At 41.3% G+C, this 72,089-nt stretch overlaps 3 protein-coding genes across 13 annotated transcripts; 1 reads left to right on the forward strand and 2 right to left on the reverse strand.

Moving 5' to 3' along the window:
• Positions 1–1,350: 1,350 nt before the first annotated feature.
• On the reverse strand, positions 1,351–4,747 carry LOC115108129 (protein FAM174C-like). Its single transcript, XM_029632125.2, has 3 exons — positions 4,308–4,747; positions 4,044–4,172; positions 1,351–3,480 (listed from the first exon to the last, which is right to left on the reverse strand). The coding sequence occupies exons 1-3, from the start codon at positions 4,586–4,588 to the stop codon at positions 3,477–3,479; spliced, it is 414 nt and encodes a 137-aa protein (XP_029487985.1). The 5' UTR covers positions 4,589–4,747; the 3' UTR covers positions 1,351–3,476.
• A 1,336-nt stretch (positions 4,748–6,083) lies between these two features.
• LOC115108130 (polypyrimidine tract-binding protein 1-like) lies at positions 6,084–30,149 on the reverse strand. 7 transcript variants are annotated; one of them, XM_029632130.2, is made up of 16 exons: positions 30,044–30,149; positions 29,321–29,374; positions 27,464–27,491; positions 22,847–22,910; positions 22,510–22,682; positions 22,159–22,305; positions 19,885–20,097; positions 19,689–19,799; positions 18,136–18,313; positions 17,849–17,929; positions 17,415–17,557; positions 15,745–15,778; positions 14,374–14,466; positions 13,950–14,166; positions 13,712–13,789; positions 6,084–8,587 (listed from the first exon to the last, which is right to left on the reverse strand). In XM_029632130.2, exons 1-16 carry the CDS (start codon positions 30,049–30,051, stop codon positions 8,455–8,457), a joined length of 1,755 nt encoding a protein of 584 aa, XP_029487990.2. In that variant the 5' UTR covers positions 30,052–30,149; the 3' UTR covers positions 6,084–8,454. The 7 variants fall into 7 exon arrangements, with proteins under 7 accessions (XP_029487990.2, XP_029487988.2, XP_029487987.2 ...); XM_029632128.2 differs by having other exon boundaries at positions 18,124–18,313; XM_029632127.2 differs by having other exon boundaries at positions 18,124–18,313; positions 27,464–27,494.
• Positions 30,150–46,400: 16,251 nt separating this feature from the next.
• LOC115108131 (ELAV-like protein 1) lies at positions 46,401–59,946 on the forward strand. 5 transcript variants are annotated; one of them, XM_029632134.2, is made up of 8 exons: positions 46,401–46,799; positions 50,762–50,821; positions 54,574–54,651; positions 54,827–55,025; positions 56,595–56,698; positions 57,412–57,565; positions 57,743–57,968; positions 58,201–59,946. In XM_029632134.2, exons 2-8 carry the CDS (start codon positions 50,786–50,788, stop codon positions 58,526–58,528), a joined length of 1,125 nt encoding a protein of 374 aa, XP_029487994.1. In that variant the 5' UTR covers positions 46,401–46,799; positions 50,762–50,785; the 3' UTR covers positions 58,529–59,946. The 5 variants fall into 5 exon arrangements, with proteins under 5 accessions (XP_029487994.1, XP_029487993.1, XP_029487995.1 ...); XM_029632133.2 differs by having other exon boundaries at positions 46,402–46,846; XM_029632135.2 differs by having other exon boundaries at positions 46,402–46,846; positions 54,827–55,001.
• The last annotated feature ends 12,143 nt before the right edge of the window (positions 59,947–72,089 follow it).

Here is a 72,089-nt window from a genome sequence, read left to right on the forward strand (position 1 = left end):
AATGACGCAGGATAAAGAAAATAAGAATGATCAACATCACTTGGTCGGTTTCTCTTCTTCATTGAAATGCAGAGAGGATCCAGCCCAGGCCATACGGTCCCACAGTTGGATTTGGAATAAATTCATTTCTGTCTTTGCTCTTCTTTCTTCCCTTCCGCTCCCTTTTAAATATCAGATTTTCATGCTTCAGTCATTGGATTTCCAGTGAAATTTCTTGGAGACAATTTCTCGCAGCTCCAGCTGTGCCACTCAATGGCATTCGTTCCCCTTGTTGGCTCGCTTCTCCACATTTTTTGGAGTGCGGCAAATTGCCGTTGACACGAGTCAACCGGAATTACCCAATGCAAATCCTCTTCTGGGCCGGGCCCGGGTCTCGGATGTTTGCATCGAGCGAGGATGTCACAGTGGAGTTTAACAGAGGTAATTGGAAAAGCATATGCAGCCCAGGCCAGGATGACACACACTGGGTGCACCTGGCATTGCTCGACTCCTCTCCAACTGATACACAGAGGGACTGACAAGGAGGAGAGAGGGAGATTATCTATTTGTGAATATAGGGTATATTGGCTGTTACACACACCATTTCCTCCTACACTTAGGCTACTTGTAATACCTGGCCTCTTTACAACACCATTATCTGTTGTCCTGTGAACCAGCCATACAACTTTCTTCAAACAGTTAAAGGGAAAGTAAGTGAAACAATACTCTTATTTCCTCAAGTTCTGATGTAAGGATAAAACTTAAAACATTATTTAAAAATACATTTTGTGTGATTGCCTCCCAAAACAATTTTGTGCCTACCTAAAAATATATCTGTAAAGAAAGTAATAATCATTACATCCTTGTATAAAAACAGCCAAATGATGCTTTGGATATTCAGATGAGAATTTTCTGAGCAGTAGGATGAACTGCTATAATGATGATGGGTCAGAGAGGACTAATGGGAGTAGAGAAAATATACCCCATTAGAGAACATATGACACACACGAACGTGGTAACATTCTTAACTTCTAGGCCTGTCTGAGCAGAGCTGGCGCAAAGCGGAAGCTTGGCAGTTTAGGTATTGTAACTGGAACTAGTTCCACTAGTTCCAGTGGAGTTAGGATACCACCTGGTGGCAATTCTTTGTAATGAACACACTAAATAACTGACATGTGAAGGAGAATTGGGGACCACACCATTTGAATTCACCATATTATGTGAATGAGTCTAATTGACACTGCATTCAATACATCTCCTAAATTGCAGCAGTTTCATTGCCTCCTATCCTGTCGTGTATACAGTTTGTTATAATCTCAAATGGCATACGACAAAGATAATGGAAAGAGAGTTAGAACCTTCACACCAAGCTAGTCTTGCTCAAAGTCTCACTTTGATTTATTTTTCCTTTTCAACATGTGAAAAGAGCCCACCGTAACAGCCTAAGGATCCCACCACCAACCAACCAGAAGGCCTCAGACCTGCAGCACCAACACAGCACTACTAGTCATTAAATCAACAGAGAATACACACACAGATACAGTACATACACTTTGGCCTCATTCAAAACACGACTGGGACTTCTCTATCACACAGGCCACAGTAGACAAAGGAACGGTATTCCTGATCAGAACGTACATACAGTTCATAAACGAAGGCAAGAAATGGACCATGAAAACAATCACGATATTTGTTAAAGCCAGTCAAAGCATATACGTTTTACTGGAGCCTTTGTTCGCCGAGGTCTTCATCATATGACTGACCTTGCTCCCATTAAATACAAGATTTGCACAGACAAAGGAATGCAGACAGAAAACCACCTTCGGGAAACAAATCATATGACGAGGGAAAGGAGTGATTCGGCAGTTGTTTTGAGCTCAGGACCAGCTGGCATTAAAAGTCTTAGAAAATATGAATCTATTTCTAGTACAGACATTGACATTGTTTGAAGGTTTACAATCCATTTCCAAAAGGCTAAATCCAGAGGGACACCTGGGAGGATTTTCAGTGGGGTTGATGCTCATTTAAGATAAATCTCTTGCCTGTGTGTTTCTTCTGATTATCAGGAACGTAACCTATAATGCAGTTACCTCTCGGAAATGGAGGCACAATTAACCAAGATGTTTCAATTAATAAATCAATGTGTGACATTGTATTCATTTTCCCCTGGGAATTGCTATGAAGCAAGCACAGTAGTGACAAATACTTAAGCAGGGATCCTCTTTCTGCAACTTGAGTATAGTATGGAAAATTAAGACAGCACAATAAATTCAAAACCTTAATTTGACAAAGCAGGTTGGAAAAAGCTATATAAAAATAAATAGATTGTGTGGACCCTTCTTTGTTCATTTAGTAGCTTGTGTAAATGCAACAGCAAACTGTCTCTGGACAAATTACAGGAGATTTTACAGTCAAGAGCAACCATGTATTTAGGAGAAAGAACCAGCTCTGAAATGTGTTGTTTTTGAAAAATAAAAAGAAGCAAAGGTTCTCAGAACACATGAGAATTTACAGTTAGCTGGATTTGAAAACAATGGGTTGGGCATTGGGCAATTACTGGTAACCAAAACCTGAAATTACAGTTGAACTGATATGAGTAGGCCTAACAAATTATTATAGGTGCTTCTTCTACAGAGTTACAAGTAGCCAAAACAGAGGGGAAGGGATGGATATTTCAATCTCCAGTGGAATTGCATATTGATTAGCCTGCATAAAAATGGGGCGATAATTACAGACACATTCCATACTGTCTAAGATTGTCAAAAGTTTTGGCTTAAGTCTTGCTTTTTCAGCAACTAACTTCTTGAAAGTATTACAAACTTATTAGGTCTAGCTTACCAAATAGAGCAGGTATATGCGACAGTACAACATTCATGTGTGGGTGCATAGTACAAAATGGCATGGGGATATTGGTAGGCTAGCTTAGTTTACAGTAGTTTGTAAGCGCACTCACTAATCAGGCTATTAGCTACTAGCCTAACTCTAATGGTCCAGGTATGATTCAAGGTAGACATCATAAAATATATAGGATGCCATGGCAACAGAATATTGTCAAGAGACAAAGAAACAAAACCTTGGCAACACCACATCGACCGGGAAATTGAGGATCCGTGTTGATGATTAGAAGAGATCTTTCGTTGTTTGTTATGCACAGTTCAAGGTGGGCACAGGGGGATTTGAAGAATTATCCCACGCACATTCACTTAAGCAACTTTGGCATTAGACTCCTGTTATGTTACAAATCCTATTTCCTCCTCTTCATAGTTAGAATCAAAAGGTACGTTTATTTGGTCACCAAAAACACCATGTCTTTTTCATACCCAGGCAGCTAGACAAAATAAGTGTTCACCGGAGGATAGAGCAGTCATTTTGAAAGCCAGTTTTTCTTTTTTCAGGTGCAAGAGAAAAAGATGCCTTAATAACAGTTGAAAAATGCACCTTAGGAATGTCTCCATTCTTTCCCCAGTCCAATGTGTGTTATTTGAAAAGATCCAGATTCATCTGATAAATACAAGACAGAGACAAACAGAGAAGAAGTTAAATAAATACATTTATTTTATTTAACCTTTATTTAACTAGGCAAGTCAATTAAGAACAAATTCTTATTTACAATGACGGCCTACTCCGGCTAAACCCGGACGACGCTGGGCCAATTATGCGCCGCCCTATGGGACGCCCAATCACGGCTGGTTGTGATACAGCCTGGAATCAAACCAGGGTCTGTAGTGACACCTCTAGCACTGAGATGCAGTGCCTTAAACCGCTGCGCCACTCAGGAGCCCAATGATCAATGACGACACTGAGGTTAAAAGGTGAAACTGATTCACTGCACATTCACACAATAACATGTTAAATATGGATGGTATATAATAACAACTGTCCTTTAAGGTTATTTGAGGTAGGCTTACTGTTCTTGTGTTTGAGGTATTTCAAGTTTGCACTTTCGCAATCTCTAGTCTCAGTGTTGTACAAATGTACAATGTAAACTTGCAAAAGACTGGGATTTGTATATGATGAGCAACACTAGTGGATGATGCACCTTCTTGTCATTAGATCTCACTCACCTTCTCAGGGACCTGGCCTCATATACAGTGTCATCCTCCTCATCACTCTCCAGCACAGCCATCTCAACACTGTCATCGTAGTTTGACAACAGCCCATACTTCTTCTTAGAGGTTGTTCTTTTCTTCTGCCTAAACATAACGTAATTAATTTTAAAAGTCACGGACATTGAAAGCTCAAGTGAAAAAAAAAATGTAATGACTCAACGATTGCTACCAATAGATAATGGTCTGTCTTCATCAACATCATTAGCTTGTTCTACTCACCGCACAGCTCTCACGAGGAAATAGAACACGCCAATGGTGGTGACTCCAATAAGGACGTACAAGGCCCGTTGTATCATTGAACTATCAACGTCGAAGGAGTTGAAAATGCTGCTATGATTGTTCTTGGACGTCGTGTTACTGGCACTCGAATTCGTGACATGCTTGGTGTTGCCAGCAGCAGTAATGCCTGTTGTTGTTGGCGACTTCGTTTCTTCGTCAGCGAAGGTTGAAATAGCCCACAACGTCGGTAAAAGGATCCTCATGACTCCTTGAAATGTCATTTTCGTTGTCGCCTTACACTGTAAAAACGGACTAGCACACTATAATTAAACCGTGTCGTCGTTTCAATGGAGAAAACAGCAACTTCACATGAGCATTTTGTTGTAAGCATAAGTGGTTTCGATAAGTACAACCAGGAAATGCCAAGTTCCTGTTAGTGACGTGTACAGTGTCACGGGCATTGATATCGGACTCAATGAATTCCTATTTCTATGGTCACGGGTGTTCGTGTCCGGAAAGAACAAATACTTAATACATATTCTTACCCATAAATATACTTGCATAGATATAGAACACATACCTCTATGGTTGTACCTCTATTTTACTGTGAGGTACCTTCGTGTACAATGTTTGGGGACATGTTTGGGGACATGTAATAAAATAGCTTATAATTTCAACTATAAAATCCAATCAGCACAGAACTTCAAGATGATCTAATAGGTTTTGTAGGCTCACCAAAAAGTGGCTTTAAAACGGAGAAATCCCTTCTACTAATAAAGTTATTTTTTTTATATATACACACACTACCATTCAAACGTTTGGGGTCACTTAGCAATGAACTTGTTTTAGAAAGAAAAGCAAATTGATCAGAAATACACTGTAGACGTTAATGACTATTTTATCTGAAAATGTCCCGGTTCTTCCATGGCCTGCATACTCACCAGACATGTCCCCCATTGAGCATGTTTGGGATGCTCTGGATCGACGTGTATGACAGCGTGTTCCAGTTCCTGCCAACATCCAGGAACTTCGCACAGGCAGGGAAGAGGAGTGGGACAACAGTCCACAATCAACAGCGGATCAACAATGCGAAGTCACGCTGCATGAGGTAAATGGTCACCAGATACGTACTGGTTCTGATCCCATAGTCCTACTTTTTTGTTGTTGTGGGCAACAGATGCATATCTTTATTCCCAGTCATGTGAAATCCATAGATATGGGCCTAATTCATTTATTGGAATTGACCATTTCCATTAACTGCTGTAACTCTTTGAAATCGTTGCATGTAGAGTTTATTTTTGTTCGGTTTGTCTAACCAGGAAAAACTCTGGGTTGTTATAGCCACACCTTTTCCTGGTCAGTGAAAAACACAGGGCCCCTATTACATCAAATACAACTTGCAATCAACTACACAACTCTATTAGAAGTTGCTCCCCAAATTGCCAGTACTTAGCATACAATGCAACATTTCATTGAAATTCATGCGAAAATACAAAATTTGACCACCAGTGAACCCCAAAACTGTATGACGCACACCCGACAGCGCTTTCCAAGAGTAGTTGGAAACCAAAAAGCTTGGGCGCTATACTCTAAAGTATTTTTATGCACGTTTTATCATTTCAAATCAATAGTGTACTGTCCTAAGTATTTGGCTCAAACAATAAGTTGCCTATATAGATCCAATGGTTTGCAGGAGAAGGAAGGAAACTAACTGATGAGCAAAGAGGCAAATCTAAAAAAATGGCAGAACCCAAAAAAAGGAAATTACAAATTGAAAGCAGTGAAAATATTTATTGAAGGCACAATTAAAAAGTTTAAGCTACACGGAACACTAATGACCAAAAGGGACCCATTTTGTTTGTTTTCTAACAATTTAATTGTGATGTTTGTTTTCTTTACTGAGGGGCCCAAGAGAAAAGGTCCCAAGCTAATTGTAATCAAAATATACATGTTTCATAGATATAAAGCCTATCTTTTCAGAATACCTACTTTGTGGTACATAAAAAAAAAAGAATATACCGCTTTTCACCCCCCAGACAATCACCTCACTTGAAGAAATCCTGCCATCTTAATGTTAAGTGATCGCGGTTGTAATGACTTTAAATGCTGTGCAATTTTGCATAATTGGGAAATCCACTCCTGGCCTGGGGTATGCAAAGCAAGTAAAATACCTTTAATAGCAATACATGCTACATATTGATATGGAGACAAGTGTCACATCTTGAGTAAGCTACAAACAAATTGTCATTCTTCTGCATTGCTAGAATCCAATTATGAATAGGTTAGCATGTAATAAACTGGTGTTCAAGAAAACTAGTGATCGAACAATGTCTGAGCACTGTGGTTCCTCACATGACCCTGAAATTCTATTGCTTTGCACCAATTTAAAATAAGGAACTTGATGGACAATTGTGAGAAAAGAACCTCAACATTTGGCCAATATAAAATGATGCACATGTGGAATGTCCAAGTATTAAGACTGATAATTACCTTTTAAAATGTGATCTACAACAAAGTGTCCACCTTCACTGTAGCAAGCGCCCAGAATCACTGCAGACCTTTACATTTATGCCAGATGTGTGCATTTCCTATGAGCCCGAGGGCACTTAAGGCAGGAACATACGTTCATTACGTAAACATATGTGTATAAACAGACCAAAAAAAGGCTTCATTCGAAAGGCACTTCCCCAAAAACGCAAAATGGATCTCAATTTAAGATGAACGTTGTCCAGATCCACAAGTCCAGTCCATAGACTACATGAAAGAGGGTGCCGTATTGCCGTTAGCAATGACTGCATTAAAGTAAAGTCACAGCCCTGTACAATAAAAGGTTACTAACCCCACATGTAAATATCAAATAACCATCATTCATCTTGGCATGCAACTGAGAGAAGCTTCCAATTCTTAAGTTTATTTTATAATTCACAGCAGCAGAGTCACAATAGTCCGCTTCTGTCTGATCCCCGTAAGAGCCTTGTAAAATGTGCTATAATGGGCAGGCAGACTACCACAACTCTGTGGCAGTGCATTATGAATAAAGCTGTGTATACAGGTTCGCTAAAATAACTTGCAAAAAGGCCTTATTTGGTTTTATGCTGTAGTGTATCACAAAATTGTATAAATATACTAAATTGACAGCCACTGCATCAGGAGAGGCAAGCCATTAAGACAAAAATCATAAGACATTGTAAGCCATACAAAGACATTTCTAGTAAGACCTTTTGCTAAGGCACAGTCGTTAAGGCAACCACTGACCAATACCTATAAGCTACAACCAACAGTATATAGGAATAACAATGTGTACAATACTGGATTTGTACAAAACGTATTGCATAAATTTCATAAAAAATGCAAACCTACATCTAGACATAGAGTAAACAAGACTAATAATCACAAACCCTGGTACAAGGGGTTTACATATTTAAAAAATAAAAAAGCTAGATAATGAGTTGTGGATTTAATCTTCAACTAACTAGCTCTTCTTACTTTTAAAATAAGACTAAAAAGAAAACCTTCATAATACATTGGGGGGGGATGAACCACGTAATACATTTTATACAAACGGTAAACCCATATCAGCTGTAAACCTGGTCTTCGCAAGCAAGGATTGGGGAGGGGAAGATAAGCTAAATTTTGTTTTGGCTGTAAAATGCCAACATATCAAATTGAAGGACATAAGACTTCTGGAATAAGGCACAGAAAACATCTGAAGGCAGAGAGGATATGAGGCATCACAGAAGTACCTCAGAACCTAGTGGTGTTGGAACCCAAGGGCAAATGGAATTGACCAAAAGACTGAAGTTTAGGCTACGCCAATCTCTTAAATCAGACTTAGACAGGCAAGTGTAAACTACTTCTGTCGGTACAGAGAGCAAGGAATGCATTTACCTCGCAAAGGCAAGATGCTAGAAATATAAAACTTTTCTTTTTTTACCCAGTAAAATCGGGTGTTCACGTTTCTTTTCCATATGGTTTATAGGTCGACATATGTAGATATGCGTATATAAATATACTAGGAATGATGGAAGTGATTGCTGTGTTGGATGCTACTTCACGACTGAAGAGTCGCTTCCCCACAACTTGACATAGTAGAGGCCGTGAAGGGATGTGGGCGACCCATTAGCAGTAGTGTTTTGGGCTGCACCCCTCAGATGGTAGATTTGGAGAAGGAGACCCTCAGGTGGTGGTTCTCACCCAGGTCGTGATTGTGGAACTCGATGAGGGACTCTATGGCCTCCTCAACTGAGCTCATCTGGACCAAGGCCATCTTGCGGTCTTTCCTAAAAAAATAAACATTGCACACGGTCAGATATAATGCCTTTCATTAAACATTCAAAGGGATAGTTCATCCAAAATGACATTTTGGTTTCCTTACCCTGTTGCAGTATATGGGACAAGGTGTGGCAACAATCCATGCCTTAGTTTAAGTTATGTTTCACTGGCACTGTTTCACAGTGCTAATGTTTTAGCATTTATGGCACAAATCTCATTCAAGTCATAGGACCAATATTAGCATTTATTTATTCTTTCAGGGGAAACCCATTGAGACCAGGGCCTCATTCTCAAGGGTGCCCCGATCACTGTAATACAACAAATCAATTCAATTTGAAAAGAGTACAATCAATACAATGTAAAAAATAAAAAATACAAATGTTACATTCCTCATCTACTGGGTCCTCAACACTAAAATTGCCAGAGCAGCACCAGAACATTCACTTGTAATGAGTTTTGTAAATTGTTCCAGCAGTGATATGCATTAAAACTAAAGTTGAATTACCCAAGTCGGTGGACACCCGAGGAACCTCCATTAACATGAGTTACCAAATTGGTTGTTAGGCAAGTCGGACAACTCAAACTTAATTACGCTGCTCTATCGTTCGCTACATACAGTGCCTTAAGGTATTCAAACCCTTGGATTTTTTCCCACAATTATGTTTTGTTACATCCTGCATTTAAAATAGATTAACATGATTTGTCACTGGCCTACACACAATACCCCATAATGTCAAAGTGGATTTATTTTTTTACAAATTAATACAAAATTGAAAGCTAAAATGTCTTCAATAAGTATTCAACCACTTATGGCAAGCCTAAATAGGTTCAGGTGTAAAAATGTGCTTAAGTCACATAAGCATGGTCTCACTGTGTGCAATAATAGTTAACATGACTAATGATTGCGTCACCTCTGTACCCCACAAACAATCTAAAAAGGACCCTCAGTCAAACAGTGAATTTCAAACATATTTCAACCACAAAGACCAGGGTCGTTTTCCAATGCCTCGCTAAGGGCACCTACAGGTAGATGGGTAAAAAAAAAATCTGTTTAAGCAGACATTGAATATGACTTCGAGCATTAAGTTAATACATTTTGGATGGCGTATCAATACACCGTCACAAGGATACAAGCGTCCTTCCTAACTCAGTTGCCGGTGAGGAATGAAACCGCTAAGGGATATCATTAAGCCAATGGAGACTAAAACAGCGACAGTTTTTTCCTATCACAGCCATTAAACTGAGGGATGGCTCAACATTGTAGTTACTCCACAATACTAACTGAATTGACTGAGTGAAAGGAAGCCTGTACAGAATAAAAAACTATTCCAAAACAAGCATCCTGCTTACAACAAGGCACTAAAGTAATATTGCAAAAAATGTGGCAAAGCAATTAACTTTGTCCTGGATACCAATTATGGTCAGGGTAAATTCAATACACATTAGAGTACCACTATCCATATGTTCAAGCATAGAGGTGGCTGCATCATGTTATGTGTAATCGTTAAGGACTGGGGAGTGTTTCAGGATAAAAATTAAAAACAATGAACTAAACACAGGCAAAATCCTAGAGGAAAACCTGCTTCGGTTTGCTTTCCACCAAACTGAGATTTCACCTTCCAGCAGGACAATCACCTAAAACAATGCCAAATCTACACTAGAGTCACTTACCAAGAGTGGTCAAGTTAGTTGTCTTAAATCTACAGCAAAACCTGAAAATGGTTGTCTAGCAATGATCAACTAATTTGACAGAATTCTTGAATTAAAAAATAAATAAAATGGGATAATGTTGCACAATATCCAGAAAGACTCAGCTGTAATCGCTGCCAAAGGTGCTTCTAGAAAGCATCGACTCAGGCATGTGCATACTTATGTAAGTAAACAAGATATTTCTGTATTTCTTTAAATGTGTTTTCACTGTCCATTTTGAATTCAAGTTGTAACCAAATGTGGAACAAGTTTAAAGGGTAAGAATACTTTCTGAACACACTTTGTCAGACTGCCATCATTGAAGTTGTTTGTGGTACTGTCAAAATGAGGGGTGTTGTACAAAACAAAGCGTTTGAATTACCTCGAACCAATCAGAGTACCAAAGCCAAAGAAATTTTCAAATGCTGCATTACCCATGTGTGTTCTGGCTCTGGCCAACCCATTGATTTTTGGAACCAGTCAGACGATCTAGAATGGATTTCTATTCAAGAAATCAGGGAGGTACTACGACCCAGGCGCATTGCGTTTGGCCGGAGAAAGGAGTTTGGGTAGCCAGGCAAGCGTAGTAGAGCTTTGTAAACAAAAATAGTTAAGTGAACAGCGGGACTTTAATGAGGACCAGCAAACCTTTTGATACAGGATGCAGTGCCGAGTATTAAAACAGTCACCTGCGATAAAGCGAAGGGCGCTATGGTAGACGGCATTCAAAAGGTTTCAGAGTAGCAGCTGCTGCATTCTGGTAAATGGTGTCACCCTAGTCCAGAACTGGCAGGAAAATTGACCGTACAATCTGCTTTTCAGGGAGAGGCGAGATTAATTTAGGAAAAATTCCAATTTAAATCTTAGTTTCCTTGCTCAGTGTTTAAAACTAAATCAAAATATATAGTCCAGAACCCAATCGATGGAGGAACCATTCAATAAATATGTAGCACGGCAAACGTTTTGCCAGAATTCAAGAACATTTAGTCTTGCCCACATTAAGTACATATTAAGTACACATTAAGTTTTTAAAGGCAAAAAAGTCAGATTGTTGGGGCGATTGCATACATGACAGAATCGTCTGCATACAAATTAATATTACACTTTAACAGAGACAAATATTATTTATATAAATAGTAAAGAGAACAGGTCCCAATACCAACCCTTGCGGTACACATTAAGTAATAGCCAGAAAACTAGACTTAACGCCAGCAGAAATGGAAGTGTTCCGTCTGACAGAATTTTCAAACCACTTGAAAGAAGCCTGATCCAGGTCTATATCAGTCAACTTTTAAAATGATAATGTGATGGTCAACCATGAAGACCTTGAAAGGCAGCAAAAATAAAAAAGTATGATCTAAAATTATGCCATGTTCAGGTCTAAAACCAGACTGGTGCACATTAAGAATAGAGTGAGAAGCTGTGAGTTTCTAGGGATTATTTATTTGGAAATTGGACAGTAGTCATCTAAGTCAGAAGGATCTCATCTTATGTTGGGGGACGACATGTGCCGCTTTCCAGATCTTCAGGATAAGACCAAACAAATTAAAAATAGGGCAAAGGCTCTGAAATATGTGGGGCAGAAAGCTGCATTAAAAACAGGATTAAGTGAATCAGACCCTATGGACTTTAAAACAATCTTTAGAAAAGCACTTAGTACATCAGACAAATGGTAGAAAGGAAAATAAAGTATGCGAGTGTTAGAAAATATTGTACAGAATGATGCAGAGTCGACTAAAGTACTCCAGAATGAGGCATTTTCAAAGGCTATCCTTTCAAATAGGTGGCCAGCTGAAGCAAAATGGTTATTAAAAGCCCCATAAAATGTCAATTTTGTCTAGCATGGGACAAGAGGCTGTCATAACCTGCTGGGGCAACCAAGGGGTGGAGTTTTGTTTCAAAGCTTTGACCACTTTCCAGAAGTTGGCTGGATTACCAACCCTCTGTTGAGCTTCAATCAATTTTAGATACTTTTAGATTTGTACATGATGCCGAATGATTTGAATGAGATTCATGACACACATTCTAACATTTCTGAATTTGGAAACGGTGCCAGGGAACCTAAACCGAAGCGTGGACTGCTAGCATACCTTGTTCATAGACTGCTTACAGGGTAGGGAAACCAATGTAATTTGTTATTTGGGTGAACTACTCCTTTCTCACACGGTCAGATACAGTGCATTCGGCAAGGATTCAGACCCTTTCCCTTCCCCACATTTTGTTGCATTACAGCCTTATTTTAATTTTATTTACATGTCCTCAAGCTCCACACCCCATAATGACAAAGTGAACAGGTTTGGACATTTTTGCACAATTATAACAAAATAGAAACAAATGCCGTATTTACATAAGTATTCACACCCTTTGCTATGAGACTCAAAATTGAGCTCAGGTGCATCCTGTTTCCATTGATCCTTGAGATCCTTCAACTCTGAGTCCACCTGTGGTAATTTGTATTTATTGGACTTGATTTGTAATGGCAAACCTGTCTATATAAAGGTCCTACAGTTGACAGTGCATGTCAGAGCAGAAACTAAGCATAGGAGGTCGAAGGAATTGTGCGTAGAGCTCCGAGACAAAATTGTGTTGAGGCACAGATCTGGAGAAGGGTACTCAAATATTTCTGCATCATTGAAGGTCCAAGAACGCAGTGGCCTCCATCATTCTTAAATGGAAGAAGTTTGGAACCACCAAAACTACCTAGAGCTGGCCACCCAGCCAAACTGAGCAATCAGGTGAGAAGGGCCTTGGTCAGGGAAGTGACCAAGAACCTGATGGTCACTGACAGAGCTCCTCTGTGAAGATGGAGATCTTCCACAAGGACAACCATCTCTGTAGCACCAATCAGGCCTTTATGGTAGAGTGGCTGGACGGAAGCCACTCTTCAGTAAAAACCACATGACAGCCCTCTTGGAGTTTGTCAAAAGGCACCTAAAGGACTGACCATGAGAAACAAGATTCGCTGGTCTGATGAAACCAAGATTGAACTTTGGCCTGAATGCCAAGCGTCATGTCTGGAGGAAACCTGGCACCATCCCTACAGTGAAGCGTGGTGGCAGCAAATTCATGCTGTGGGGATGTTTTACAGCGACAGGGACTGGGAGACTAGTCAGGATCAAGGGAAAGAAGAACAGAGCAAAGTACAGAGATCCTTGATGGAAACCCGCTCCAGAGCACTCAGTACATCAGACTGGGAAAAAGGTTCACCTTCCAACAGGACAACGATTTTTTTTCTTCTAAAACATGCTTATGCTGTGTCATTATGCGGTATTGTGTGCAGATTGATGACGCTATTTTAGAGTGTGGCTGTAACGTAACAAAATGTGGAAAAAGTCAAGGGATCTAAATACTTTTCAAATACAGACTTTCCTAAAGACATCACACATGCGAGCAGATAAATAAAGTTTAAAATGGCTGTTTGAGAGGGGAAAAAGACAACTTACTGGAAGAACTTGAAGGCCTTGACCATTGCACCGGAGCTCGCAAACAGCATCTTGAGGTCATCCTCAACCACAGAGGGACTAAAAAGACAGACATTGTAAAACTTGATAAGATTTTAGCAGTAGTTTACCAATACATGTAGAATTCTTTTCGGACCACGAAAGCAGTACCTCAGGATTAGCAGATATCAAAAGGGTCAGGGGAATCATTGCAAGGGAGAAACTCCTCCAGTCTACTTACGGGATGTTTGAGAGGTGCAGGGTGGCTGAGGGAGGGAATATGTTAGAGTAGTTCTTGGAGCCGGGCTTCTTAAAGCGGTGCAGGGGTGAGTTGCTGTAGTCCTTTGTCAGGCCCTGGTCCTCATGGCCCTCGCGGGGCAGCTGGACATTGGTGTGTTTGGACAGGGTGACACGCAGCGCTTTCCCGTGGAGCCTCTGGCCATTTAGGTGGCTCATTGCTGTTGAAAACAGAGGTTAAGCAGTGAGTCTTATATTCAAAGTTTGGGTATATTTCCATCGCTAAATAACCTCAGGTTATTTATTTTTATCCCTTTAGCATCATTCTCAGATGCACATCACTCCCTACATATTGCTGTTCAGTTAGAACAAGTTCTTAGATGGTAGTTGGAGGTATTCCTTCCCAGGAAAGTTTAGCTGGGCCTTACCTAGCTGCGCCTGAGTCCCATCAGACATCTGGATCAGAGCGTTCTCCTTCTTGTTGAACAGGATCTTCACTCTCATCACGTCACCATATACACCTTCACACACAGATTCAAGGGGGGGGGGGGGGGGGGGCAGACAACCATTTGAAAATCAATTTAACTCTAAACCAGACCAAGCCATCCAATCAAAACCATGTCTTTGGGCACTTAAGATTTGGTTAACACCCATCTACGCACCACAGGGAAGCTTGTGTATATGAATAACTTCAGTTCATAATCAAGATGCTCCTCCATTTATCTAAATTATAAGGGGGGCAAAATACATTCTAGCAAGAGTGACTGAAGCCACTGATCATTGCAATATTGCATCATGGCCACTAGTGGGAATTGGTCATTTACCATCTCAGAGGTACTTGTGACTACTACACCATAAAAGCCCATTTAAAAAATATCTAAGTGTAGGCTACCGTTTGTACATCGGTTTTAATACATTCAAAGAATTGAAATAGGCTGTGAAACTTAATGTCACTATACTTGGACAGAAAAGGTAAAATAAGGGATTTATGTAGTTTATCAAGGAGGATATTACTTTTGCGTCTACAAAGGGGCACCTCCCTGATAAATTGGTAAAAAACATTTAGGAAAAGTAAGGCACTTAATGGTTAAAAAAAGACTGCAAGTCAGAAATTTAGAATAAGGATCAGAAGGAATGCAAAATTGGCCATATGTACTCTGCACAAATGGGAGTCTTGACCATTAACCAAAAGCAATTGATACAGCGTTCATAAAGGGCATGCAAGATGACAAAAATCAAGCATGCAAACTATGACAATAGACAGATGATAAATCTAAATGTACAGTGGCAAAGTTACAGCATCTCACTGAACTTCCCACAAGATTCTTATATTCTTGTCATTTGCACTATATTTAAAGGAATATTCAACTGTGATCTGGAAATTATTCATAAGTTCTCTTGATATGAAATTGGTCCATAGTATTAAAAAGACTAGTCTGCAATATTCATATAGCGTGGGACCGAAAATTGCAGCATTGAGACATTGGCCCAAAAGTGAATTTAAGGTCCACGTGTTCTTGACCAAGTAGGCTTAAGTTGATGATCAAACTCAAAAGCATAACTATAGACCATTTTCAGAGAAAGAAAACAGTTTGATAAATAGTCAAATCAGTATCCCTTTAAAGACAGCTGTGGACAGAAACCCCATGAAAATGCTGCAACTTTTTGCCAAGTGTCTCAAATCAACACGCAAAATATTTGAAAACTAAAATTACAAAAAAACTGAAACAAATTAGTTAAGAAAAAGAAAACAGAACAAACAAGTAGTAATAATAAAAAAGGTGCTAATGATAACATACCGAAAAGAATAAAGAGGCATTGGGGCGTAACTCTCTTTATAAGACAGCAGAGGAAGGCAGCGGAGGGAGGAAGGGACAGGAAAAAGATCGGAGGCAGGAGAGTGGAGGTTCAACATATCATCCACAGCGGAGGCAGTTCCACGGGGAATGGCAAAAACAAAAAAAACGGTGGTTGGATCATGAGGGTTAATAAATTGGACAGGAGCAAAGAATGGGAGGAGATGTGGCAGTGGTGGAGGGGTGGTATATGTAACAACATGATATGAGCAAAGATAAATGGATATGTTTACGTGTGTGTGTATATGAATGTGATGTGTACACAATGGATAATGTGGTATCATGGTTGAGAGAAGAAAGTGGGAGAGGGAATTCATGGGGCGTGCAGTCAGTTTGGCAAAAAAAAAAAGTTTCCAGGTGAAGGTATTAAAACCAAAAAAGAGGGGGAGGGGGAATGGGAGGGAGAGAAACAAGAAAAGGAGGTAAAAAACAAGGTCAGTATACAAAGAAATATGAAGTGTTCCATCCAGTATAGAATGTGCTTTAAAATCAGAGTGAAGATTACAAACCAACAATGAAACTAGGAGGAATGATACACATGAGGCTGAGACAATACTTCTATAATTCTGTCTGTGTTGACGTGCACCATTACTATTGAAGAGATACATTCTTTAAATGAATGATTCTAGAAATATTTGTTGGGCTTAAGCTGAATGCCATGTTAAATGTATAAAAGCAATATTTCCTCTAAATCTGATGAAAAATCGCACTCCATGTACGGAGGTTACGGAATGAGCTGTCCAATAATTGAAAGTTTTAACATGCTCAGTAGATTAAGAGGGACTGGTACAATTATGTTGATGAATATAATGTTCAGAAATTCCACACAGTTAACGTACAATATATAGGTCCAACTGGATGTATGGTAAATAATATAGCCATGTATGAGGGTGCAAATAACCTAAAGCTAATCTTCAATTTGAATGAAAACTTGCAAATATTTGGAATAATAGTGATTGAATGAGTAAACAAATTAATATTCATGAAGTTAGTGTATCCTAAGTGTTTGCATCTACTGCTAGCGAAACTTCGGTAACGGGGATGGTACAACACTTTCAGGGGAGAACAGTAGTAAAGAAAAACACTAGGGAAAATTCAAGAGCGCTGCTACACTGTACGCATTGCATTATTGCAGGAAGTTGACAGTAATGGGGGCTCTATATCACCTAGGCATGACTTAACGCAAGGTTTGTTTGTGTGTGGGTAAAGGGAAAGGCCTGAAAAACATTCAATAGAAGTGGATACATTAACATCAATGTTGTTACACGGAGAGCCAGCATATAATACACAGCCCAATTTACTTGGCGTGTCATGTGGGCCAACTGAAACAGACATCTTTGAATATGTGCTGCAGTCCAATTCTCTCCCCAAAGTGTGCTCTCATTCACTCCCCTGCATGAAATTACAAGAAATGTACTGGTGCGAGAAATTGTGAAAACTCACGAGGTAGCCCATGCTTACGACAAGCAACTTCTAGGGGTGAGTGAGCAAGTGCACACTTTGGGGCGCAGGGTAGGGAACAGGAATAAAAACCCACGTCCACAGAGGCTTCACAGCTCAACTAAGCCCATCTGGGCCACTATGGGTCGAGAGGGAGTCAAGGAAGGACTAACCTCTGGGTTGAGGTTGCTGACCAGCATGACACAGTGGCCACCGGAGAGTTGGTGGAAGCCCATTCTGCCTGCAGCCGCCGCGGCTGCAGCCACAGGCATGGTCAGTTGAGCCAGGCCTCCAGGGACACCGTGCATCGTCAGGCCTGCAGAGGGAAGCAAACGGGAGGCAGACATATTATTTTATTTATTTATATTTTTTAACTCAGTGAATGGGTTGATAGAGTAAAGGCCGGACTGGAAGCCGCTGAGCACGACTGCTCATAGGTCAAGGTCCGCAAAAGTTTAAAAGTTGTAGTGTTGCCACTCAATGGTAGTGGATGAGGCCAGCTTCCCCCTTGAAGTGTAAAGTGTTAGTAAAAATGTCAGTGTAACTACAATCCATCAATGTTGGTCAGGAGAGAGGCAGGTGTCAGAAAGAGGACGATCAGACTCACCTGTAGCTTGCTGAATGGCGAATGCCGGGGGGAAGGCATGAGCTCCTGCGTATGGGTTGGCTGAGATGATCCCGGGAGCACCTGGAGAAACACACATGGATAGAGGAGTGTTAATTGATTAGTTACCTTTAGTTTGTTGTAAAATATTATATTATTACATGTTGAAAATGAATGGACAGGTGAAGGGTACGGGTTCAGCTGCATAGCTTCCACCTGTCCAATCATGTCTAAATGAGAAGGGACGAAGGAGGGAGGTAAATTTAAAATGTATTCACCATAGTACTCACCGAAGGCTGCAGCCATGGCCTGGTGGTCGATGGAGGGCTGGCTGTCTCCCGTGGGCAGGTCAGGCCGCGTGTAGTCGCGGCTTTTGTCGTTGTTGTACTTCACGTTCAGGCTGGTCAGCTTGGAGAAGTTGATGCGGAGGGTGCAGCAGGCATTGTAGATGTTCTGCCCATCTAAAGACTTCACCACAGGGCAACAGTTTCAGCATTAAATCAATTCTGATTTCTCACATGCGCCAAATACAACAGGTGTATGTATGCCTTACCGTGAAATGCTTACTGACAAACCCTTATCCAACAACGCAGTTCAAGAAGTTAAGAAAATATTTAACAAACAAACAAACTAAAGTAAAAATGTTTTAATAAACAATAAAACTCAATTAAATGAGGCTATATAGAGTGGGTAATATAGAGTGGGTAAGCTTATATATAGAGTACCAAGTCAATGTGCAGAGGTACAGGTTAGCCGGGGTAATTTGTACATGTAGGTAGGGGTAAAGTGACTAGGCATTAATAATCAGTGAGTAGCAGCTGTGTAAAACCAGGAGGGGGGGCACCGCCTAGTATATAGGTCCTGGATGGCAGGAAGCTTGACACCAGTGAAGGACTGGGTAATGGTACAGCTGTAGAACTGAGGATCTGGGGACCCAAGCCAAATCTTATCAGTCTCTTGACTGTCTTGGTATGTTTGGACCATGATAGTTCGTTGGTGATGTGGACACCAAGGATCTTGAAACACTCGACCCGCTCCAATACAGTCCCGTTAATGTGGGCCTGTTTGGCCCAGCTTTACCTGTAGTCCACGATCAGTTTCTTTGTCTTGCTCCCATTGAGAGGTTGTTGTCCTGGCACCACACAGCCAGTTCTCTGACAAACTCTCCCTATTGGCCGTCTCATCGTTGTCAGCAAACTTAATGATAGCGTTGGAGTTGTTTGGCCACGCAGTGAACAGGGAATACGGGAGGGAACTAAGTACACACCCCTGATGGGCACCGATGTTAAGGATCAGCGTGGAAGACGTGTTGTTGCCTACTCTTACCACCTGGGGGGGCGGCGTGTCAGCAAGTCCAGGATCCAGTTGCAGAGGGAGGCATTTAGTCTCAGAGTCCTTAGCTTATTGATGAGCTTCATGGGCACTATGGTGTTGAATGCTGAGCTGTCGTCAATGAACAGCATTCGCACATAGGTGTTCCTTTTGTCCAGGTGGGAAAGGGCAGTGTGGATCGCGATTGAGACTGCGTCATCTGTGGATCTGTTGAGGCGGTATGCAAATTGGAGTAGGTCTAGGGTTTCTGGGATGGTGTTGTTGATTTGAGTCATGAACAGCCTTTCAAAGCACAAAATGGCTACTGATGTGAGTGCTATGGGGCCTAAGTCATTTTGGCAGGTTACCTTCACATTAGACTGCATCCAAGGATTTGCTCATTCATCTTTCAGACTATTCTTTTCCCCACACTCTACACTTGGAACACATTAAAGTTAAACACAATGAAGAAAAATGGGAGGGGAATAAGAACTGCTGTATATTATTGTGACAGGTAGATGGCACTACTTACCAGTTTAGCGTGCTGTGCGGTCAGACCGTCCGAGTACTGCAGCAGGGCCTGGAACTGGTTGTTTTTGGTAAAGGTGATAATCTTCAGAACTGTGCCGAGCTTAGAGAAGATCTGCATGCAAGGAGGGCATGGTCAGGGGGAATACAAGCTCAGACCACTATACAGTCATTATTGTATTGAAAGGTGTGTGTTTTACCTGGTGCAGCACGTCCAGGGTGACTGGGTAGAACAGGTTCTCCACTATAACGCGCAGCACAGGGCTGTGCCCGCCCATGCCCCCTGAGGCATCCACCCCTGCCATGGGCATGCCCCCTGCCATGGGCATGCCCCCTGCCATGGGCATGCCCCCTGCCATGGGCATGCCCCCTGCCTGGACTGCGTTCACTGCCTGCAGTGCCGCCTGGGCTCTCTGAAGAGAGGAAGATGGTTCAATGGAAGTGGCAAGAAGCAAGAGAATCTACAAACGCTCAGGTAGAGCTGACCTGACTCCCACAGAGAGTCAATACATTTCAATGTTCCGAATGTTCTTATTGAACAGCCTCAGGTAAAGTTGATGGACATTTACAAGAAAATGCCGGTAAAAATAACTATTTTGGGAAGTAAAAGATTACATTCCAGGGTGCTGCTGACCACTCTGTCCGTGACATGTTTGTATACACAGTGGAAACTCTGGGGCCCGTTTGAGAGTAAAACACCTAGTGGGAAGAAAAACACAGAGGAACAACATGGAGGGGAAACCTAGTTTCTACCAGCAATACCCAAACATCTGGGAATGTTCATCTACACTGCAGCAGTGTTTATGTTACCTTCATTGACCTATTAGCAGATAAGACCAGAGTAGAGTAATTTGAAGGGGGAGTAGAGTGGACAGCTGGAGCTTCCATTGGTCGCCATTGGTCTCCCAGGAAAGTGTTTAGAAAAAGGGAGGGTATTGTTGGGAGGGTGCATGGTACACACTAGACCATAAGATATCAGTTGGAACCAAAATTATTTTCATATCACGTCGGGTCTGAACACAACCACCATTTTCCCCCCCGTTCATTCCACTGTTCTGACCAGCAAAAAAAGTTGTGAACCGGTTCGAACCCCCCCAAAAAGTACTGGTTTATATCATTCCTTCTGGGGGGTTATATTATACTTTTTTTTAAATTATTATTTTTTAGATGTGAAGTCGATTATTTTTTCCTTTATCTCATTAAATTACTTCACCAATCAGTGAGGATGGAGCAGGCAAGCTAGTTGTTTACCTGCATGACGAACAGACAAGTGTAGCTTAATAAGGCCCAAGATGCAACAGATTTTGCAGGTGGGGAGAGCGAGAGGGTTGAGGAGTCAAAGCGCTGGGTATCTTAGCCACAGAATTATACCTACAAGGAGCGGCTCCTATAGAGTAACTTTGAATGTTCTTTGAGACAACTAGGCAACCAACGTAAGCTAAAAACACATCTTACCTTAGTTAATAAATCCAACGTGAAACCCGATCACTAGGCCTATAGTATCCTTGACAAGCATTGGGAAAAGTTCCTGTTCTTGCTAATTAAAGAAAATCACTCCCCATCTTCTGAATCAAGCTTGTAAGGTCAGTGCAGTAGCCTATGTGTCAGACAGGGGAGGGGCGGGTAGCCTAAACACGCACTGGCAAAGATTTTTTAGCATGCAGGTAGACACTGGAATAAGTCTGAGTGAGGACTTCGCATACATGCGCTTTGTTGGGGGACAATTGTTTTTGGTGTGCCTGGGATGCAAAGTATTAATCTGTTCCCGTGCTTTTAAAGTAATGCTTCTGTTCTGGAACATTATGGATCACTTTTGTTCCAGGAAGCATTTCAGTTCCTTGAAAAAAATCTATTTTCTGGTTTTCAGTTGTGTTCCCTGAACCGGGTCCAACCCCTGCAAGATATTCAGGGAAAGGTAAACTTGAGACCTACTTTATTCCGCAGAGTGTAAGTTGAACAAATTAGCAGTCGAATGCAGACAGCTCCATTTTCAGCAACACAGCAGAATCTAGGTTAATTCTGATTGGCTCAAGTCAGCTGACAAGTAGACTGGTGGTTTGTTTGTGCAACCACACAAACCCTGGCAAGAACAGAATGTTTCCAAATGAGTCATTTTGACCCAGCAATACAGGAAACAGAGGAGAGCGCATGACGCCAATTCAAAATAAAAAACAAAAAATGTGGAACACTACCACAGCAAACTAGTCCGCTGTGGAGGAAACCCACTTCATGTTGGCTCTAAGCATCAACCACACTAATTGCTTAGAGAAAACTACAAAATGAAAGTCAAAATTAATGAAGAGTAATTATGAAAGGTTCAGGGTGGCAGCTGAAATCCCTTGCTGATGTGTTTTGTAGACATGCTCCTTTGTCCAAGTAATGTTGAAAACATGGCCTTCCAGAAGTAGTAAGCCTGCACAGATAAAGGGTTATGCAACGGTTGAGAAGGAAGTAGCTGCAGCAGAGTGACTCACCACTTGGTTGGGGGAGTTGTCCGTCTTGAGCTCCTTGTGGTTGGAGTACTGCATGAAGATGGGGTGGTTGCGGATGACCGGCGTCACCGAGGAGTAGTAGCTGACCATGGTCTGAGCTGCATCCTCTGTGTTCATCTCTATGAAGGCCTGGACACAGGAGAATGCCATAAGAACACAAGTCCAGCTACGGATATCATTCACTCTACTACTACAACAGTTGCTCCACTCTGGTTAACAGTTGGTTACTACTAGCTTATGAAATGGTAACTAATACACCCCTCCCCTCTGAGTGGAGGGCAAGACAACCCTGCTAAAGCGAATGAGCTAGGGTTGTCATGTGAGACCACTTACCTGGTTTTTTCCTTTGAGCATGAGCAGGTTGGTGACTTTGCCAAAGGGCAGGCCCAGGGAGATGACCTCGGCCTCGTTGATGTCGTTGGGGAGCTTGCGCACATGGATGACACGCGACGGGATGCCCGGGCCCCTTATGTCACCTTTGAACTTCTTGCTGTCGTTGCCATTGGCTGTGGAGGAGAGGGAGCAAGAGAGCCTACTGTTGGGATGTACACCCTTTTGATAAATCAGCCGAAGTAGATCAGAATTGGAAGAGGTGGTGCTCAAACGTCGCTCAGTGTATTCAAAAGTTTACTTGGTTGATATTAATACAAACGGAGGTTTAAACACTGACCTGCTGCGCTGGTCATTATATAGGGTCCGTTTGCCACGCAGGAGAATAGCTCGTCTGATCCTCTCTGCAAAGGGAGAAGGACATGCTATTGAGACCAACGCAGAACTGCACCACCAGCATCATTTTAAAGACATGACCAGCCCAATGACTGAATAGCACACTTCTCACATTTTATTTTTAGGTAAGACCTATGGTTTACAATGGAAACGGGAGGAACGTCTTGTCGCGTATGCATTGGGACCAAAAAAAGAAACTCGTAACAGCCACAGGTAAAACCAGCCACTTTGACCTATCAAAATAATGGGAAGAACAATATTGACAATCACAAATCTTGGCACAGCCCCCCCCCCATCACAGCCAAAACAAACAGATGGACTACTAGCCTGTCCCTTTACTAGCCTTTCCCGTGGACCTGTATGAAGGTACCGGGTGACCCATTGTCTTGTGACAACGGGAACAGGAGAAGGTCAGCTGCTTAGCTAACATGAAAAGTTAAGTGAACCTGAGTCTACAGCCCGCGAGCTACAAGTAAAAGAAGCAGACAAAGAAAGACGAGAGGAATGCGCATAGATAAGACCATACGCAGACTGACAGGGATCCAATGACCGGACTTGCTAACCTCGTTAAGTCCTCTATGGCCTAGGGGGGGGGGTGTAAATGGACACAACCCAATCTCTCTCCATCCCAACCCCCACTGCTCTTGCATTTCATGTGCATGCATGCGCTTGTATGCATGTTGGGGTCATCCGTATTGGCATAGGTTTAAGGGAGGGAACCCGAGAATTCAGTGGGAGGGGAGGAAAAAAACAACTCGGTTTCTGGGTCGCCAAGCAGCAGGAATGAGAGGGCGGGGGAGCAGAAACCCAAGTCATGGGCCTGGTAGTACATCACTTTGCAGTCTGGCACCACTCAGGTGGGTACTGGTAGGGGGTGATGGCTCAAATGGTGACCTGCTCACACACTCCCCCCATAGTCGATGGACCAATCCCCCAAAATTCAAATTAGCTAAAAGCCTCAACCTAATTTTGCTTCAAACAAACTTAAGTTTCTTATATCACCTACATAGCCCAACTATATTTTCCTTGAACTATGAGCCTATACTGATAAAAGCAAAAACCATAGTAAAACCTGATTTAAACAAATACAGAGCCATAAACAAACATACAATACCCTATAAAACAGAGGTAGTATGCTTTACAGCGTGTGTAAAACAAGGCTGAACACCATCTGTCCTCTATAGTCTATAACACCAACAATAGGGGGAAACAGAGACAACTCTCAAGGAAATGATTCACCACCAGCCAGCCAGCGCTTTTCATGTAATCGACAATGTGGACGGGAAGCTTGCTCTGGTTAACACAAGGAGTACACAGCTAAACAGCCTTCCGCAGTGCTGAGATGGCAAAAGAATGTGCTCTCCTCTCCCCACCAACCCCTCCAAATTCCACTGGTGCGGGACTCAATGAAAACCATATGTAAGGGGTATGGGGGCGAGTGTAAATTGTGTGTAAAGGTCTGCAAAAGATGTTTGGTAGCAAAAAGCATGTTCCTGGTCCTGCTACAGACTAAAAATAAAAAAATAATGCTTAGCAGGACTGGCAGGCCAAGTCACAGAGCAGGCATTGTCTGCCACTAACACTCAAATGGCTTTTACAAGGGTAAGGAGAACTTTCTACTTAATTGGCCAGACTGTTCGGTTAAAAAATATATAACTTATTGATTAAAGAGATAACACTTGATATGTATTCAGTTGTCAAAAGTTAAGCCCGTTAAGTATTATGTCCTATAAAATAACTATGCGATAGAACAAGACTTGTTAGAAAACTCAGTTAAGCTGCAATGCTTTAAAAAGCTGTGCCAAGGCTTTCAGTTGGTTAGCAATGTTAATGAACTGAGTGGTTTTCTAATGGAGTTTTCAGAGGGCCTAAATTAAAAGATTAGAAAGGTGTGGAGAGGGAAAGCAGTGGGGGTGAAAAAGACTGAGTAGGCAAGCAGGAGACAATGCACCGCAAGAATGGGGTCGTTACCAGGGCAGCACTGAATGTCACTCCGTCCCCATAGAAACCCTAGACTGTGGCTCCAGGTGAGGTGCGCTGCTAAGCCACACCCGTGACTCTTAGCCTAAATACACAAGACTGATTCTCTTCAGACCCACAGCCAGGTTTAAAATTCTCCTGGCAATTACCCTGCCACACACAAATGTTCGCAAAACAAGTTTAAAAGGCCAGTTCCGATAAAAATAGGGGAGCCTTGGAGGTGGCCAAGTGAGAGCTTGTCACTTATCAACATGTAAATTATTGAACGGCAATTCAATCCTCTGCCTCTTAAAGCTCATGCACATTGCACCGAAGTTGGATCTAGCATTCGTATCCCTATCGTTCACAGCGCTGTGTTTTAGGGACCACCTGCTGTATACATCGGACTGACGAAATGTTTCATGCCATGTAAAAATCGTTGCGCACTTGGCGAGTTATGTTCAGAAGTGCTAGTACTCTCAGCCAGCAAACACTAATGGTGTATCTGAACCCCTTAAAGCCACTAAGTCGCGGCTGGGGTGTGTTTTAATCTACTTCGTAGCCTATATGCTGGCTACCTAGAAGCTTTTTCAAATGGCGACTGACATGATCAAACACAGGCCACCCAGCCCTTTCCCATACCATCCTTTCCCTAAACAGATTGTGTGGGGGAAACAGAGGCCAGAGGAAAAACATGCATGTTGAAAATGGTGGCAAACACATTTGCATGTGGTCAATTGGTTCCATTCACCCCACCACCCTCTCCCAACTTTGAGGAATGAGATTGAGAGGCCATCTCCACAGCCAAGGTAAATAGGCCTAGTCGTTACATTTAATGACCTATTCCTCATCTTTAAAATCTATATTTAATTTTAAAAAAGATAGCTCAACAGTTTTCCAAGCCTATGGAAGAAAAAAACAAATTACATTTGAGGATTGAACCTGTTCACTACACCTCCATATTGTGCATTTCAAGAACATTGACATAACTATTACATTGGCCTAAAATAGCTGCAGTCTTCTCCAGGATAACTATCACTTACAAAAATATAGGCCTTTTATATCACAATAACATCTAAGTAATAAAAATGTTGCACTCGCTTGGTTACAATTTTGCTATCTAAATGTTAAGGGGCAACAATTTGTACTGATCCAAATTACACAGTTCCACCCAAGATCCTCCCAACCATTTTGAAACAGTCAACAGGCCATTCTTTGAGGCCAGCAGTTTGTAATGACACACCCCAGGGGGAGAACAGGAAACACAAGAAGAAATTAGAAAAATGGAGTGAAAAAAAACACCCGCATTCCAGCAAACTGCTCCCTTTTCCTGTGAAGATAACCTGGCTATGTATTACCACCACCTTAAGGTTACCGATGTGCGCTGGCTTGAGTGTAACAAAATGGCCTTCTCATTTGCACGTGGTACCTATAAGAATCAGTCTTTGTGCTGTGTGCTAAGAGTCCCCCTTGGCTAGGTACATACCACAGACTATTATCTCTGCGAAAAAGAGATGCGAGGAATGCTGTTACTGTGGGGTGGCCTTTGAAGACCAAGCTGGGAAGCGACAGTAACAGTCTGTAGAGCATAGACGTGCAACACGCACCGAGTCAGGAACACCGGCTCCGTGTGTTTGCTCACCATCCCAAAACCACATATCCTGGAGTCACTCAACATCCATCAGGGGAATTAGACGGCACTAACTGCATATCTGCTGCGTAGAGCATAAAATTCCTCAAATTTCCACCATCTAGAAACATCTGCTTTTGCTCAAGTTAGCTAGCCCTGGCCAATAGACTGCAGGGTCCATTTGATGGTAAAAGTAGACATTTTCTTGAGAAAGGACTCAAGGGAAGTATGGGACCAGCCTATGAGTGGTACAGCATTACAATTGGCTAACACTTACTGGGACATGTGCTGGTGTATCAGTGAAGAGACAAAAAGTCCTTAAGCGAGACTAGCGCTTGGAGGAGCCAGAAAACTGGAATGTAGCAAGAGCATTCCCGGCACAATGCCAAAGCCAACCAATAATTAGGCTCGACTGTTTCCACAGCAACAGCAATGTTCTCGCCACACAGGATGAAAACAGTTTGAGAAATGTAAGCTTGGTAACTGGTTACCAGTGACAAGGCAGAGTGTTTTACTTTTGCTTGCCCCCATAAAAGTGTAGCCAAGTGTCACGAAAGAAAACATTAGGGAGGCCTTTCCACTTAATTGTATCCTTTACTTGGTGCATGCCTCCTCTACAGTTCCACAACACGGTTTAATCAGTCAACTACCATGAAAAAACGCTAACAAAAGGAACCTGTTGGGTGACTTGAAGCCAATTAAAAACTTGCAACCTAAGCAAACAGGATTTCCCACTGCCAGATCCAAACTGGTTGTAGGTGTGCCTTCACATAATAGCTTCTTTGAAAGCTTTCATTTCTCATGGAGCAAATAGTTTGCATGGCTGCCGTAATAACAAATGCAGCCTGAGCAACAATTGGTCAAAGCCACACACGGCTACATCCATAGGTCATTATAATCTGAAGCCCTTCTCAAACACCTCTGGACATGTTGAAGCAGGGGAAAAGCGAAAGGAGAAAAGAGGGTGCCTACCTTTGTACCAACTGTTATATCGTGGACACTGCTGTGAAGAAAAGAGAAGACAGGAATGTTAGAAGCAGTAAGGATGAAAAATTAAAATGCCCAAATTAAGGTTAAAAGATCCAGAAACCCCAAAAGGTAGAGACAAGCTAACTAGGTTTATTTATCAGATGCAGAAAAGTTGGAAAGCAGACAGTCAGTCACTGGTACAATTAGGCTACTCAACTTTTTAAAGTGCATTTTATTGTCCAAGTGTCTAACCTTAACATGAAGCAAAACTGCCATATGGGCTGCCTAGCCAACAATAAAAAATAGTTACGTCAAAATAAGAGCAGGATGTTACCTCAGAAAAAGCTAACTTAAGACCAAACACTTCCAAAACACTACCAAAATAAACGTGCTTTGCACTTAGGCCTGAACTAAAGTTAATAGGCAGGTTTCCATGGACCCATACTACAAAAGCAATGGCGCAATGTTTATTTTCTATGCAATCCTTCTAAATGTTGACAAAAAAATCCTGGACAAGTTCATGGAAAAGTAGCTAATGACATCTCATTTTTATTTAAGCTTTATTTAACTAGGAAAGTCAGTTAAGAAGAAACTCTTATTTACAATGACAGCCTAGGAACAGTGGGTTAACTGCCACGTTCAGGGGCAGAACGACAAACGTTTTACCTTCTCAGCTCGGGGATTCGATCTAGCAACCTTTCGGTTACTGGCCCAACGCTCTAACCACTAGGCTACCCGCTGCCCCTCAAAGGAACCATGCAGAACATACAATTGTGAAGTTTCATAAACCGAATTCGCAATAGCATTGGACATCTGGAGCGGTACTGCCACCAGTAAAGTCGGGTGCTAGATATGTTACAGATATTTGTGTTAAGAATAAACCAAGACTTGGGAGATTGCCAATGCCTCGCCACTTCTAATTGTATGTTGAATGTCCATAATAAGAATTGCTAGAAAGTAAAAAGTTAGAATGTATCATTCTACCAAGATCAATTAGAAAAACAACTTTGACCAATTGTCTAAATTGCATTTAAGGCAAAGAATTCCCTTGATACCCCTAATGTTAAAGGTGGAAAGAGCAAACAGTTCCCCTTTCCCACAGCTTTGCCCGTGAAAAATGAGTGGTATTTGGCGGACACTCGGTTGAAGATTAACCTCCACATCCTGTTTCTCATGTGAGACAGCCAGGAAACTCAGCCCAAAAGCTCTCTCAAGCCTCCCCCCCCCCCCATCTACCACCCTTTCTCAATTACAATTAGATTGATCAACCACTGATCAATATAAATAATTTGACCAGTGGCTGAAAAAAAGCAGTAACATGTGCCGTTCTTTAGGACAAAAGGAATACACATATGCAAAACGGTCTTTTGTGGCAAATATGCCCCTCAAACTCCCATAAGCCAAATATCTGCAGCCATGACAAATTCCTTGTGGTTTCTACAAAAAAAAAAGCTAAATGCTTCCTTTACACTTTGGAATCTACTGAAAAATCAAACTAAATTCCATCTTTTAGGATTATATACTTTCAGAGTAGACTTGATACAAAGTACACAAATAAAGGCTACATTGACTGCAAGGGGGAGGATAAGCAAGACAATGCACCAGCTCAAATCACTCCCTCAATTCTCACACCAAGTCATTGCATGCTGAGAAACCTGATCACCACCATTATGGAGGTTACTTAGCATCAACGGGCATCTCACAGTGCTACATGAATTAGACGTAAAAATTGATTCCAACATACAACAAAAAATCTAGGTGATATGAAAATGAGTCTAAAAATCATGTTTATTATCCGATATTCACAACTAATGAACTGGTACCTTGCATTTAAAAATGTATATGAAAATAAGAACTTACTCTAATTCAGTGACGTAAGTAGATCCCATAGGATACAAATCAGTCTCTAGACGGCTGGAAGAAATGTGGGGTTAACAACAAGCCTATAATATTATATTTTCACTGTTTAATCTGAATTTCAAGCAGAGATATTACTTGTGTACAACAAGCATGGTTGGATAGCCACGTTAGTAACGTCATGGAAATGCTTCTAAAACTAAGTAAAAAGGTATAGTTCAACAGTCAGCAAAGCTAGACAATACGGTAGGTAGATAGGACCATCTACAATATAAAATCCTGGCAAACATTCTTGCAACACACACACTAATCCAACGCCGTACTACCACAGGTGGTTCCAATTTTCAGTGGCTAGAACTAGTGCCTTAGCCAAGCTAGCATCCATACCACAGAAAAACTAGCTAGTCCACTCAAAATGCGTCAGTCTTAGTGTAGATTAACCAAAGAGCAATTTAGTCTAGACAAAAACAAAAAAAAGGAAGCCTGATAGTGTTAACTACAACGCCAAAGCAACCATGTTGGTTGGTAACTAACGTTAACGACGTTAAGCATCTCGGAGTATCTCACGGATGCACAGCAAATAAGCTTTACCGTGTTTCCATCGCAACCAAAATACAATAACACAATACTAGGTTAACTAGCGCATTTTCGTTACAATATATATTTAATAAAGCATGTTAGTTTGTTGCTCTTTTCTCGAGAGCATAACTTATTCCTTGAACTTACCCGTCCATTGCACAACACGGAACTAGCTACCCAAGTTAGACCAACAAGTCTGTAGCCTGGCTGACTTTTCTTATACCCTTACAAAATGGCGGAGAACAGAGAAGCGAAATGTGATTAGCCTAGTAAAACCCAACGATTGGGGAGAACAGAACAATTGTGGGCGTCTGAGACGAGAAGTGGGTGCTGATAGGACAAGACGAGAGTTGTTAGAGAAGGGCGGTCTTAAAGAAGTTGGCCATGGACTTTGATTGTAAATGGTCAATTGTCAGTCGCAAATTAAATATTGTTATTTTCATTTTTTTTTTAATGCAGAATGAATTTGTGATACAACTGTCTACATATATGTTGAAAGAATGGCATATCCTGTTATTGCATGGCTGAACCTGTGCTTCCAACACAGTAAGTTCGTGGACGACTGTAAAGGAAAATAGGCAATACATTATTCTTCATTGGTCTAAAGAACAAATTAAGGGCAAAGACGCTATCAAATATGCAGATCATTTTTTACAATTTATCCAAATGCGTTGCTACGATTTCCAAGAAACAGATTCAGCTTTGGGCCTATGGGCACAGTAAAACAAATTATTGTTTCACAAGATGGCCTAAATCCGTGAGCATGGCCTTGACAAATATAGGAGATGTACTGGGAAGACAAAAACAGTATGGAATAGATTGTATACATTGAAACCCTTACTTCTCTTTGCCGTGTCAGTGGCATACCCTCTGTTCCGTAACAGCTGCCTAATCAGACCCTTATCTTGTCGGATTGCTGTCGTTCGAATTTCAACCTTGTCTGGCATCAAAGGTTATGGGACTCCTTTGATGTGGGAAAGCTTCTGGAGTGAGACAGAGGGAGATCGAGCCTCCTGTACCACCTGGTCCCAAGACTCCTCCTCACTGCTATGGCAACATCCTGAAAAAATAGCAAAAATTCCTCTACCCTTCATAAAAAAAAACAATAAGACAACATATGGAGATGGGTTGAGTGCAATTTGATGCAAAATGGCTAGGCTACACTACAGCAGATTTGCCTCTCTGTATATTCACATTGAACAAATACTGTGAGAATGAAATAAACGTAATCTGAATGGAGCAAATATGCAGTTGAAGCTCCTGGACTCTGTATCAGGTAACACACCATAAATAATTACCTCACATGCTCCCTTTCAGGAAATTACTTTTCTGTTTGGGTGCAGGTGACACACCTGCCCATAGATGAATAATTGATGGGGCCCACATCGACCAGACTGAAGCCCATTGTCTCTCTAGGCTTAGCCTACAGCACTCATCATTACACAGCCAAAATACATTAGGCCACAGGTATGTATGTCTCTCTGGGCTTGGGAGTCATGCACTGAAGGGGAATATATGAACAATTAGGCTGTATTCATTCTTAAAAGTTCTAAATAATATTTTGTATATAGGTAATGTACCCTTACCTAATAGTTTGAAATAATACATACGAGTAAGAATACACTAAGACATCATAGTAGCTTCCATTTATAGCCAACCAATACAAACATAGTTCAACATAGGCCTATAGTCCTACATGACAGCTGTTATTAGGCTACCTGATGAGTACAACAAATAAAGGATATTTATGGCATTTCAACACATATTTATATTAGTTTTGTGATATTAAATTACTCTTGATAATGTTTTAATCTGTCCACATTCAAGTAACATACAAGTAACATAGGCTTTAGGCTTGATCTTTTTTTATGGAAATATGCTGCAGTAAATTTGAGAAATTACATTGCATCCAAATCATGGCTGATTCCATCTGAAATGTTTAGCATGTGCAGGTTATTATACACAATATATACAATGCATGTGGACACCCCTTCAAATTAGTCGATTCGGCTATTTCAGCCACACCCGTTGCTGACAGGTGTATAATATCGAGCACATAGCCATGCAATCTCCATACACAAACATTGTCAGTAGAATGGCCTTACTGAAGAACTCAGTGACTTTCAAAGTGGCACCTTCATAGGATGCCACCTTTCCAACAAGTCAGTTTGTCAAATTTCTGCCCTGCTAGAGCGGCCCCAGGTAACTGTAAGTGCTGTTATTGTGAAGTGGAAACATCTAGGAGCAACAACTGCTCAGCTACGAAGAGGTAGGCCACACAAGCTCACAGAACGGGACCGCCGAGCGCTGAAGCGCGTAGCGTGTAAAAATCGTCTGTCCTCGGTTGCAACACTCATTACCGAGTTCTAAACTGCCTCTGGAAGCAACATCAGCACAAGAACAGTTCGCCTGGGAGCAAGCCTAATATCACCATGCGCAATGCCAAGTGTCGGCTGGAGTGGTGTAAAGCTCGCCACCATTAGACTCTGGAGCAGTGGAAACCCGTTCTCTGGAGTGATGAATCACATTTCACCATACCCGACTGATGAATCTGGGTTTGGCGGATGCCAGAAGAAAGCTACCTGCCCCAAAGGATAGTGCCAACTGTAAGGTTTGGTGGAGGAATAATAGTCTAGGGCTGTTTTTCATGGTTCGGGCTAGGCCCCTTAGTTCCAGTGAAGGGAAATCTTAACACTACAACATAAAATTACATTCTTGACGATTCTGTGCCTCCAACTTTGTGGTAACAGTTTGGGGAAGGCCCTTTCCTGTTTCAGCATGACAATGCCCCCGTGCCCAAAGCGAGGTCCATAGAGAAATAGTTTGTTGAGATCGTATTGCAGAACTTGACTGGCCTGCACAGAGCCCTGACCTCAACCCTATCAAACACCTTTGGGATAAATTGGAACGTCGACTGCGAGCCAGGCCTAATTGCCCAACATCAGTGCCCGACCTCACTAATGCTCTTGTGGCTGAATGTAAGCAAGTCCACACAGAAATGCTCCAACATCTATTTGAAAGCCTTCTCAGACGAGTTGAGGCTGTTATAGCAGCAAAGGTGGACCAACTCCCTTATAATGCTCATGATTTTGGAATGAGATGTTGGACGAGCAGGTGTCCACATACCTTTGGTAGTGTTGTGTATTATTATGGCAGTGGCACACATTTTTGTCATGTCGATTGACTTCATTTTGAGACAGGTTCATGTTCAGGTTCATGTGGACTGCTCTTTTTATATACACTAAGCGTGAGCGACACCATGTGGTTAACTGATGCATTGTTGCGTGGTGAAAACGTTCCATACTTTTCTGTTTTATTTGAGTGTTCTAACATTCTCATTCCAATGACAGATTGTATGTAATGACATTCAACGTAGAGTGTTGTCACAATGTTCTATGATTGCTTGTTGATGTTTCAAAAGCAAGTGCACCGACTCGTGCTCAACATTGCATAGGCTAGAATTGTGTTTTAAATGCGAGAATATGTTTGGTCATTGATTTGAATTACCACTCTATTGTAAAGGGCATTAGGAGAAATTGAAGTGTTTTCCACTGATCTATTTTGCATTTAGGCTACATTTTCTCTTCTATACAGCTACACTATAGACTAGTTTGAGTTTTCAGACTAAGGTTAATTTTGCTCTGCTATAATGTACACGGAGTATACCAAACATTAGGAACACCTTCCTCATATTGAGTTGCGCCTTTTGCCTTCAGAACAAGCTCAAAAGGACGGGCCATGGACTCTACAAGATTGTCGAAAGGGTTCTACAGGGATGCTGGCCCTTGTTGTCTCCAATGCTTCCCACAGTTGTTTCCCCTTTCATCTACACTGATTGAAGTGTATTTAATTAGTGACATCAATAAGGGATCATAGCTTTCACCTGGATTCACCTGGTCAGTCTGTGTCATGGAAAGAACAGGTGTTCTTAATCTTTTGTATAATCAGTGTATTTTTCCCAGTTATCTGAGGACACTTTGAAAACCAACAGATCCTGAGAGGACTACTTGGCCAGTTCAAATAGTTTATAAAACTGTCACTGGTTTTCAGACACACAAATCTTACATTTGTCTTTTTTTTTTACTATATTTTTAAAATGGCCCATCTGCCATGTCTAAGCAAGTGCAATGCTTGAACGTTTGAGCAAATTAATCACCTGGGCTCACTGCCATGGCTCCCACTGTCCCCACAAGCTCTCACACACAATTAATTGGAGATGTGAGGATGGCCATGGCTACGATTGGGAATTCACACTTGCCACAGAGGTGAAAGTTGAGGAGGAAGAGAGGAGGATGTGGGTCATAGGAGCCAGAGGGAAATGATACAATGCCTATCCTCAGATGAGGAGGAGGAAGGGGAGATTGATTATGCACCATTCACAGGGAATATCATGAATGAAACTGGGGATGAATCTGACGTTAGCCACTGCAGCCTTGTGACCTGTGTGTCAAGAGAAGGAGGAGATGCCCCAGTGAGAAAGCCAGAAGAGGCCTTGACTGGAAACAAAGGCAGGAAGCCCAAGCAGCAGAGAGCGGTGAAACAACCTTTTGTTTTCTAGGAGGATTGTTCAAGAGGACCCCAAAGGCAATATCCACATGGAAGTTTGGGTGGAGCAGGAGCATAAGAACAAGGAGTCAAACCATTGAGAGGAGGGCAGTCCTAATGGACTATTCTTTACATCACCCGTCTCCTGAACTCTGCCCTTTCAGACATTGAGTGCGACCCCAGAAGATAAGAAGTGGTCGACCTCTAAAGGTGGATAGGGTGCCCCGTCCCCTTCTAAACCCAAGCCCCCTTTCCAGGGCAAGGGTGAACCCCACAGGCAGTGCTCCGGTAGTGCTGTCCTCTTCCCTCCTACATCCCAGAGGTCTGGTGCGGCCGCAGTGCACCCTGCTTCTGATAAATGCAAAGTGAAGGCAATACCCAAGAAACTAGCAGAGAAAAGTGAGCATACTATATCTGCTGCAGAAATTATTTTCTACATTATTATTGGGCAGAATTACTTCTGCACCTGCTTTGTCCAGAGGTTACAGCAATTATATGTGTATGTGTGTTGCACTTCACAGTGCAGCACAGAATAAATTGGTTATAAATAACATGGTAATAGTAAACTCAGCAAAAAAAGAAACGTCCTCTTACTGTCAACTGCGTTTATTTTCTCCAAACTTAACATGTGTAAATATTTGTATGAACATAACAAGATTCAATAACTGAGACATAAACTGAACAAGTTCCACAGACATGTGACTAACAGAAATTTAATAATGTGTCCCTGAACAAAATCAAAAGTAACAGTCAGTATCTGGTGTGCCACCAGCTGTATTAAGTACTGCAGTGAATCTCTTCCTCGTAGACTTCACCAGATTTGCCCTTCTTGCTGTGAGATGTTACCCCACTCTTCCACCAAGGCACCTGCAAGTTCCCGGACATTTCTGGGGGGATTGGCCCTAGCCCTCACCCTCCGATCCAACAGGTCCCAGATGTGCTCAATGGGATTGAGATCCGGGCTCTTCACTGACCATGGCAGAACACTAACATTCCTGTCTTGCAGGAAATCACGCACAGAACGAGCAGTATGGCTGGTGGCATTGTCATGCTGGAGGGTCATGCCAGGATGAGCCTGCAGGAAGGGTACCACATGAGGGAGGAGGATGTCTTCCCTGTAACGCACAGCGTTGAGATTGCCTGCAATGATAACAAGCTCAGTCCGATGATATTGTGACACACCGCTCCAGACTATGATGGACCCTCCACCTCCAAATCGATCCCGCTCCAGAGTACAGGCCTCGGTGTAACGCTCATTTCTTCGACGATAAATGCGAATCCGACCATCACCCCTGGTGAGACAAAACCGCGACTCGTCAGTGAAGAGCACTTTTTGCCAGTCCTGTCTAGTCCAACGACGGTGGGTTTGTGCCTTTAGGCGACGTTGTTGCCGGTGATGTCTGGTGAGGACCTGCCTTACTACAACAGGCCTACAAGCCCTCAGTTCAGCCTCTCTCAGCCTATTACGGACAGTCTGAGCACTGATGGAGGGATTGTGCGTTGCTGGTGTAACTCTTGCAGGTGTTGTTGCCATCCTGTACCTTTCCCGCAGGTGTGATGTTCGGATGTACCAATCCTGTGCAGGTATTGTTACACGTGGTCTGCCACTGCGAGGACGATTAGCTGTCTGTCCCGTCTCCCTGTTGCGCTGTCTTAGATGTCTCACAGTACGGACATCACAATTTATTGCCCTGGCCACATCTGCAGTCCTCATGCCTCCTTGCAGCATGACTAAGGCATGTTCACGCAGATGAGCAGGGACCCTGGGCATCTTTCTTTTGGTGTTTTTCAGAGTCAGAAGAAAGGCCTCTTTAGTGTCCTAAGTTTTCATAACTGTGACCTTAATTGTCTACCGTCTGTAAGCTGTTAGTGTCTTAACGACCGTTCCACAGGTGCGTGTTCATCAATTGTTTATGGTTCATTAAACAAGCAAGGGAAACAGTGTTTAAACCCTTTACAATGAATATCTGTGAAGTTATTTGGATTTTTACGAATTATCTTTGAAAGACAGGGTCCTGAAAAAGGGACATTCCTTTTTTTGCTGAGTTTATAATTGTGTAGGTTATAGTTACTCACAATGAATATTACTTTCAATATAAATGGTATGTGGGCAAGGTATGTAATGTGTGATTGTTATTTGTCTATGTTTTCTTCAGGCGGACCAAATAAAGTGAATCCCAACCTGGGCAATATCATGAGCTTTGTCCCACGACTAAACTCTCAAAACCATCCAGGGGCCCATTGCCCAGGCAGCCTTTCTATCGCCGACCTAGACAGGTTATTGGTCCCCTTTTTCCAGTACGTGTGGGAGGAGTTCCTGAGCAGGAACACCCTTACAACCCCTTATGCTGGATCGTGATCTACAGAACCAATGGTGCAGCTTCAGTATCTGGAAGTCAGATGAGTTCACGAACACCATTAGGGAACTGAATAACTGCTGTCAGCACTTGAAGCAGAGGGAGTGGGACAGAGCCATCCGGGTGATCCAGAGCTTGAGGAGAGAAGAGGAGGCGACACTAAGGCATGCAAGGTTCCTGTCTAGAGCCACACCGGACGGGCTGCTCAACTTGGTCCTGCTCAACAATCTCAAAGCCTTTGGGAAGTTCTACCTTCAGGGAGTCTGGCTCGGGCATATCTCTAACTTCCACATGACCACGGAGACCCACCTGGGGTCAGGCGATGGGGGAAAACTGGAATACCTGGAGTGGAACAATACTCATTTCCCAGACCAGTGGCCCGTACGGATGTACGGCCTGGCCGATGATCCAGAACGCTGCCCTCTGCGGGACTACAAGCTCTATGTATCCAAGCACGTTGGAAGCCACCTGATCAATACTGATGCAATGTATTGTTGCCCACTGAGCCAGTCTGGGGCCTGGTATGATTATTGGTTCCACTGCCAAGCCATGCCCAAACCTCGCCTGGACAAGATTATCAAGGCTCTGAGCCACCATATCCTGTCCGTTTGTAATAAGAGGGCAGCAGCCATATATTAATAAAAAAACTGAGCAGGACACAGAGAAGAACATTACTTGTATTTTTGTATACTGTACATGCATACATATATTTAAAGTGTAATATCCAAGCATGACATGTGTCATTGGATGCTATGTTATTGTTGAAATTGTAACGACTGTGCTGAGAGTCGGGATGCAAGTTCAGGGAGTGAGTGTTGTTGTTTTTTTAAATAAAAGAAACAATGAACACAAAACACAAACAACGCACCGATATGAAAACAGAGTTGATAACACCTGAGGAAAGAACCAAGGGGAGTGACAGATATAGGGAAGTAGGTGATGGAGTCCAGCTGAGTGTCATGAGGTGCAGGTGACAGGTGTGCGGGATAATCAGCAGCCTGATGACCTAGAGGCCGGAGAGGGAGTATACGTGACAGTACCCCCTCATTGACGCGCAGTTCCAGCCCGGGGCTCAGGAGCGGACCGGTCACACTTGCTGATGCGTGAGAACCTGTCACGCCAGCGGAGGTACGGGAACCTGTCGAGTCAGCTGGGGCGCGGTAACTTGACAGATCGGTTGAGGCAGGGGAGCCTGGCGATCCGGCTAAGGCATGAAAACCAGACGAGCCGGGTGAAGCAGGGGGGCCTGGCGATCCGGCTGAGGCATAAGAGCCTGTAGCAGTTCCCGGACCAGATGTCATTTCTCTGACACATAAAATAAAAAAACTCTGTAACGAGTGCGCTGAGAGTCAGGAAGCAAGTTCGGAGAGTGAGTGGTTTAATAAAAGAAACAATGAACACGAAACACAAACAACGCACCGACATGAAAACAGAGCCAATAACACCTAAGGAAAGAACCAAGGGGAGTGACAGATATAGGGAAGATAATGGTGAGGCGCAGGTGCGCGAGACAATGGTGACAGGTGTGCGGGATAATCAGCAGCCTGATGACCTAGAGGCCGGAGAGGGAGTATACGTGACAGAAATACTCATAAATAGTATTAGAAAACCATTTTCCTTATATTCATCATAGTGATTTCTTTAAGTTACATCAGCCACTTTCATACTGTCTATAACCTTCATTCAGTTCACTCATATTTTATTTATTGTAGCCTTCACGCTGTAGCCTGCATGAGAGACAGTTAAAACCTCTTAAAGATCAGACCCTTTTTTTCCATTTTCGCCTAAAATGACATACCCAAATCTAACTGCCTGTAGCTCAGGAACTGAAGCAAGGATATGCATATTCTTGATACCATTTGAAAGCAAACACGTTGAAGTTTATGGAAATGTGAAATTAATGTAGGAAAATATAACACATTAGATCTGGTAAAAGATAATACAAAGAAAAAACATACAAAGAAAAAACACAATACAATAGAAAAACATTTTTATTTTATTTTTTGTTCCATGATCTTTGAAATGCAAGAGAAAGGTCATTATAAAACTTAGGAGTCGTGGCACAATTTAGATTTTGACCACTAGATGGCAGCAGTGTATGTGCAAAGTTTTAAACTGATCCAATGAACAATTGCATTACTGTTCAAAATGTTGTATCAAGTCTGCCCAAATGTGTCGATTTGTTCAATTGATACATGTTCAAGTACATAACTAACTGTCCTGGGAAATTGTCTTGTTACTTACAACGTCATGCCAACCACATTAGCGCACTTTAGCTCAACCGTCCCGCCGGGGGGACACCAATCCCGTAGAGGTTTAAGAAATGAGAAGAGAGAGTACCTCACAATCATATAATTCAATAGAACACATCTCTATGTTCACACACATATCTTACTTGTCAAGAATATCACACATGCTAATGCTACATTAGCAGCTAGTGGTGAAACGAAAAACGGTAAAAAGCTGCCCCTTTTTAGTCTAGATAGAGAAGACTTTAGTCTTGGATGTAGACTTTAGTCCTGTACGTACACATTAAATGAAACTGAACTATTATTTACAATGACGTTCAGGATAGAAGTACACCTTTAAGAGAGCATAATAGTTGGGTCTAGGAGCGAGAGAAACAGGATATGGAAAGGAATGTAACATATCAAGACTGATTGTAAATGAGAAAAAAAGTAATACTTGTTAAACAAAATCTCTTTGAGCATACAGCATATAGCTCAGTATTTTAATTATTTATTTTGTACAGTCATTTTTGCTCATCTTTATCAAGGGTGTCAATAATTCCAGACCCTACTGTAGTTCCCATCTTATTAAAAAATATATAGATATCAGAATGTCAATTTATTAATATGAAACTCTGTGTAACTGTGGAAACCACATTTGGGGAGCATTAGTTTGCAGATTTTTTTCCGTTTTCTAACTGTTCATTTAACCAAGCACCTGAGAAATCTATCTTTAGATTTACATTATGGCTGAAGATACACCACATTAATTAAGAGTATATTGACGCACCATCAAAATGTATCCGTTTAAACTAGAGATATTGTGTTTTTTTCACGGGCTGCATCGCAATCCACCACATGTCGGCCTTTTGCATCTGCGGTGGAAGGTGGCCATGCTACAGCGATGTTTATCTGACCATGAGACATCCCGGAAATCGGTCTTCTCACGTCTGTAGCGTCCGAACGGTTTGTGACCATGCTAACTTTTATGACCACTCTATGGAAACGGGAGACTCTCACGAACACGATGGTGTTCTCTGTTTTCTCTACAACCCCCACAAGTGTCACAGGACTCCTCTAAAGGTAACCCATAAACACAAATGGAAGAATGGGCCTCCCGAGTGGCTCAGTGGTCTAAGGCACTGCATCGCAGTGCTAGCTGTGCCACTAGAGAACCTTGTTTAAGAGGTTTTAAATATTGGAGCCTCATAATTTAATTTAGGGTCCTTAGTAAACCTTCATGTCAAATAATGTTTGGATATGTTCATCTGTTCTTGACTTACAAATCATTAAAGTTTGGATAAATTGCAGCTTTGGGGGTGCTACAATGCACCCCATAGCCAGCAGGGGTATGAGATTTCACAAATATGTTTGATTCATCCCAAATATATTTTTGCCAAGCCACATGTCTGAGCTACAAAAAACAAAACAACATTTTGGGGGGGATTCCATGACCAGACATGGCTTGTTAAAATATAACATTTCCTAGTGGTGTATAGAGCTTCATGGCAGAAAACAAGTGTATGTATGTAAATGCTTATAAAAAACAGTGTTATATCGATATTGGAGCCTTGAGAACCTTGAAAATATACTACACTGCTCAAAAAAATAAAGGGAACACTTAAACAACACAATGTAACTCCAAGTCAATCACATTTCTGTGAAATCAAACTGTCCACTTAGGAAGCAACACTGATTAACAATACATTTCACATGCTGTTGTGCAAATGGAATAGACAACAGGTGGAAATTATAGGCAATTAGCAAGACACCCCCAATAAAGGAGTGGTTCTGCAGGTGGTACCACATCAGCTTCCTGGCTGATGTTTTGGTCACTTTTGAATGCTGGCGGTGAATTTCACTCTAGTGGTAGCATGAGACGGAGTCTACAACCTACACAAGTGGCTCAGATAGTGCAGCTCATCCAGGATGATACATCAATGCGAGCTGTGGCAAGAAGGTTTGCTGTGTCTGTCAGCGTAGTGTCCAGAGCAGGGAGGCACTACCAGGAGATAGGCCAGTACATCAGGAGACGTGGAGGAGGCCGTAGGAGGGCAACAACCCAGCAGCAGGACCGCTACCTCCGCCTTGGTGCAATGAGGAGCACTGCCAGAGCCCTGCAAAATGACCTCCAGCAGGCCACAAATGTGCATGTGTCTGCTCAAACGGTCAGAAACAGACTCCATGAGGGTGGTATGAGGGCCCGGCGTCCACAGGTGGGGGTTGTGCTTACAGCCCAACACCGTGCAGGACGTTTGGCATTTGCCAGAGAACACCAAGATTGGCAAATTCGCCACTGGCGCCCTGTGCTCTTCACAGATGAAAGCAGGTTCACACTGAGCACGTGACAGACGTGACAGAGTCTGGAGACGCCGTGGAGAACGTTCTGCTGCCTGCAACATCCTCCAGCATGACCGGTTTGGCGGTGGGTCAGTCATGGTGTGAGGTGGCATTTCTTTGGGGGCCCTCCATGTGCTCGCCAGAGGTAGCCTGACTGCCATTAGGTACCGTGTCACGTAGAGTAGGCCAGAAGGCTAAACTGGATAACCTAACCTCTATCAAAATAAAAAGATGGCTGAGCCGCAAAAGTTCTTCTGTGCAAAGGTGTTTATTTACAAGTGATTCCGGAACAAAAAACAACAGTACTGCCATCAACGTCTACCTTATGGGACAGCTTAAAACCAATGCCGCCCCATCCACAGCTCAATCCAAAATTGCCTCTCCATAACTGAAAGAGAGGCTCCTTTTGTAGGGCTAGCCCCTCCCTTCAGAACAATTAACCCTAATTAATTAATCAATTAACAATACAAACCTACATTTTCCATGAACTAAACATACTAAAGGATATACATTGCAACACGGTTTTAAACAATATCACAACATAACATTTACAACATTACATCACTACTGACAATATCTTTCAATATGCCCATATGCATTAATGAGCCATTTGGGACAGGCACTATAGAGCCAACCCAATTCCCTTAGCTCGGGTCCTTTTCCAGCATACCCGGAAGCTACAGAGATGGAGAGAGAGGAACAGAACAAACAAACAAAGCGCTCATCCACAACATTGATAAGTATAATAATTATTGTATCTCTCAAATATGAACCTTGACAAGTGTGAAATGCATGCACCAAGAGAGAAGTTAATTTGTGTGTCGACCCACATTGTTAACTTATGGTATAATGGCGCAGGGAGGAGTGATGAATATGTGTGTGCGTTAAAGAACCAAATGCTGCCCGCGGCCAGTGACGGACTTCTACGTCACATACCGAGATGAGATCCTCAGACCCCTTGTGAGACCATATGCTGGTGCGGTTGGCCCTGGGTTCCTCCAAGACAATGCTAGACCTCATGTGGCTGGAGTGTGTCAGCAGTTCCTGCAAGAGGAAGGCATTGATGCTATGGACTGGCCCGCCCGTTCTCCAGACCTGAATCCAATTGAGCACATCTGGGACATCATGTCTCGCTCCATCCACCATTAGATACGTTGCACCACAGACTGTCCAGGAGTTGACCATCCGCCACCTCATCAGGAGCATGCCCAGGCATTGTAGGGAGGTCATACAGGCACGTGGAGGCCACACACACTACTGAGCCTCATTTTGACTTGTTTTAAGGACATTACATCAAAGTTGGATCAGCCTGTAGTGTGGTTTTCCACTTTAATTTTGAGTGTGACTCCAAATCCAGACCTCCATGGGTTGATAAATTTGATTTCCATTGATCATTTTTGTGTGATTTTGATGTCAGCACATTCAACTATGTAAAGAAAAAAGTATTTAATAAGAATATTCCATTCATTCAGATCTAGGATGTGTTATTTTAGTGTTCCCTTTATTTTTTTGAGCAGTGTATTTGGACTGTAGATACTTATGATTTGAAAATTGTGCAGCATGACGTAAAAGTGGGTATCGAAGGAGGTGCTATCAGATTTAAGAGATTGGATTGAAACACTTAAAAAATAAACACACACCTTGCTCCTGGAAGGTAAGGGACCCCTCATCATCCTGGTGAATTAAGGTCGTTTGGGGACAAGGGGCAATAAAACTCTCTTTTCCCCCCACTTTTGTGCACACAAGGTCTGCCTCTCTGCCCAAGTCACCTTTGAGGTTACATACAATCTGGCCCTGTGAAACTCTCCAGCACCTGCTCTAGGTCCTGCATCAGGGAGTCTTGTGGAGTATAAAAATGTAATGACAGAATTGATGAAAAGAATAGCTTGGCTGTATTAACTTTTTAAAAGTTTGGCATGGCATATGTTTGGCATTCTAGCATACTGTACCTGTATCTTGTGGGGATAGGTGCAAGAGCATGGGTACTGCAGGAGGATGGGTACTGGTACTGAAAACTATTAAATAAAAATTGTGTTATTTATATAATGTAACTTAAAGGCATTAGTATAACTGAGTTTTTTGGGTGACGAGATAGGAATCCACTCAAATGATGATATAAACTGTAGGTCATTATATTAGATACAGTGCCTTGTGAAAGTATTCGGCCCCCTTGAACTTTGCGACCTTTTGCCACATTTCAGACTTCAAACATAAAGATATAAAACTGTATTTTTTTGTGAAGAATCAACAACAAGTGGGACACAATCATGAAGTGGAACGACATTTATTGGATATTTCAAACTTTTTTAACAAATCAAAAACTGAAAGATTGGGCGTGCAAAATTATTCAGCCCCTTTACTTTCAGTGCAGCAAACTCTCTCCAGAAGTTCAGTGAGGATCTCTGAATGATCCAATGTTGACCTAAATGACTAATGATGATAAATACAATCCACCTGGGTGTAATCAAGTCTCCGTATAAATGCACCTGCACTGTGATAGTCTCAGAGGTCCGTTAAAAGCGCAGAGAGCATCATGAAGAACAAGGAACACACCAGGCAGGTCCGAGATACTGTTGTGAAGAAGTTTAAAGCCGGATTTGGATACAAAAAGATTTCCCAAGCTTTAAACATCCCAAGGAGCACTGTGCAAGCGATAATATTGAAATGGAAGGAGTATCAGACCACTGCAAATCTACCAAGACCTGGCCCATCCCTCTAAACTTTCAGCTCATACAAGGAGAAGACTGATCAGAGATGCAGCCAAGAGGCCCATGATCACTCTGGATGAACTGCAGAGATCTACAGCTGAGGTGGGAGACTCTGTCCATAGGACAACAATCAGTCGTATATTGCACAAATCTGGCCTTTATGGAAGAGTGGCAAGAAGAAAGCCATTTCTTAAAGATATCCATAAAAAGTGTTGTTTAAAGTTTGCCACAAGTCACCTGGGAGACACACCAAACATGTGGAAGAAGGTGCTCTGGTCAGATGAAACCAAAATTGAACTTTTTGGCAACAATGCAAAATGTTATGTTTGGTGTAAAAGCAACACAGCTCATCACCCTGAACACATCATCCCCACTGTCAAACATGGTGGTGGCAGCATCATGGTTTGGGCCTGCTTTTCTTCAGCAGGGACAGGGAAGATGGATGGAGCCAGATACAGGACCATTCTGGAAGAAAACCTGATGGAGTCTGCAAAAGACCTGAGACTGGGACGGAGATTTGTCTTCCAACAAGACAATGATCCAAAACATAAAGCAAAATCTACAATGGAATGGTTCAAAAATAAACATATCCAGGTGTTAGAATGGCCAAGTCAAAGTCCAGACCTGAATCCAATCGAGAATCTGTGGAAAGAACTGAAAACTGCTGTTCACAAATGCTCTCCATCCAACCTCACTGAGCTCGAGCTGTTTTGCAAGGAGGAATGGGAAAAAATGTCAGTCTCTCGATGTGCAAAACTGATAGAGACATACCCCAAGCGACTTACAGCTGTAATCGCAGCAAAAGGTGGCGCTACAAAGTATTAACTTAAGGGGGCTGAATAATTTTGCACGCCCAATTTTTCAGTTTTTGATTTGTTAAAAAAGTTTGAAATATCCAATAAATGTCGTTCCACTTCATGATTGTGTCCCACTTGTTGTTGATTCTTCACAAAAAAATACAGTTTTATATATTTATGATTGAAGCATGAAATGTGGCAAAAGGTCGCAAAGTTCCAGGGGGCCGAATACTTTCGCATGGCACTGTACATATATCATTCAATTACAAGTCCATGACTATGTGGTTTTAATGTACCGTAGCTGTGGCTCCTCTTATTTTGGGAGTGATATAACATTTTGAATCTATTTTTAATACATACCTAAGAGTTCATGCCTGCAAGACAGAGGCTTAGGTTACAGTCAATCGGTCCGAGCATTTGAACATTTTATATCACTACTTTGTATTTAATACCACATTGAAATAAAAGCCAGTGAGCCAGCAAAAAATCATTAGTATTTTGCAACAGCATTTAGTAGTAGTTAGAAATGTCCTAACAAGGTAGTCATGCTGCCTGACAGTTGAACGACGCTAGCCTTGATAAGTCTGTTAAGAAATCCCGCAAGGGAGATCTCGCTCTTGGCATCTCTCTTGGAGTTTCTTTAGTGCAGGGTTTCCCAACCACATTTTACATTTTTGTTTTAACCCTTATTGGGTCATTAAAGGTCAAATAAAAATTAAGTCAACAAGGAAAAGGATTCGTTATTGTGGGGATAGGTGAATTTTCTTATTGTGGGATTTCATTATATTGTGTAAAAGCAAAAGCTTCCACAGTTAACACTCAAATGTTTTGTTATTGATCTGCTTTAATTCACTCAAATATTAGGTGTGAGCAATCCTGGTATTATTATTTATGAACTATATTTGTATATTCACATTTGCACAATTGATATACAGGCAGCAAAAAGAGACTTAGTTTACAGTTTTAAATGTGCAGACACCAGTGTAACTATGGAATCAGTTATATGGGACACATACAGGCAATAAATAAACTAGCTACAGTACACCATCACATATCTAATTAAAATAGTTTATTATGTTTATTATATGGTATATGGTCTTATTTTAAGTTGGGTGAAGTATTCCACACAACCACTGAAGTGTAATAACAACGAACACAACACTATCAGTTCCGGTACAAATGATGATAGTAAGTTCCGGTACTACGGAATCATGGGAGATTGAGTTTCACAGTCCGTCACTCACAGCCCGCCACTTTTAAGTCATGAAATAAATAACTCAATAATTCACAAAACAATGATTTCCATGTGTTAAACAATTGATATTATTGGCTTTTTACATAATTAATAACAGCGAGTAGCTAGCTAAAAAGCCCCAAACGTTAACTTTGAACCAAAAAGCTAACGTTAGCATACAAGATACGGTTGGCCAGAGTGAATAAATATCACTTGTCTACAAGGTGAACCAATCCGCGTAACTAGTTGAAATCAAAGTTTAGAGTTTAAGAGTTTAGAGTTATACGGGTCGAAATACAGAAAATGCTATATTACGGCTCGATTCTTGTCCGATGGCGAACCTTGCGTTCTAACAGTAAAATAGCTAGCTACATCCAAATAAGCAGTTATGTTTATTTGTACTAATAACACAAACTCGCATCAAGTTTAAAGAAATGCAGAATGGGCGTGGCACATCAGAGGTCTTCGGTGTTACAGTTGTGAGCGAGATGCGACATGAATGTGTTCTATTAATTAGTACATAAAAAAACATTGTGCTTATTTGTACATAGTTAATGAGAGACTGTGTTGCAACCACACGACTGCGCGTGTTAGCGCCACCGGTGTTTAATTTTTGTTGGACGGAAGAGAAAGAAAAAATAGCTGGCTAGCTTGGTCGCCGCAGATTTGTTTCTAAATTGGTTTCCGCGTACAGGTCAGTTTTTCGGCCTATTATTAATCACAGGAGTAGCGGTAAAGCAGGTACGTTAATCCAATGACAATGTATTTAGTGACCTAGTTATCTTTCCCATTCGTGCACAATGTAACTAGCTAGTAAGTTAAGTAGGTAACGTTCACTAACTATGTATGTGCAATGCGGTCCAGACAAACCGGCCTAGTAACGTTAGTAGCTAGCGAATGCTACTATGCCTTTATTTACTAACGTTACCTAAATAGCAATCTATTTACTTCCTACCGTCTCGTATTGTCTGCTGTGTTCACTAATGCAAGACATATGGGTTATAAACATATGCCAAACTTGCATTGATAGTTCGCTAATAGTGTTAGCCAGAGGTGAATAATAGGGGAACGAATTTTTTTTTTTTAAGTCTGGTTTCAATGACTTAAGTCGACTAGGCAGTTATCGCATGATTGGTGTCTGTGAGCCACCCCCGGTCATTACGTAGACACACTTTTCAATGGTAAACTGCCTGAGTGGACGATTTTTCATTTATCGACCATCATTGGTGTTAGTTAGCTACTGCATACTGCCAAAGATGGTCAGCTAACCTTACGTCTTAAACGTTATCTGACTGGTGAGTCCGTTTCGTCCTCGTCTGGTCCAAAGCTGCCAGTACTGGCTAACGTTAGCTAGTTAGTCAAATTAACGACGTTACTACATGCAATTTGAGCATAAATCGCGCCAAATAGAGCAATAAACCCGTCTTTGATGGAGCTCATTGGCTCCCAAATATGCCTGCCCTGCCTGCAACGATCTACATTTGCTGCAGTTACGCCCAATATCTACTTCCAAAAAAGGTCTACATAAAAATGTACAAGCCACAGAAAAAAATGTAAATGTATCGTTTTTTAAAACCTCTTCCAGTCAAGAACAATGCATACAAAAAAATCGGTTGTTGTGCATTTTTATTTCGAATTTTTTGGAAGTACATACCGGGAGTAACAGTAAATTACAATAGTTGCAGGCATATTTGGTGAGTAACGGAAATATTTTGAGCTGGTGAAGGATAGCTTGAACCACATATTTTTTATAACTTAACCAAGATAGACCGCAGCCTGTCGTTTCTAATGGGAACACATCAGCCAGTTTATTTATTTATTTGTCGTAAATCCAATCTGGGGTGTGTTCATAAAGTCACTCTGGCTATCTACTCCGATTGTAGAGCACTCTCATCTGAGTGTCAGAGCGCATAATAACTGACGAATTTACAAACGCTCAACACCCGTTGAATATGTCGGTGTCAGCAAACGTCCACAGTTTAACCAGCTTTGCTAGGGTGAGTAAAATGGTCAGAGTGAAGTGTTCTCTCATTTTATGTCTGGAAGTAGCTAGCCAACATTAACTTGTGTACTTGACTGCCGTTGTGAGGTCAGAATGCTCGACTCAACACTACTCCTCAGCCAGAGCCTCCAGTGTGCACTCTGACCGCTCCGTGAGCGAAACGCTCTGAATTTACGAATGGACATTCTGGCAACACTAAATTCAGAGCTTGCCAGATTGTTCCCCGCTGACCATTATACTCGCCCTAGCAAAGATGTTTCCATGTTATCCAGATCGTTGGTGACTGTAACTGTGCTGCTGGCAACAATTTAATTACGCGTTTTTGCCGACGTTTACGGACACTGGCCATATTCAGTGGGTGTTGAGCGTTAGTAAATTCATCCGTTATTCTGCGCTCTGGCACACTGAGTGCTCTGAAATTGGAGTAGATAGCCAGAGTGAATTTATGACGGTACCCCTGGATTTCCAGAGTGCGTTCTGGACGCTCTGGCCGAGGAGTAGGGTAGACCCGAGGGTTCTGACCTTACAATGATAGTCAAGCACCCAAGCTAACGTTGGCTAGCTTGCTAGCTATTTCCAGACATAAAATGAGAGAACACTTCACTCGTACCATTTTACTCGCTGGTTAGGCTGTTTTCAGGTTATTCAGATCGTTGGTGACTAACTGTGCTGCTTGGCAACAATTTAATTTAATAAATGTTTTTGCTGACACTGGTCGTATTCAGCGGGTGTTGCGCATTTGTAAATTCATCAGTTTTTCTGCAATCTGGCACAGTCATGTATTGCATATTTATATTAAGGAATGCCTACTCTGAAGTGTGCATTTGCAATTACTCATTTCGCCTTTGCCGTCCTAAACAACGCAATTTAAAACTTAGTCCACTGTTCAAAACAGATTATAGACATCTACTTTGTGCACAACACAAGTGTTTTTTCCAACAATTGTTTACAGACAGATTACTACACTTATAATTCACTGTATCACAATTCCAGTGGGTCGGAAGTTTACATACACTAAGTTGACTGTGCCTATAAACAGCTTGGAAAATTCCAGAAAATGATGTCATGGCTTTAGAAGCTTCTGATATGCTAATTGACATCATTTGAGTCAATTGAAGGTGTACCTGTGGATGTATTTCAAGGCCTACCTTCAAACTCAGTGCCTCTTTGCTTGACATCATGGGGAAATCAGCCAAGACCTCAGACTTTTTTTTTTAGACCTCCACAAGTCTGGTTCATCTTTGGGAGCAATTTCCAAACATCTGAAAGTACCATGTTCATCTGTACAAACAATAGTACGCAAGTATAACCACCATGCAGCCATCATACTGCTCAGGAAGGAGACATGTTCTGTCTCCAAGAGATGAATGTATTTTGGTGTAAAAAGTGCAAATCAATCCCAGATCAACAGCAAAGGACCTTGTGAAGATGCTGGAGGAAACGGGTACAAAAGTATCTATATCCGCAGTAAAACGAAACCTATATCGACATAAACTGAAAGGCCGCTCAGCAAGGAAGAAGCCACTGCTCCAAAACCGCCACAAAAAAGCCAGACAATGGTTTGCAATTGCACATGTGGACAAAGAACCGTTTGGCCATAATGACCATCACTATGTTTGGAGGAAAAAGGGGTGAGGCTTGCAAGTCAAAGAACACCATCCCAACCGTGAAGCATGGGGGTGGCAGCATCATGTTGTGGAGGTGCTTTGCTGCAGGAGGGACTGGTGCACTTCATAAAATAGATGGCATCATGAGGAAGTAAAATTATGGAGGTGTATTGAAGCAACATAAGACATCAGTCAGGAAGTTAAAAGCTTGGTCACAAATGGACAATGACCACAAGCATACTTCCAAAGTTGTGGCAAAATGGCTTAAGGACAACAAAGTGAAGGTATTGGAGTTGGCCATCACAAAGCCCTGACCGTAAAATTTGTGGGCAGAACTGAAAAAGCGTGTGCGATCAAGGAAGCCTTCAAACCTGACTCAGTTACACCAGCTCTGTCAGGAGGAATTGGCCAAAATTCACCCAACGTATTGTGGGAAGCTTGGGTAAGGCTATCGGAAATGTTTGACCCAAGTTAAACAATTGAAAGGCAATGCTACCAAATACTAATTGAGTGTATGTAAACTTCTGACCCACTGGGAATATGATGAAAGAAAGAAATGCTGAAGTAAATCACTCTACTATTATTCTGACATTTCACATTCTTAAACTGAAGTGGTGATCCTAACTGACCTAAAACAGGGAATGTTTACTAGGATTAAATGTCAGGAATTGTAAAAAAAAACTGAGTTTAAATGTATTTGGCTAAGGTGTATGTAGACTTCTGACTTCAACTGTAAATGTTTAATCGATGAGAGAATTTGGTGAATGTCGGCCAAAATCCCCATCTCATTCCATCTTCTCCCACTACCGACTAGTCGGCTTCCTCTACCATATTTGGTAGTGAGTGGAAACGTTTCTTCACAGATATTTCAACATATTTATAAATGTCTCGTTGTTCTATCGGTGCTTGACGGGTAGCTTTCTTGGCAGAAAGTAGATCTCGTCATATTCATCCTCTCCTTTGCCAAGATACTGGTTCAGCTAGGACCCCCTCCGCCTGACTTGTTTATGTTCATTTGTAGCGAACTGTTACTTTTTTTTATTTCAGCATCTGCATTTGTGAAGCATCTACATGGCAGTCAGAAGGGGACACATCAGATACCTCAAAGTGAGTGGCTCTATCAAACGTTTTTGAAAGTTATTTTGTAACTATCCCAGTGGGCAAAACCAGGTTGAAAAGACGTTTTATTCTGGTTGAAAAGGGACACATTTTTCTTCACGTCTTTTTACTGACCAGAATATGATGCATTTTTCTGACCAACCAAACAACCAGTTGGTCATAATTGTGACCTTTTCATTTGACCAAATGGTCATCATTCTGACCACCTATATTATGTAGCCTACTGGTCATAGTTAAGACCTTATCATAACCTGGTAATGACCACCTGACTGCAGTATATTACCTACTGTAAAAAGTATTTTGGAGGATAGTTGGATATTGAAAACATTGTTCATTATATTTCTATTTATTTTCCAAGTTACCAATTAAAGTTGGAATCTGAAACGTATATTCTTACATTTAAAATAGATCACGCAATGGCAAAAACAAATGTTTTAACAAAATTGCACATCTGCATACAGTAATTGTTTAATAATTCACCCACAGGCTTTACACGTATAGAAATACTGGTACAGAGTATATGAAGTCCCATTGTTTTATTTTATTAATGATTAAGAGTGGCGGGGTGGGGTAGATCCTCATCAAGGACCTCTGAGCACAGAAGGTGAACTGGAGCGTGGTGGCCCTCTTGAAGAGTGGTGTGATGGGTCAGATCTGCAGTGAAGAGAATCGGCACATTACAACTTTATCAGTCTGAGATTTGAAACGGACATTCCTGAATAAACTTTGGACTCAGCTGGCTAATAGGCTTTGTCGTGCCCTCTTCACGACTGTCTTGGTGTGTTTGGACCTTTCTAGTTTGTTGGTGATGTGGACACCATGGAATTAGAAGCTCTCAACCTGCTCCACTACAGCCCTGTCGATGAGAATGGGGACGTGCTCGGTGCTCCTTTTCCTGTAGTCCACAATCATCTCCTAAGTCTTGGTTACGTTGCGGGATAGGTTGTTATTCTGGCACCACCCGGCCAGGTCTCTGACCTCCTCCTTATATGCTGTCTCGTCTTTGTCGGTGATCAGGCCTACCACTGTTGTGTCGTCAGCAAACTTAATGATGGTGTTGGAGTCGTGCCTGGTCATGCAGTCGTGGGTGAACAGGGAGTACAGGAGGGGACTGAGCATGCGTCCCTGGGGAGCTCCAGTGTTGAGGATCAGCGTGGCAGATGTGTTGCTATCTACCCTCACCACCTGGGGGTGGCCTGTCAGGAAGTCCAGGATCCAGTTGCAGAGTGAGGTGGTTAGTCCCAGGATCCTTAGATTGGTGATGAGCTTTGAGGGTACTATGGTGTTGACCGCTGAGCTGTCGTCAATGAACAGCATTCTCATATAGGTGTTCCTTTTGTCCAGGTGGGAAAGGGCAGTGTGGAGTGCAATAGAGATTGCATCATCTGTGGATCTGTTTGGGCGGCATGCAAATTGAAGGTCTAGGGTTTCTGGGATAATGGTGTTGATGTGAGCCATTACCAGCCTTTCAAAGCACTTCATGGCTACGGGTCTGTAGTCATTTAGGCAGGTTGCCTTTGTGTTCTTGGGCACAGGGACTATGGTGGTCTGCTTGAAGCATGTTGGTATTACAGACTCCGACAGGGAGAGGGTGAAAATGTCAGTGAAGACACCTGCCAGTTGGTCAGCACATGCCCGGATGCCGGAGCACACGTCCTGGTAATCCGTCTGGCCCCGCAGCCTTGTGTATGTTGACCTTTTTAAAGGTCTTACTCACGTCAGCTATGGAGAGCGTGATCACACAGTCGTCCGGAACAGCTGATGCTCTCATGCATGCCTCCGTGTTGCTTCCCTCAAAGCGAGCATAGTGATTTGGCTCGTCTGGTAGGCTCGTGTCACTGGGCAGCTCGCGGCTGTGCTTCCCTTTTGTAGTCTGTAATAGTTTGCGAGCCCTGCCACATCCGACGAGTGTTGGAACCGGTGTAGTATGATTCAATCTTAACCCTGTATTGACGCTTTGCCTATTTGATGGTTCGTCGCAGGGCATAGCGGGATTTCTTGTAATGTTCCGTGTTAGAGTCCCGCACCTTGAAAGCGGCAGCTCTACCCTTTAGCTCAATGCGAATGTTGCCTGTAATCCATGGCTTCTGGTTGGGGTATGTACGTACAGTCACTGTGGGGACAACGTCCTCAATGCACTTATTGATAAAGCCAGTGACTGATGTGATGTATTCCTCAATGTCATCGGAAGAATCCCGGAACATGTTCCAGTCTGTGATAGCAAAACAGTCCTGTAGTTTAGCATCTGCTTCATCTGACCATTTGTTTTATAGACCGAGTCACTGGTGCTTCCTGCTTTAATTTTTGCTTGTAAGCAGGAATCAGGATGATAGAATTATGGTCAGATTTGCCAAATTGAGGGCGAGGGAGAGCTTTGTACGCATCTCTGTGTGTGGAGTACAGGTGATCTAGAATTATTATTTTTTCCTCTGGTTGCACATTTAACATGTTAGAGATTTGGTAGAACTGATTTAAGTTTCCCTGCATTAAAGTCTCCGGCCACTAGGAGCGCCGCCTCTGGGTGAGTGGTTTCCTGTTTGCTTATTTCCTTACTCAGCTGACTGAGTGCGGTCTTAGTGCCAGCATCTGTCTGTGGTGGTAAATAAACAGCCACGAAAAGTATAGCTGAGAACTCTCTAGGCAAGTAGTGTGGCCTGCAGTTTATCACAATATACTCTACTTCAGGCAAGCAAAATCTAAAGACTTCCTTAGATTACGTGCACCAGCTGTTTACAATTATGAACAGACTGCCCCCCCCGTCTTACCGGAGTGTGCTGTTCTATCCTGCCAGTGCAGCGTGTATCCCGCTAGCTGAATATCCATGTCATTCAGCCCCGATTCCGTGAAGCATAGGATATTAGTTTTTGATGTCCCGTTGGTAGGATATTCGTGATCTTACCTCGTCTAGTTTATTGTCCAATGATTGCACGTTGGCGAGTAATATTGACGTTAACGGCAGCTTTTCTAGTTGTCTTCTGCGGATCCGGACGAGGCATCCGGCTCTTCGTCCTCTGCGTCGCTTCCTTTCGCAAATAATTGGGATGTCTGCCCTGTGGGGTGTTTGAGTCCTGCTTGTTGTTGTTGCCACAGCCCCATGTTGCAAGGATCTGCACATAATTCCCGGAAGCTGACACTATCCCAGTTTTTCCATGACCTGCATACTCACCAGACATGTTACCCATTGAGCATATTTGGAATGCTTTGGATCGACGTGTACGACAGCGTGTTCCGGCAACCTCATACAGCCATTGAAGAGTAGTGGGACAACATTCCACAAGCCACAATCAACAACCTGATCAACCATGCAAAAGCGATGTCATGCTGCATGAGGCAGTCATGTGAAATCCATAGATTAGGGCCTAATTTATTTATTTGACTTGACTTCCTTATGAACTCTAACGCAGTAAAAAAAAAAAAAAAATGTTGCTTTTAATATGTTTGTTCAGTGTGGATAACTGGTCAGATTTGAACCAAATATCAACTAAATTAAGATTTCTTGAAAAACACTCATCTGGTTGTGATCTGGTTATAAGACGTTCCAACCTGATTTCAACCAGTAAAATACGTCTTTATCATGTTGTATGCCCACTGGGATGTATTGTGCTGTTGCGTAGAAGTTTTGGCCTGCATTGTATTATGACTTGTGAAATGGACAAGAACTGGGAAAAGGAGTGGAATGGTGTCAAGTGCTCCGTTGTCTGCATCAAAGGATTGTAAATTAACCCGTGTTTCTTTTGCAGGTGTGTGAGGTACAGAGTTGTCAGGGTGACAACAGAGAGTCACAGCGGCATGGAAGTAAGGGTTCAATTAATATAAAGGTAAGTCCACCGATTTTGGCTGTATTTTGAGAAAGTATTCTGTTTTGCATGTCTTATTCTTTTGGAACATGGGCAGCATTCTCTATGATCGGATCTAGTTTACTGTTTCTCACCCTTGATGAAGTTGTCTTCAGAATGGCTCACTTCCTCTCATCCCATTCTCGTGAAATTTTAGCAAGTAGTTTATGATAACGATTACGACGAACACATGGCAGATGAGCCTAAAGATGCCAAAACCAACCTTATCGTCAATTACCTGCCCCAAAACATGAGCCAGGACGAGTTGCGGAGTCTCTTCAGCAGCATCGGCGAGGTGGAGTCTGCCAAACTCATCCGCGATAAAGTGGCAGGTAATCCCTATCACAAAAACCAGAGTGAGTCCAAACCCTTTTCTTTTGACCTCAGTTAATTTACTTGAATCACTCTCCATAAGGTGGTACATGGCCCCGACCTTCTGTGTCTGTCTGCACATGTAGTCCACTACAAAAGTCTGATGTTGAATGTGACATCAAGTATTTTTGTTTGACTTTACCAATATTTTCTTTCTTGATTACTACTCTGTAAATTCCATGCAGTATTTGTGGGTTACCGTAATTGTATTTTACTTTGTATGCAACTCCTGCGTGTTTCCTAAAATGTTTTTTTGTTTTTTTAAATTTTAATTGCAGACTACCTGATTTAGTGTTGGGATCAGGGATAGTATTTATATTTTTTTCAACTCCTGTTTTTCTGTGCTATATATTACACCTTGTTACATCTGTTCTTTAAACTTTTGTTATTTGAGTATCTCTTTTAATGGTGGTCTTTGGGGAGTTTTGTTTATGGTCTTTGCGGTTGTTTTCTTGATTCATTGGGCATTATGGCTGCTCTATGTTATTAGATGTGGTGATAACTCCATATTGTAAAACCAAGCATTAAATACCCTTTCTTTGGTGACTAGTTATAATGGGATTTATTTAGTTTCAAATTGTAACGTGTGAATATTTATTGGAAAGAGGACGTTCAAGTTTTTTTTAAATTAAGTGTTCGATATCAAGGGTCGCATTTTCACAACGCAGACCATTTAAAAGAAACATTTCACCTGCATTTTATATTGTAAGTCAAGTGTTTTACTTGAAGTTAGTCTTGCATATTAACCTACTACTGAAGAAAAACTACACCGGAGGAAAGTACTGGAGAAAAGTACACTACACATCAGTGAGTCTGGTGATCCAATGATGAGCAAAGATACTTTATCTGAGTGGAGGTGAGGGAAAAAATAAGAAACACGCACACTGCTCTTGCTAGTACCACTGCTTTTATTAAGCTTTATGTATCGGCCTCAAGGCCCCCAAAAGCTCTGACGAAGTCCTTGAGGCCGTTACGTAAAGCTTAATAAAGAGCAGTGATGCTAGCAAGATCAGTCTGCAGGATTCTTCATTTTTCTCATCTTATTCCATTTACTATGCACCTGCAACAAAGATGGCATAGATGTGCGAGTGCCTTTTTGAATCTGAGCGAAGTGCAACCGACGCACGAAATGAGTCCTTTTACATTTGTAATGATTTTGCGCGAACCCTGACTGAAGCCGAGCAGAATTGACCATTTTTGATCTGCGTTTACTAAAATGCAGCAAGATATATTTTTTCTGTTTGACCTTTTTCAGAATCCTCATTAACGTGACCCCTGGATCATTTTGATAGAATAATAAAGCTTTAATCTATTGTTATTATATAAGGCTGTTACTCCCTTCTATTTGAAAAATGTTTTTTCATTTACACTTTCAATGTGGGTCTTTTTTTCTTGAGTCATATTTCGCAGAAAATGTTTTCCTTTGCAAATGTTTTTGCCAAAATGCATTGTGCTGATATCTCCTGTGGGAAGACTGGTATCCAATCTGTAAATATGGACAAACTTTTGTTATTTTATTTTGTTGTTTTTTTCCCCCCTTTTTTTTTCTCCAGGCCACAGTTTAGGGTACGGATTTGTTAACTATGTTAACGCTAGTGATGCAGAAAGGGCTATCAATACCCTCAATGGGCTGAGACTACAGTCTAAAACTATCAAGGTAACGTGCAATCAGGTGTTTTCATGTTTCAACTGATGGATGTGATATGTTTCTCAAGTAGTCCCTGGGCAGTTGAGGGGGAGCCCTCCTGCAAAGTGTCTATTTGCAAAAGCATATAAAGGTATTTGGGTAACATGTCTACTTAAACAATCATGTAATATTTAAATGTTTTTGTTCTATAATTTATTGGGTTTGGAAAGTTTGATTTGAAGCAGTTGGCCTGTGTGGGTAACCTGACATGGTTTTATTTTTGGCACATATTTATACTGAAGCTTATTAATTTTGTTTAGACTACTTTAGTTTTTAGTTTAACACTACTGGTTATTGCAGAGTTAGTTTCGCTTGAGTGTGACGTGCCGACTCAAAGCCCTGCATCATTTCACAATTACATTTATTTTTATTTTATTTTTATAGCTTAACTTTTCAAAATGGACCCATTTTTAGAAATTATATTTATTTTACTAAGTAGCTGCTCGGCAATGTGCATTCTCCCTCAGCACTGACAGAATTTTGTGGCTTTTAATATTTTTTTGTTCTTTTGTTTTTCTTTTAAAGTTTACGAGACATTTTGGGAGTTTTGATTTTGAATCGGATAAAAAAATATATATAATGTTTGTAATTTTGTCAAATGAATTCCAAAGCATTATTTTTTTTAAATACATATTTTCCCTATAAATTGCACAATGGAAACTGACCTGTTGTCTTCTCATCAGGTGTCCTTCGCCAGGCCGAGCTCTGACGGTATTAAGGATGCCAATCTTTACATTAGTGGGCTGCCCAAGACCATGACACAGAAAGACGTGGAGGATATGTTCACACGCTATGGCCAGATCATCAACTCGCGTGTCTTGGTCGATCAGGCCTCAGGTAGGCAGGCACTGCACAAATATTTCTCATTCAGTCTGACTCAATTAAATGAGCACAAGGGATGCCACTCAAGTGGACTTTCCACTCTCCAAATCCTACTATTAGAGCAAAACAATTTCTAGGCATCTGTAGCCTATTCCATTAATGGCTTCTCCATTTTCTCCCCTTGCTTCTCAGGCCTGTCCAGGGGTGTGGCTTTTATCCGCTTTGACAAACGGGCTGAGGCGGAGGATGCCATCAAAGACCTGAATGGGCAGAAACCCCCTGGGGCCTCGGAGCCCATCACAGTGAAGTTTGCTGCCAACCCCAACCAGGCCAAGAACTCCCAGGTCATCAACCAGCTCTACCACAACCAGGGTCGGCGCTTTGGGGGCCCGGTACACCACCAGGCCCAGAGATTCAGGTGAGTGGCCGACTGCACTACACAATGCATGTCAGTGCCCGGTTGTTAGCAAGGGTATTTTTGTGATCTCTGGGAGTTGAGACTAGAACCCAGTCAACCTAGACCCCTGACTTGTTAGTGATTTATATTCTATATTTCCTTGGTCAACAGGCCTGCACCTTGTTTTTGGGATATTTTAAACTGGCATCTATGGAGTAGTATTTGAAGAACCGTTGTTCTGTGCCCCTGGCAGGTTCTCTCCGATGAGTGTAGACCACATGAGTAGCATGTCTACGGTCAGCGCTGAAGGGGACTCCACGGCCGGCTGGTGTATCTTCATCTACAACCTGGGCCAGGACGCTGACGAGGGCATCCTGTGGCAGATGTTCGGGCCCTTCGGAGCCGTCACCAACGTCAAGGTCATCCGCGACTTCAACACCAATAAATGCAAAGGCTTTGGCTTCGTCACCATGACTAACTACGAGGAGGCGGCCATGGCCATTGCCAGCCTCAACGGTTACCGGCTTGGAGACAAGATACTGCAGGTTTCCTTCAAAACCAGCAAGGGGGGTCACAAGTAAACCCAAAAGGGTGAAGGGGTACTTGTTTTCCATACTTACAATAATAGAGGAGTGGGCGGGAACTAAATGAGATTGGAAAGGCTACACATTTGTTCTTGCAAGGGGATATCTCCTTGGTTCTTATAATGTCATTTCTAGGCTAACTATCACTTAAATATTTCTTCGCTAGTAGAAAAGTAGTGTCTTCTTGCTGTGACATTAAAATAACCTACGCCATTGTGTTTTTTGCTGGGCACGGGGAGGGGTTCTGAAGTTTGCAGAAAGGTTGTTGTCCAATTCTTGTGGGTTTTGTGTGTCTGTCACATACATGGTTGACGGTGACAATACAAAATCCTGCCATGTCTAATGGTTTGATTCCTACCTGCTTGTAATTTCTCTATTTTACGTAGCCATTTTATCATGATCAGTAGTTCTGATCCGGGCCTGGAATCCCTCAAGTCTTTCTACACTTCCATTCTGTCATTTTTAACACAAGCGTCCTTTGCTAAATTGAGACATCAGAGTATTAGATCAAGCTTGCCCTTCTAGATGTGGAAGTGGGCATGTGCTGGCAGTGCATCTTTATTTTGATATTTTTTTGGATTCGAATAGGTTTGAGGAAAGATTGCTATTTAATGAGTGACCAAAGGGGGAGGACTGGAAGAAAAAAAAACTGTTTGTGTATAAATATATACGCGCACACACACACCCCAATCATGCCCTCTGACATCTTTTAATATCTGAAATGTAATAGGAACCTCAAGGTTTAAATTATTCAGTTGATTAGAAGATACTCTTCTGTCAACTGTAATTTTGATCATTGAGTATGCAAGCTGTACCTAGTCCTGTGTTTTTATTGGATTGAAACTGCCTTTCAATGTCAACTTGTTTCCCGTCATCTTTTTTTTTTTTTTTTACTCTTTCCATTTAACATTTTTGTAGTGGAAATTTTAGTTTGTTCCTGTTTTTTAATTTTTTTGAAAGTTACACTTTGCTTTTAATTTGGGTCATTTGAATTGGAAAGTTACATAAACATGACTAAATACCATTCCAACTTGGCTCCAGTATGTGTCCATACTTTACCTCTTAATTTGAATTGGAAAGCCCTGTCTGGGCTTGGTTCAGTTAATTTGAACCTAATCAAGGGAACGCAGGATGTTGTTTATGGGGTTTCTTATATGCTATTATTTCCTCACGAGGCCAAATGATGGGGTTCTGGAAGGGGAGCTCACGGTTTCCCAGTTAGATGTGCATTATGGCCACTTCTGCAATTTGTGTGTACAGTCAGTGATTTTTATTTTTTTCTCTCTCCATTTGACTCTGTCCAGAAAAATGTATGTATTGGTCTTTCGCCGAGGAATGAAACATTTTTGGTAACTGCTGATAACATCCCCATTCTCAAATAATAAAACACTTCTCCATGTGAGAAGTTAAAGCTATTTGTTTTATTCTGGTTCAAGTTGCCTTCATTTTACCCTGAAACCAACCCTCGTAGGCTTGACTGGCTTGCGACAGACTAAGACCTCCCAGGCTTTGTGTGGGTGTTCAGCTTCTGGAAGGAGTCTGAAATGTACTGCACTGACCAGATGGGACAAAACCTCTAAACGACACAGCAAACACAGCTATTTTTGGTGTCGTCTTCTGATAAAGGTTGGGCAGTTTTTTAAAATGTAAACCTTATCCTGTATCGATGGCCACAAAAAAACAACAACAACAAAAAAACACTTCTGTGTTGAATGCTCCAATGAGTAATAAGTCATATGATGTAGCTGATTAAAAATCCATACTGTACCCTGATGAATGTTGATACATCAAAGGGTCTAGCTAGCTTTCATTTCTATAGTAGATCTGAAAAGCTCAATACCCAAGATTAGTTCACACAGTGCTGTTTTTGCTGTAAGGTGGTGTAGTTATGAGAACCAGAACCTGACAAAAACCCAAGATGGTTGAGTTGTGGGAAAACCATTGACACTAAGCAATCCTATAATCCACAATCCTATAGCAAGTCTATTAAAACATTGATAATCCACATTTTTACTTATTCTGTTGATCAAATCCAACAAAATTGGCTGCATAGTGCCTCTGCCAAATTAGTCTTTACATTTAAGATGATAAAGTGCAAATGTTTATTTTCCACATCTCGACATTGTTTGCCAACTGTAATAAACTGCCTGGCGTGGAATTGTTAAATCCCTTATTACAAGTCTGTTAAAAAAAAAATTGGGCATAAAAATAGATTCCAGGAGATTGTCAATTTGACCCAGATAGAGGCTGGGAGCATCAAAGTCCATTTTACAGCTTTATCTACAGTAAGGCTTGTATGTGATTATAGCACAGGATGCCTTCTGCATAGTAGGTCACAAAGTGCCAGCCTGCCAGGTTTACAAATGGCTTGTGTATTCAACATCTCAGTGTGTGTTGTTGGAGGAACAGAGGGCTTGAATTGAGGGCTGCAGTTAAATTGCCCCCCTCCCTCCTATAAACAGCTGTACACTTGACCTGAAAATTTGTCATCCAGTGTGACCTAATTTAGCCACCAGGCAGTTGCATGCACCTTTCCTGCTCTTTAACCCTGACCAGACCAAGATTTGGTTGTGATTATACTGATCCAATAAAATAAGTCTATTTTAGACTATTTTAATGCGCTGTTTGAGTCTATTTTAGACTATTTACACTTTGAGTTTTCAATATTTGTAGTCCACTAGATGGCAATATGCACCATGTTTCTGGGTTTTGTTTCTCCTCTCCTGCCAGCCTTATTTTTACTGTGTACCATATATGGAAATGCAGAATTGTTTTCTGCCCCTTGGCAATATGTGTAAAATTGCAAGAAATTCGCTTTAAAACAGCAGCATTTTCTCTCAGCCTCATGGCAAAATGTGTGTGATGGCATGAGATTCACTATAAAACTGCACTTTTCTCTTTGCACCATGGCAAAATGTGTAGAATTGTAGGAAGTTAGCTGTTTTCCCCCCTAAATGTTTTTGTTGTTTGGGGGGGGCTTGCTCAGACCCAAAAAAACTGTGGTATGCCACTGTAGGTTTGACCTACTAGCTGGATAGTAAGCTGAGCTCCCTGAAAGTTGTTTTCACTCAGAGGACGTTCTTTCCACTCAAACCAGGTCAGTTATTCCCACCCCTCTTCCTCGCTCTCTATCACCTCCAACAGAGCCAACAGGCAGCCAGGGGCATCTAGCAGTGGCCTACTACTCTGTGTATGCAAGTTGTCTGAAATATACATTGGATTTGATGATCATAAATTGAAGTGGTTTTTTTGTCAATTTTGACCCGTTGTTTAAATACACAAATTAGAAAATATAACATAGAAGGCCCCCACTGAACATCTAAAATCACTTGTCACACCAGTGGTTTTCTATCATACTCAATCTCTCATGACAATGCATTTATGGTTTCTTCTTTCTAAACAAGAATGGGACCAGTTGTTGTTATGCCTGTCCACGCTCCAAATTGCCACTTTCCCTCCACAATGAAGCATGGCGCTCTGTTTATTTTGCAAGATATCAGATGTTGCCGCTAATCCTATTTCCTTTTTATGCCGCTGTTCTGTTGTTTTAGAGAAGCGTTACTCTCCCTAAAGGACATCTCTTTATGTGATTGGACTGGAGAGGCAGGGTTTCTTAAACTATGAATGGGTCGGGACCCAAAGTGGGCCCTGGGCATGTGAGAGGACATATCAAATTAAAGTGTATTTGTTGCATACACAGTGTAGAAGATGTTAAAGTAGGTGTAGTAAAATGCTAATAATTCTAGCTCCAGCAGTGCAGTAAGTGTCTAACAGTACAATACGAATGCACAAATAACCCCCCCCCCCCCACATCCATTAGAACGAGCAATGTCAGAGTCCTTGAATATAAGTACATGGTTTGTATAGACAGTATGGACAATATTTAAGTAGGAAAAGGTATGTACAGCAGTAGTTATATAGGATGAGCTATGTCGAGAATACAGTAAATACATATAAAGTGAGTAATCGATTAGCTTAATTTCGGAGATCAAATTCAATTTAAGCAGGAATGCTTATCATATCTAACTACAGAAACGATTTCAGAACAAATTGTTAGTGACCAGTGTTCAATGCCTCTATGGTAGTAGGGGTGAAATGGCCGTGGCTCGGGTAGCTGTAGATGTCCTGATGATGTAGATGCGCCCCTGGTGATGCATTGAGCTGACCGCACCACCCTCTGTTGACAATGGTGCATCTGTAGAAGTTTGTGAGACTTCCGTCAGCCTCCTGAGGTTGAAGAGGCTTTTTTGCATCTTCACCACGGTGTCGATGTGGAGGGACCATTTCAGGTCTTCAGTGATGTGCACGCAGAGGATCTTGAAGCTTTTGTGTAGGTCGCGATTATGAAAATACATCTACAGTGCCTTCAGAAAGTATTCACACCTTTTGACTTTTTCCACATTTTGTTGTGTTACAAAGTGGGATTACAATTTATTTTATTGTCATTTTTGTCAACGATCTACATAAAATACTCTGGAATGTGGAAGAAAAATTCCAACATTTGTAAAAAAAAAAATATATATATATATATATATTGATATAATATATCTTGACTAGATTAGTATAACCCCATGAGTATGCATTAAGGTGTCTTCTAGAATACACATTTCAAACACGAATGTAGACAATGTATGCATTTCTATAGCTTTGAAAATATTTTTTACAATCATGAGGGAGGGCCAAGATGGAGGCATGGTGGCTTCAACACAGCGTCCCCTATTAGGAACCTAGTGTATATATAAATCATTAGTCAATACATGTTATAATCACCTTTGGCAGCGATTACAGCTGCCTAAGAGCTTTCCACACCTGAATTTGGCAACATATGATATTCAAAATTCTTCAAGCTCTGTCAAATTGGTTGTTGATCATTGCAAGACAACCATTTTCAGGTCTTGCCATAGACTTTCAAGTAGATTTAAGTCAAAATGTAACTCGGACACTGTCTTCTTGGTAAGACACTCCAGTGTAGATTTGGCCTTGTGTTAAAGGTTTTCTGCTGAAAGGTAATTCCTCTCCCAGCGTCTGGTAGAAAGCAGACTAAAGCTGCTTTTCCTCCAGGATTTTGCCTGTGCTTAGCTCCGTTCCGTCTATTTTTTTATCCTGAAAAACTGCCCAGTCCTTAACGATTACAAGCATACCCTTAACATGATGCAGCCACCACTATGCTTGAAAATATGCAGAGTGGTATTCAGTAATGTGTTATGTTGGATTTGCCCCAAACAACACACTTTGTGTTCAGGACAAAAAGTTAATTGCTTTGCCACATTTTTTAAAATATTGCTTTAGTGCTTTGTTGCAAACCGGATGCATGTTTTCTGTACAGGCTTCCTTCTTTCACTTAGGATAGTATTGTAGAGTAACTACAATGTTGTTGATCGATCATCCATTTTCTCCTATCACAGCCATTAAACTCTGTAATTATTTTAATGTCACCATTGACCTCATGGTGAAATCCCTGCACGGTTTCCTTCCTCTCCAGCATCTGAGTTAGGAAGGACACCTGTGTCTTTGTAATGACTGGGTGTATTGATATACCATCCATAGTGTATTTAATAACTTCACCATGCTCAAAGGGATATTCAATTGTCTTTGACCAGATACAATGCTATTTTACAGTAAATAAATTGACAACAGACTTTCAGCACGCTTATAGGGAAGCACATCACTTACTCAAATGACTGATGATTGGCTGAGAGAAATTGATGATAAAAAGATTGTGGGGGCTGTTTTGTTAGACTTCAGTACGGCTTTTGACATTATCGATCATAGTCTGCTGCTGGAAAAACGTACAGGACCAGTCAAAAGTTTGGACACATCTACTCATTGCAGGGTTTTTCTGTATTTTTACTATTTTCTTAATTGTAGAATAATAATGAATACATCAAAACTATGAAATAACACATATGGAATCATGTAGTAACCAAAAAACTGTTAGGAAAAAAAGTATATATATATAGTTGTTTAGACTCTTCAAAGTAGCCACCCTTTGCCTTGATGACAGTTTTGCACACTCTTGGCATTCTCTCAACCAGCCTCATGAGGTAGTCACCTGGAATGCATTTCAATTAACAGGGGTGCCTTGTTAAAAGTTCATTTGTGGAATTTCTTTCCTTATTAATGTGTTTGAGCCAATCAGTTGTGTCGTGACAAGGTAGGGGTGGTATACAGAAGATAGCCTTATTTGGTAAAAGACCAAGTCCATATTATGTCAAGAACAGCTCAAATAAGCAAAGAGAAATGACAGCACATCATTACTTTAAAACATGAAGGTCAGTCAATACGGAACATTAAGAACTTTGAAAGTTTCTTCAAGTGTAGTCATAAAAACCATCAAGTGCTGTAATGAAACTGGCTCTCATGAGGACCGCCACAGGAAACGAAGACCCAGAGTTACCTCTGCTGCAGAAGATAAGTTCATTAGAGTTTCCAGCCTCAGAAACTGCACCCAAATAAATGCTTCACAGAGTTCAAGTAACAGACACATCTCAACATCAACTGTTCAGAGGAGACTGAGTGAATCAGGCCTTCATGCTCTAATTGCTGCAAAGAAACCACTACTAAAAGACACCAATAATAACAAGAGACTTGCTTGGGCCAAGAAACAAGAGCAATGGACATTAGACCGGTGGAAATCTGTCCTTTGTTCTGATGAGTCCAAATTTGAAATGTTTGATTCCAACATCTGTGTCTTTGTGAGATGCAGAGTAGTTGAACAGATGATCTCCGGTAGTGTGGTTCCCACTCTGAAGCATGAAGGAAGAGTTATGATGGTGTGGGGGTGATTTGCTGGTGACAGTCACTGATTTATTTAGAATTCAAGGCACACTTTATCAACATGGCTACCACAGCAATCTGTAACGCTATGCCATTCCATCTGGTTTGCATTTAGTGGAACTATCATTTGTTTTTCAACAGGACAATGACCCTAAACCCACCTCCGGGCTGTGTAAGGGCTATTTGACCAAGAAGGAGAGTGATGGAGTGCTGCATCAGATGACCTGGCTTCGACAATCACCTGACCTCAACCCAATTGAGATGGTGTGAGTGAGTGAAGGAGAGTGAGTAATTGATTAGTGAAGGAAAAGCAGCCAACAAGTGCTCAGCATATGTGGGAACTTCTTCAAGACTGTTGGAAAAGCATTAGAGGGGAAGCTGGTTTAGAGAATGCCAAGAGTGTGCAAAGTTGTCATCAAGACAAAGGGTGGCTACTTTGAAGAATCTAAAATCTAAAATATATTTTAATTTGTTTAACACTTTTTTATTTACGACATGATTTCCATATGTGTTATTTCATAGTGTTTATGTCTTCACTATTATTCTTACAGTGTAGAGAATAGTAAAAATAAAGAAAAATCCTTGAATGAGTAGGTGTGTCCAAACTTTTGACTGGTACTGTAAGTGTTATGGATTTACACCCTTGCTATATTGTGGATAATGACTTACCTGTCTAACAGATCACAGAGTGTGTTCTTTAATGAAAGGCTTTCCAACATAATCCAGTGTCTTTGACTGTCCTGTGAGGATGACAATGGGTCAGATCAGCACAGCAATAGCTGACAAAAATTGACCTTCTCTCACCCGCAGAGGGGAGGAGGGAACTGGTGTGAGGGTTTTGACACCGCCACACCCGGTCATAAACTAAGCGGGAGAGGACTCTCTCTACCCTCCAGTATTGGCTAAAGGAATGTCCCTTTGTCTTCAGAGACTTTTGCCCATCCAAAACTCTAAAGTCCAAAAAGTGGATAATGGAACAATAATTCTAACATAAAGAATGTGGAGAACGATCAGTGGGGAAATGTAGAAAACTAATGTAATTGTTTTTCATTTTGTGATGTCATTAAAAACATCTGACTGAACATTACTCGCCCTATCGTTCTATCTGTAGTTTCGCGTTCAGAACGCACACTGGACGCTCTGGCCAATAAGTAGGGTTGTTCCGAAAGCTCTGACCTCACAACTACAGTCAAGCACCCAAGCGAACTGGCTAGCTACTTCCAGGCAAATAATGAGAGAACCCCCCACTCTGACCATTTTACTCACCCTAGCAGAGCTGGTTAGGCTTTTTTCATGTTATCCAGAGTGTTGGTGACTGTAACTTTGCTGCTGGCAACAATTGAATTACGCTTTGTTTCCGACGTTTACTAACACCAGACATATTCAATGGGTGTTGAGCGTTAAAAAACGCATCAGTTATTCTGCGCTCTGGCACACTAAAACAAAAGTATTTTGTTTAGAAATTAAGCCAGATAGCTACGGTGGGGCAAAAAAGTATTTAGTCAGCCACCAATTGTGCAAGTTCTCCCACTTAAAAATTTTCATCATAGGTACACTTCAACTATGACAGACAAAATGAAAAAAGAAAATCCAGAAAATCACATGGTAGGATTTTTTATGAATTTATTTGCAAATTATGGTGGTAAATAAGTATTCTATCTCCCGCATAGCAACTCCACTCCCACTTGTCTCCAATTCCACATCCCAACCCTCAGCATATCTTTCAGCTATGCTGTGATGTTTAACGTACAATTTACAGTGTATTAACTTAAGGGGGCTGAATAATTTTGCACGCCCAATTTTTCCGTTTTTGATTTGTTAAAAAAGTTAGAAATATCCAATAAATGTCGTTCCACTTCATGATGGTGTCCCACTTGTTGTTGATTCTTCACAAAAAAATACAGTTTTATATCTTTATGTTTGAAGCCTGAAATGTGGCAAAAGGTCGCAAAGTTCAAGGGGGCCGAATACTTTCGCAAGGCACTGTATCTAATCGAATAGAATCCACAGATTGCGAGTTGAAGATAAATAATTTTACTAAGAGTATTAGTATATTAGAAACTGACTGACCCGGTCTCTCCAGATCTCCTAACAATACTATTTCTAGGATCAATTTTAGATCAATGCTATGCATTTTCAGCCATTCCTGAACCTGAGACCAGAAACAGGCTACCTGAGGACAATACCAAAATAAATGGCCTATTGATTCTGTATCTTCACAACAAAATCTGCAGAGCTTCGGCGATTTCATGCCTCAAATATTCAACATTTTGTGGGTGGCAAGAATTCTATATAATAATTTAGCTGAAAAGCACGAAGTCTCGAATCTTGCGTTGTTTTATATATCAACTCATACACCCTGTAACATGGAATCGGAACATCAAAAATCTCTACAATATCATTTAAGAACAAAATATACCGTTTAAAACATCTTTCCCATAAATACAGATTTTTATCAACCAGCACATTTGAGTTTAGCCATAATATTTGTTGAAATATTTGTTCTGTCTTTTCAGGGGGATGAAATTGAAATTGTAGCCAGCTCTCCAATGCTTGTAAGAAAAAGTGAGATACTTTGAAAAAAGTATAATTTTCAATTAATTCGAAAATGAGACATGGCAATCTGCGCAAAGGCAAAAAGGCATTTTTAAATAATGGATGAGCTTGTCTTAGTAATCTACTTGAGAACCATTTAGGGTTCAAATAAAACTTTTGAATAAGTGAAGCTTTTAGAGAGAGGTTTAGTGCTTTTATATTTAATAATCTCAACCCACCCAATTCATATTCATTAAATAAATAGGCACATTTTATTTTGTCTGGTTTAGCATCCCATATAAAATATTTTTTGCTCATATGATTTGAAAAATGAATCATCAGCAGTAGGCAGCTCCATAAATAAGTGAGTAACCTGAGATATGACTAAGGAGTTAATCAGGGCAATTTTTCCATAAATAGACAGGAACCTCTCAATGGTTTTCTATTGAAATTCATTGTGGAGAAATTATTTATATATTTTGTGATATGAATACTAAGTATGTCTACTTCACCATCAGCCCATTTTATAGGTAAACTGCAGGGTAATGTAAAAGTTGTATTTTTTAAAGATCCAATACTAATATTGTACACTTATCGTAATTAGGTTTAAGTCGAGTGAGTACAGAAAAGTTATCTAGATCTTCAATGAGACATTGGAGTGATCTAGCTTGCGGAATTAATATAAAACTTGAGCAGTTCAGCATACATGGACACCTTTGTTTTTAAGCCTTGGATTTCTAATCCTCTAATGTTTTTATTGGATCTGATTCTAATAGCTGGCATTTCGATGGCCATAACGAATAGATATGGTGACAGCGGACACCTTTGTTTATCTCCTCTTGACAATTCAAAACTCTCTGAGAAGTAGCTGTTATTTACTATTTTACACCTGGGGTTGATATACATTATTGTTACCCATTTTATAAGAGAATTACTGAAATTGAAAAAGTCCAGGCATTCATAGATAAAATAAAGTCTTACTTTATCAAATGCCTTTTCAAAATCCACTATAAATACCAGGCCTGGATTCTTAGACATTTCATGATGTTCTATTATTTCTAGTTGTTGTCATATATTATCTCCAATGTATCGTCCATGTAAAAAACCTGTGTGATCAGGATGAACAATACCTGGTAAAACACTTTTAATTCTGAGTGCTATGCATTTTGCTAGTATTTTTGCATCACACATTGAAGTGTAAGGGGCCTCCAGTTTTTTAGATAGACTGGGTCTTTATATTTGCCATCTGGGTCTTGTTTTAATGATCGAGAAATCAGACCTTCCTGCTGAGTACCTGACAGACTACTAAAAAAAGAAACGTCCTCTCACTGTCAACTGCATTTATTTTCAAACTTTACATGTGTAAATATTTGTATGAACATAACAAGATTAAACAACTGAGACATAAACTGAACAAGTTCCACAGACATGTGACTAACAGAAATTGAATAATGTGTCCTTGAACAAAGGGGGGGTCAAAATCAAAAGTAACAGTCAGTATCCAACAGGTCCCAGACGGTGCTCAATGGGAGCCATGGCAGAATGCTGACATTCCTGTCTTGCAGGAAATCACGCACAGAACGAGCCGTATGGCTGGTGGCATTGTCATGCTGGAGGGACATGTTAGGATGAGCCTGCAGGAAGGGTACCACATGAGGGAGGAGGATGTCTTCCCTGTAACCCACAGCGTTGAGATTGCCTGCAATGACAACAAGCTCAGTCCAATGAGGTTGTGACACACCGCCCCAGACCATGACGGACCCTCCACCTCCAAATCGATCCCACTACAGAGTTCAGGCCTCGGTGTAATGCTCATTCCTTTATGATAAATGCGAATCCGAGCATCACCCCTGGTGAGACAAAACCGCGACTCGTCAGTGAAGAGCACTTTTTGCCAGTCCTGTCTGGTCCAGTGACGGTGGGTTTGTGCCCATTGTTGCCGGTGATGTCTGGTGAGGACCTGCCTTACTACAACAGGCCTACAAGCCCTCAGTCCAGGCTCTCACAGCCTATTGCGGACAGTCTGAGCACTGATGGAGGGATTGTGCGTTCCTGGTGTAACTCGGGCAGTTTGTTGTTGCTATCCTGTACCTGTCCCGCAGGTGTGATGTTCGGATGTACCGATCCTGTGCAGGTGTTGTTACACGTGGTCTGCCACTGCGAGGATGATCAGCTGTCCATCCTGTCTCCCTGTAGCGCTGTTTTAGGCCTCACAGTACGGACATCACAATTTATTGCCCTGGTCACATCTGCAGTCCTCATGCCCCCTTGCAGCATGCCTAAGGCACGTTCACGCAGATGAGCAGGGATCCTGGGCATCTTTCTTTTGGTGTTTTTCAGAGTCAGTAGGAAGGCCTCTTTAGTGTCTTAAGTTTTCATAACTGTGACCTTAATTGCCTACCGTCTGAAACCTGTTAGTGTCTTAACGACCGTTCCACAGGTGCATGTTCATTAATTGTTTATGGTTCATTGAACAAGCATGGGAAACAGTGTTTTAACCCTTTAGGATGAAGATCTGTGAAGTTATTTGGATTTTTACGAATTACCTTTAAAAGACAGGGTCCTGAAAAAGGGATGTTTCTTTTTATTCTTTGTTTATTTATATAGGAGTAGTTAAAACAATCTAACAATGGAGCTTTTAGTATATCAAAAAGGCTTGATATACCTCTACCGGTATGCCATCAAGCTCTGGGGGTTTTCCAGACTGATAGGATTTAATAAACTCAAAAAGTTCTTCCACTGTAATTTGGCCTTCGCTCTGATCTTTCTGTACATTTGTTAATTTTCAATTTGGAATTAATTCCTTACCGTAATCTTCATTCAGTGAGACATCTGCCTAAAAATAATCAGCTTCCTCTTTTAAAATATCATTTGGAATCATAGCTGACTCCATCTTCAGTAATCAGTTTCTGCAAATTATCTTTGTTAGCGTTCCTGTATTGAAGTTTCAGGAAGAATTTTGTGCGTTTTTCTCCATATTCCATCCAGTTTGCTTTATTTTTATAATAGATTACATTAGATCGTTCTTCAATAAGTTCCTCAAGTTCTTTTTGTATTTCCTCTAACTTATTTGGTATTTCTGTAGTATAATTGTTATTGTCATCTACCTGTACTATTAGTTCATGGATTTCCCTTGTTCGTCTTTTCTCTTGACCCAGAAACTGCTTTTTTATTATTGATGAATATTGAATTGAACGACCTCTGAAGGTACATTTAAAGGTATCCCAAACAATAAGGGGATTTGCTGAACCTATATTATGCTGGAAAAATTCAGTTCTAAGAGATTTTGTCTTAGTTAAAAGTAAGTTGCCCTCCAGTAAACTTTGATCAAATGTCCAATATCTCCGTCCACGTGGAAAATCTACAAGAGTTATGTGAATGTCAATTAGATGATGATCCAATCGCATTCTGTCTCCTATTAAAACTTTTTAAACCTTTGATGCAAGAGAGAAAGAGACAAGAAAGTAGTCAAGACAACTAGCTTGATTAAGTCTCCTCCATGTTTTTAGTCTCCAAATATCCACTATTTCTAATGTGTCCATATTATTTGTGATTTCCTTAAGGGCGCGGTGATGATAGTTTGTAGAGTGATGACCTTTACGGTCCATTGAGGTACTTAACACTGTGTTATAGTCTCCTACCATAATGATTTGATCATTTGTAGCCTATAAGTTCAATAAATTGGAAAAATGTTTTCGAAGAAGTATGGATCATCCTGATTTGGGCCATATAGATTAATGAGCCAAATCTCTTTTTTGTCCACTTTTCATATTCAAAAGGATCCACCTTCCTTGCGAATCACTCCTGACTATTTTCACATTCAGATCGACATTTTTGTTAATTAATATCATCACACCTTTTAAGTTCCTTTGTCGATGACAGAAACTTATTTCACCACCTCATTCCTTTTTCCACGCAACTTCATCTAAGGATGTAGAGTGAGTTTCCTGTAAACAGTATATGTTATATTCCTTTTCTTTGACCATGTAAAGACGGATCTTCTTTTTTTTATAATCTGCTAAACTGTTACAATTCTAACTATACTTATTTCTCCCATTACCATAACTAGATACTATTCTCAGTCTAAATTGACCATAATTAGTGCTTGTAAAGTTACTGCCATCAGAGGAATTATGATGGTGAAAACTAGAGCTTTCAAATGTCTGATATTTAGAATTCAAGATATAGGTTCTAGCAATATTTGTTTTATTCCCTTGCCTGTTTGCCTGTGAGCCAAATTAATATT

The sequence above is a fragment of the Oncorhynchus nerka genome, linkage group LG24 (assembly GCF_034236695.1).
Source record: "Oncorhynchus nerka isolate Pitt River linkage group LG24, Oner_Uvic_2.0, whole genome shotgun sequence".
Classification (NCBI taxonomy): Eukaryota; Metazoa; Chordata; class Actinopteri; order Salmoniformes; family Salmonidae; genus Oncorhynchus; species Oncorhynchus nerka.

Bases quoted from the DNA above. Each gene is read 5' to 3' on its own strand.
- LOC115108131 (XM_029632134.2), top strand. From the start codon at position 50,786: ATGGCAGTCAGAAGGGGACACATCAGATACCTCAAA. The intron at 54,652-54,826 runs GTAAGTCCACCG...GTGAAATTTTAG, and splicing joins AGGGTTCAATTAATATAAAG to CAAGTAGTTTATGATAACGA. The intron at 57,566-57,742 runs GTAGGCAGGCAC...CTTGCTTCTCAG, and splicing joins CTTGGTCGATCAGGCCTCAG to GCCTGTCCAGGGGTGTGGCT.
- LOC115108129 (XM_029632125.2), bottom strand. From the start codon at position 4,588: ATGACATTTCAAGGAGTCATGAGGATCCTTTTACCGACGTTGTGGGCT. The intron at 4,173-4,307 runs GTGAGTAGAACA...CGTTATGTTTAG, and splicing joins TTCCTCGTGAGAGCTGTGCG to GCAGAAGAAAAGAACAACCT.
- LOC115108130 (XM_029632127.2), bottom strand. The intron at 22,306-22,509 runs GTAAGTGGTCTC...TCCTGTGTCCAG, and splicing joins TGCTCAAAGGAAAAAACCAG to GCCTTCATAGAGATGAACAC. The intron at 17,930-18,123 runs GTGAATACATTT...GTGTTTCTCCAG, and splicing joins AGCCTTCGGTGAGTACTATG to GTGCTCCCGGGATCATCTCA.